At 38.0% G+C, this 72,089-nt stretch overlaps 2 protein-coding genes and 1 non-coding gene across 4 annotated transcripts; 2 read left to right on the forward strand and 1 right to left on the reverse strand.

The window, feature by feature from the left end:
- The first annotated feature begins 18,104 nt into the window (after nt 1–18,104).
- On the forward strand, nt 18,105–23,704 carry LOC132611113 (protein ORANGE-GREEN, chloroplastic). The gene is made up of 8 exons (XM_060325524.1): nt 18,105–18,398; nt 19,284–19,398; nt 20,169–20,285; nt 20,500–20,586; nt 20,807–20,883; nt 22,162–22,289; nt 22,745–22,881; nt 23,508–23,704. The coding sequence occupies exons 1-8, from the start codon at nt 18,232–18,234 to the stop codon at nt 23,583–23,585; spliced, it is 906 nt and encodes a 301-aa protein (XP_060181507.1). The 5' UTR covers nt 18,105–18,231; the 3' UTR covers nt 23,586–23,704.
- A 169-nt stretch (nt 23,705–23,873) lies between these two features.
- On the reverse strand, nt 23,874–48,605 carry LOC132611112 (ATP-dependent DNA helicase SRS2-like protein At4g25120). Of its 2 annotated transcripts, XM_060325523.1 has the most exons (29): nt 48,295–48,603; nt 46,697–47,591; nt 46,575–46,616; nt 46,281–46,444; nt 40,895–41,081; nt 40,327–40,383; nt 40,147–40,252; nt 39,920–40,053; nt 39,741–39,815; nt 39,510–39,635; nt 39,304–39,435; nt 39,121–39,204; nt 38,928–39,041; nt 38,734–38,834; nt 38,345–38,411; nt 37,942–37,992; nt 37,305–37,382; nt 36,926–37,135; nt 36,762–36,800; nt 36,483–36,554; nt 36,278–36,364; nt 36,145–36,201; nt 31,297–31,478; nt 30,048–30,141; nt 29,746–29,796; nt 28,409–28,471; nt 28,240–28,299; nt 24,964–25,026; nt 23,874–24,369 (listed from the first exon to the last, which is right to left on the reverse strand). In XM_060325523.1, the coding sequence occupies exons 1-29, from the start codon at nt 48,450–48,452 to the stop codon at nt 24,280–24,282; spliced, it is 3,639 nt and encodes a 1,212-aa protein (XP_060181506.1). In that variant the 5' UTR covers nt 48,453–48,603; the 3' UTR covers nt 23,874–24,279. The 2 variants fall into 2 exon arrangements, 1 of the variants encoding a protein (XP_060181506.1); XR_009571462.1 differs by lacking the exons at nt 23,874–24,369; nt 24,964–25,026; nt 28,240–28,299; ... (1 more) ...; nt 29,746–29,796; nt 30,048–30,141 and having other exon boundaries at nt 31,399–31,478; nt 36,483–36,589; nt 48,295–48,605.
- A 16,976-nt stretch (nt 48,606–65,581) lies between these two features.
- LOC132612453 (small nucleolar RNA R71) lies at nt 65,582–65,688 on the forward strand. The gene has a single exon (XR_009571812.1). It is a non-coding gene; the product is annotated as a small nucleolar RNA R71 (small nucleolar RNA).
- The last annotated feature ends 6,401 nt before the right edge of the window (nt 65,689–72,089 follow it).

The raw sequence follows: 72,089 nt of genomic DNA on the forward strand, positions 1-72,089 counted from the left end.
AAAACATTTAGGGTTAGAATCATGGACATCACATCCTATAATTTAGCTCTACGACACGATCTAAATGAGAAAAAAGGTCAATCATTCCTAAATGCCCTGCAGCCTCTTGTTTATAAGTGTGGCACACTACACACCCATAAACAAGACTCTACTGGACACGGCTCGTAGACACTCCCTAGGATGAACTGCCCTGATACCACTTTTGTCATGACCCAACCCAAGGGCAATGACGGGCACCTGGAGCTAACACACCGAGCACCTCTAAACATACATCTCATAAACATTTTTAGGTGGACCATAAAGATAGCTCATGGATATCATAATCTGTAAGGACATATATTACAATATAACGGCACATCTCTATATAATCTTCAACAATTATTCCCATTGTCACCAGTCGACAAGGCTACTAAAATATTATGCAACGATATGAATCGGTAGGGTTATGGAACGTCTAACTGTGCACACATGTGTACGAGCCTCTACATATAATACAAGTGACCATGAAGACCGATACTAATAGATTGCAGCTCTGAAGTAAGTTGAGTGCTCCTGAGAATCCGCTGATAAAGCACCTACGGGTCGAATCCATCTACCTGTCTACCTACGGGCATGAACGCAGTGTCCACAAGAAGGGACATCAGTACGAAAAGTGTACTGAGTATGTAAGGCATGAATAACAACATAGACAAGAATAAAAAAGCATGAGATAAAGAGATAACATGTATATCTGACTGCCTCTTACAGCGGATATCATGCATGCTAACTTTAACCTTTTAAGTCAACATTATAAATATATATGTAAGTAAACTGCCCGACCATATAGGTACGGTGTTATGCTGCCCGGCCATATAGGCACGGTGTTATCATCATTAGCTCGCGTTTCGGGGCGTAAGCTGCCCACTACAGTGGTGTGTTTGCCCAGCTGCCTATAGGGCGGCGCGTTGTTATACTGCCCGGCCATGTAGGCACGGTGTTATTAAAATACATACATATTTACAAAGCATGACTAAGAGCCCAATTAAAAGCTACAACTTCAGCGGAGTGACATAAGGTCGGTAACCTCCGATTTATATTATGGAACAATCATCATCGCTATATCTCACCTTGAAAGAACAATTATTATAAGGTGAGATCAACAACAATGAATAAAATCAAGAAATTCATGAAAAAAATCTGTAATCTCATAATAGCATCAAGACTATAAACTTTGGAATCTCTAGAAATGGGATCATCATCATCATTATCATCATGGAACATACTTATCTCTAGCATCATAAGAAACTCTAAGAATCATGAGCTTCTAGCATTTGCGAATAAGGATGTTATGGAAAACATGTATGGGTTCATAAGAAAAGAATCATACCTTTAGAAAGAAAAGGACTAGCCTTAGCATACCTTTTCGGTCGCCTTAACTTTAACTATTTAACGCTTATTCTCCCAAGCCCGTAAATCTACATTCAAGAGAATTCATATTATTGTTAGGCTTATCGTCATATGCTTATCTTAGGTCTTCAAATTAAACCCCTTTAGAATCTGCCGAAATTTGGGAGCATCTCCCCTATATCTTCTACTCCCTCCAATCTTGAAAACAACTCCCAAAGCACAATAAAACATCAACAATTCCATAATCAAAAGATTACATTCAAACTATACTCAATTCAATCTCAAAACTTCTTTTCATAATCAATCCATAACAACAACTTCATACAACCCCTTATATACTCGTATATGACAATTCCTTAACATCATTATTATCCCTCATAACAAGAGTATGCACAAAACATAATAATAATTATAACTCAAGTTAATTCACAACTCAAAATATCATCAATTGCATATTTGAACTTTTCCTCCAATTTCTTTTCCCTCAAATTTTAACATAATTACCAAACAAACTCATAATCATGAAACTAATATGAAATCTTACCTCAAAATTCAAGAACACTTCAATTCTATGATTTCTCCACCTTAAAAATACTCACCCCAATATCTGCAAGAAGAGGAGACAAGTGTAGACCTCACTTGGAAACCCTTAACCATTTTAATCTTTACTTTGATCCTTGGTTTGGGCTTGGAAATGTGTTGGAATATGTTTGGAAAAGTTTCTAGGACTTCCTAGGACTTGAGGCTATGTTAAAAATGAAATAAGAATGACCTAAAATTATCATATAGACTTGTAGGTAGGGGTGTTCATGGTTCGGTTTGAGACAGTTATTGATTAAAACCATAACCAAATCAATTTAGTCGGTTTTTAAATGTCTAAAACCATAACCAAACCAAATAAAATAATAACCACCGGTTTGGTTATTGTCGGTTTGGTTCGGTTTGGTTCGATTTTTCGATTTATGACTAGCAGCCATGAGACTTATCAGTAAAGCATTAAAAAGTTGAAAAAGACATGTCTTTTTTTGGTTCAAACAATAATTTTTGTTTATAGTTTAAGGTGGAACATACATCATACTACAAGGAGTTGTTCTTTTCTACTTTTTAGGAGGATTACCCACGGCAGAAGTATAAGGGCATTACCATGTGCTTGAGTTGCAGCAAATGCTGATGTTACTGAAGTTTAGGAACCATTTAGACAAGAAACAAAAAGGTATAAATTCGAAAAAAAAAAAAAAACTAAAATCAAATGGCTGACAAAGAAACGCTAAAAATTTAAGTTAAAGACATTAGACTCTAACATGAGTTTCTGTTAGTAGGTTTACACTTAAAAGAGTTAAAAGGCTTAGAGACATGGGCTTGGACATATTCTTAAAAGCATGAGCCTTAAACAATCATGTGAAATAAGTAGATCAAAAATCAAATTAATGATTAAAAGGTATAAAATATATATATAATTATTTATGAAAAACTAATATTATACAAATAAATAATTATAAAATTTATGTGTATAATTTATCGGTTTGGTTCAGTTATTAATTCGGTTATTTTTTAATAGAACCATAACCAAACCAAATATTATCGATTTTTAAAATTTAAAACCAAATCAAACCAAACCAAACCAAATGTTGGTTTTTTTATTCGGTTTGGTTTTGGTTTTAACCAAAACTGTGAATAGCCCTACTTGTAGGAATATATGTGCATGTTGTGGAATTTGGAAGAATATTCTAGAGGATTTGGGATATGTTTAGGGGGGTTTGGAGAGGGGATGAATGTTGTGGGAGATTCTAGAGAGGTATGGAGGTGACAAATAGTGAAAAATGATATGAGTTAGATGACTTAAGGGGTATATATAGTAGTCCAATTCGGTTTTGGGCTAATTGGCCGAAATTGTTGGGCCGTTTTAAGTGTCTTCTAGAATTTCCGCATAGGTTCGCAAACTTCTGACAGTCCGTTTTGAAATGCACATAACTCCCTACTTCGATTCTTATCGACGAACGGTTTATTGCGTTGGAAACTAGACTCGACAAACTTCATTTTAGGCTTTTGAAACACCTCAAAACTCCTGATATACCTGGAGATATACCTCTCTGAAGTTAACCCAAAATTCTGTCCAAAATTTTTCCAAATTTTCGACAAGCTTATTTTCTTCGATTTGCTTGGTCTCGGAATCTTCCGAAACTCTCCATACATGATATTTATAATTAATCATACTTGATAATGGTCATATCCTTTGGTTTCAAGGTTGTCCTTCCCGGTTACGACTTACGAGATCGTAATTCATCCTTTACTTCATTGTTACGTACTTTCCATGGCTTGTACCTTTCAAAACTTCATGGGACATCTCCGATACTCCATTAATACGGTGAAATACATGGCGTGCTCATGCTCTAAAAGTGCGAGGTGTAACAGCGACGTTGGAACATGGGATCCATAAGATTTTAAGATGCACATGCACAACCCACACATGCTTGACGACCGAGAAGATGATTTTCGAATGATGAAAAAATCAGATCCATGTAAGTACTACTGTGGATTACGACGTGAATGGGATCATAAGTACCATGAGTCAAATCGGCTCATTCATGCGCTTGAGGAACTGGGGGCACCCAAGCCACATTGATTCTCTGTATGGATGGAGCGCAGAGATATAGTAGAATATGAGGTAGCTGTGAAACAAATTCGAAAGGAGAATAATAGGATGTTAGTGAGACGTTGTAGGTACTATATCCTTAAGCTCGCTGAAGAACAATCTGCAGCAACAAATCGCACGCTAACAGAACATGAAACAACAAGTGTTTTTGCACACGAACTTTATAAACCAGATGATGACATGCCTAACGAACGCCCTTAGACCAACTATGCGTTATGTATTTTTATTTTCAATTATAATGTAATTTTATGTTCATTCAATAAAGTATTGTGTAAGTTTTATCAAAAAATAAGTGTAAAATTAAAGACGCAATTAAACTCCACAATACAAACCATTTATCTTTTAAAATAAGAACAACAACATATTGTAGAACATTGCAATAAGATAACAACAACATAAAACTCATGAAAAAACATAATAGCAAACAAGCAACAACAACTACTGAGTACGATTGGGGCAACGATTCTTGTTATGACTGGTTTGCCTGCAAGTACTGCACCTCCTAGCCGTGCGAGCAGGAGCAATATCTATTTCATTCCTCCTTCTAGTTCGTTCTCTGGGCTCCAGAAGTTCGCTCGTGTGCAGTGTTTGCAATTAAACGGAAGGGACTTGCAGGCCAATATGCCTCATCACCCAAGGGAGAAAACTTTCCATTGTATGTTTGCTTGTAATACCTACAACTGTAGTACTTGCTAACATAGTCCTTCGGCTGAATTTTACGGATCCGGCAAAATTTAATTGCATGGGAATGTGGCATGTGGTAGTTTTTCCACTTCCCACACGAACACTTTTTTCCATTGTCAGAGACTTTATGGACATTTCCGCCCTTACCTTCATGTGCAAATGTCAGAATCTCAAAGACCCCATTCGCAGCATTGTAGTTCATCACATCAGTGTGCATGTTGGCCCTATCCCAATATTCATGGAACTTTTTCTTAACAACGGGAGGCCAAGTCTTCTTATTTACCATTAGCAAAGCAGCAAAGTCGCTTCCTTCAACAAAACGGTCAACAAGATTTTTAAAGGTCATGCGAACTATGGAAGTAACAGGCAATCCACGAGTTTTCTTCAATAAACAGTTGTAAGACTCAGAGACATTTGTCGTCATAGCCCCCACCTATAACCACCGTCCTTATACAATATCCATTTTTCCTTCGGAAGCTCTCTTAACCACATAGCACTGGAGGTGACAAAGTTTTGATTTGTTGCATCCTCATTTGGTATTTCTTCTTCTGGTGCTCTGTAGCCGCCAACCACATTAGGTTCTCAAGATCAGAGTTAAGAAACTTTTTGTTAAAGTTGTTTTTCAAATGTCGAGCACAAAATCTATGGTGTGTGGTGGGTGGCTATAACCATTCATGTGTCATTATACATTGCAAGATGTCTTGATGACGGTCATAAATTAGTCCAATTCCCTTTCTATCACAAACTACATGTCTCCATAATAAATTGAGAAACCATGTCCATGACTCAAAGCTCTCATGTGCAACTATAGCATATGCAAGTGGAAAAAATATTTTCATTTGCATCAATTCCAATAGCAATCAACAATTTCATCTCATAATTACCATAGACATAGGTTCCATCTATTAAGATAACCGACCTGCAACTTTTGAATCTATCGACGCTTGGTTTAAAGGCCCAGAAAAGATAATTGAAGATGTGTTCGCCTTGCAGTGTAGTTTACTCGTGGGTCGACTCAACAATAGTGCCCAGATTGAAATGTTGTGGGACAACAATATATCGAGGCAACTCCCTAAAAGAACCTTCGAAATCACCATACACCATCTCAAAAGCTTTCTTACGCCCTTTTTGCGTTTTTCTATAACTAGGAGTATAGTGATGGATCCCTTTTATAGTTTCCTGAATAGACTTAATATTGATTTATGTGTTGATCCATAATAGATGGTATCAACGAAGTAGCAATCATGTTCCTATTCAAATTGAAATGATCCTCTGTATAATCATCCGTCTCACAATTGTGTAGCTCAACCACTTTGCCTGCTTTCCACATACCACTTCCAATCAACGAAAAACGGATCATCCAACTACAACTTAACTCATGCCGCTTGCAAATAACCTTCCAAAATGTACCTTTGGCTTGATCCGTTTTAAATTCTTTTTTGCGGGCTATATTGTAGATTCTCACTGCACCTTTCATTTGCTTCTTGTTGTGAAATAACATACCTATTTGCATGTACCAGGAAGAATATCAACTTCTAATTACACCAATTAAAATCACAAAATTCAAAAATAATATATTATTAAAAAAATTAGTCGCACCAAACTAACCTGATTTGATAACTTTAGGATTTCTGGAATTCCAAAGGGCAGCCCGAACAGACCCGTTATCTCTCATGTATGCAAAATCTTTCGGTCCTTCTTCTTTTATATTATCCAAATATGGGATCACATTTGAATGATAATTAGATCACCGGGGGCCGCAACGTCTTCATCAGAATCGTCATCGTCGGCAGCAAACGATTGATCATCATCCGTCCCTTCATGATCTAATGGACTATCGCTATCCGACTCATTTATTATATCATTAGCTAAATCGTTATTGCTCACAATTTGTGTGAGCTGAGTCAATGTGGGGTTATCTTCAAAATTGTTATGCCTATAAATAAGGAAAATTCATAGAATTTACAAGTCAAACACAATTATAAGATCCATGAATAAAATGAACAAAGTATGATTATATTTACCTATCACTGTCCAATTCACTTGGACCAGGATGTGAAGGGTGTTTGTTGTACATTACAATTCAAATTATGCAACGGCGTAGTAGCATTACTTGGTCCCCCGTCTCACGATTCTGCCCACTCCAATCAAAGTTATGATAGTGCGTTGAAGCCACACCATTATACTGTGTACCATAATTAGTTGTATCATTTGACTGACTACCAAATCCTACCATTGTTTGTTGTTGAACTACACTCCTTGGAAAACCAATATTCAAACTTGGGAGATAGGCAGTACCTCAGAAATCGAACTTATTGTCGGTAGGTACTTCAACCTGGGTAGAGCGTTCAACAGTAGCATACATGTCAAGCGCCGCTATGCATATGTGATTTTTAAAAATCTCAGGACTATGAAGAAATAATGATAAAGATTCATCGTCCGTAATCGACATCTCACCATAAATTGGTAAACCATCTGCTGTAAATGAACTTGGACATCGTCCGATTATAACCACCAAAAGTTCAGAATCATTTACGAGCATTTTACTCCTTAAGACGCATTGCAGTCGATCATATTTTAGGGAAATTGCAAACCTTTGCCCTATTTCAGGACCTCGACTGTATCTAACCGAACCTGCTTCATACACAACTTCACCACCCCAAAATAAATACACTTTAACATAAGTTTCCGTCATCTTTTATGAAATATATGAGAGAAAAAATGAAAGTTGAAGGATATGAAACGGATAAGAGAAAAACAATATATGAAAGATATGAAATGGATAAAAGAAAATTAAAACATGAAGGATATAACATAGGTAAAGATAGGACAGTATTTATTAACGGAGAAAATTTAAAAATTTCGCAAATTGAGTCACGAACAGCAAAAGAAATTATTTTGATGTGCCAATCAATGCTCGTTTGAAATTTGAATCTACAAGTTTATTTTCTTTTAAGTCATGAGAGTCACAGTATAAACGAAATGTACAAACAAACAAACAAACAAACAAACAAACAAAAAGCACACTCAGCAAAGTGCCAAAAAAAAAAAGGTAAAGAGTATTTCGCTACATGCCCAGCGAAATACACAAAAAAAAAATTGCATTTCGCTAGACCTGTAGCGAAATGCAATTTTTTTTATTTTTTTTAAAACTAACGGAAAGTTAACTTTTTTTACCATTTTGTTGGATAATGAACGAAATACCCATTATGGTACAAATAAAAAGGACATGCCATTTTTGTCTTTAAGCTTCAAAAACATGCCATTTTGGCACCGGACTCCATGAATGGTCAAAGGCATGAAACTGAGGGATATTTCCCTATCAAAATCACTTAAACCTCTTGCAGGGAGGGAATAAAGCCAAAAGAGAGATTTGAAGACCCCCGGGCACACACACAAAAAAATAAATAAATAGGGACTATGAAAATCATACACAATGAGTACATCGACCTATTTGTCCCCTTCTTACATTATTTTTCCGTTGTGTAGTATATGAAAGCAAAGTTATCCATATGATGAAGCTAAGCTGCACTATAAAGAAAGACTTACAAATACTCCCACCATTGACATTTTTATTCTTGAACTATGACCACACCCGCCCCTAGAGGTGGCAAAATGGGTAAAAAAAATATGGTTATCCGCCCGACCCAACCCATTTTAAATAGGTTGGATACCCAACCCATTTAAAATGAGTCCAATATGAGTCAACCCATATTATTCACTTAAAATATGAGTAAATTAATGGATAAAACCCACAGCATATAGAGTGTGTTTGGTATGGAGGAATTGTTTTCCAATTTTCTCATGTTTGGTTGGTCAAAATGTTTTGGAAAACATTTTCTCTAGAAAAATAAGTTCCTTAACCACCCCCTCCAACACCTCCCCCCACCCCACCACCTAACCACCCCTACACCCCCACTACCCCCACCCACCCCACTACTTAACCACCCCCACCCCCACGCTCACCCTCACCCCCACCAACCCCACCAACCCCACCCCTGTAACCACTTACCCCACCCCCATCCCTATAACCACCTACCCCACCCCCACCTCTATAACCACCTACCCCATCCCCACCCCTATAACCACCTACCCCACCCCTACCCCTATCACTACCTACCCCACCCCTACCCTTATTACTACCTACCCCGCAACCCCTACCTCTCACCTCCCTACCACCACCCCTATCTCTCAACTTTGCAAAACTAGGCATTTTGTGAAAGTAGTAACTTTCAAAAATAGCAATTTTACAAAAGTAATCACATTACAAAAGTAGCCGCTTTTTCAAAATATTACTTGCGAAAAGTAGCTACTTTTCATAAATAGTCATTTTGCAAAAGTAGTCACTTAAGAAAATAATCACTTTTAGATAATAGCCACTTTGTGAAAGTAGATACTTTTTAAAAATAGTCACTTTTTGAAAGTAGTCAATTTTCATAAATAGTCATTTGTGAAAGTAGTTACTTTGTAGTTACTTTAAAAACTAACTACTTTGCAAAAGTAGCAATTTTTTAAAATAGCTTCTTTGTGAAAGTATTAAAATAACCATTTTTGCAATGTGCCATTTCTAAGATAGTGGTCACTTTTGTAAAGTAACCATTTTTTTTAAAGTGACACAAAAATGGCTACTTTGGTAAAGTGGCCATTTTTTGAAAAATGACAAAAAAGTTGCTATTTTTGCAAATTTGCATTTTCGGTCATTTTGCAAGAAATATATTTTTGCAAAAATAACCATTTTTATGTCACTTTTCAAAAATGATCCATTTACAAAAATAGTCATTTTTTGTGTCACTTTTAAAAAATGGCTAGTTTACAAACATAGTCACTTTTTGGGGTTGTCTTCAAAGTGCAAAGTAGTAATATATGAAATAGACGCTTTGGGAGGGGGGTGGGTGAGGGTTGGGTGGAGTGGTGGTGTGGAATGGGGTGGAGTTGGGGTGGGTAGGTGAAGATGAAGTGCGTTCGAGGGTGGTCGTTGGGTGGGGCTGGGATTTGGTTGGGGAGTGGGTGGTGGGGGTGGGGTTAGGTAGGTAGTTTCCAGAAAAAAAAATTCTTGGAGGTCGTGTCATTGAAAAGTTTTGAAGTTCTATTCTTCCCACAAATGTTGAGGCACAACTATGTACTAATGATTGGATTTGTGGACAAAATGGTAATTTAATCTTCTCCATATTGGCTACATGAAGCCGACATGGATAAGATGGATATCCATATTATCCGTCGGGTAACCCACTTTTTAACCGTGTTAAATATGGGCGGGTCGGGTAGTTGATCCATTTTTTGTCAACCCATTTTCGACCCGGCCCATATCCGACTCGACCCGCCCGTTTGCCACCCCTACCCTCCACTCGTATACCCTTCCTAGTTCTTATTCTTCTTTTCTTTTAATTGAATTTGACTTTAAAAAAAAAAAACTTGCATTCTCCGTTTCACGTAATAGATATAAAATAAAATAATCTTATCTATCAATAATAACCATAAGATTATTTGAGTACGAATTCATCGTGCTCAATCAAATATGATAAGCATCAAAATTCGAATTTATTAATAACTAATAGTTCCGAAAAGCCCGTGTTGAGCTCGGGCCCAAGACCCTAGTAATAAAGTACTTCATAATGCTTTTAACTGAAAAAATAATTTGTCTTTTCTGATCTCGTCATTAGATAATTTAAAAAATCATTTATAAGAAAGTAAGTTTGCTAGGAAATAAACAGATATCAAAAGGATAAAGATAATTTGATGTTTAGTAACATCATTTAAATTATGCAAAATGATTTCATATGGACTATAATCATAAATTGAAAAAGACACTTTAATATTTTATGAAGTTGTAAGCATATAATTTCTAGTTAGAGGTAATAATAGATTGTTTTAGTATTTATTAATTAACTACTCATAATTTCATACAACGGTTTATGCTAGAAAAAAATATGGTGATTAAAGTTAGGTTTAGGTGAAATTTAGAACAACTTAAATTCATTAAAACAAAGTTCAAGAATTAGTTTAATTTGTCATTGACTCATTATTCTTAAAAGAAAACTCTCTTATCCAATCAATTAAGGATTATATGATTTCCGACATATTAAGTGTATGCAAGAAAAAAAGGATATCTTTTTTTCAACGGTATGTGACCATCAACAATATTTAACAAATTGAGGAGCTGATCACTTGGTAAGCACCTTTTCTTTTTCCTACTTTTCTACATTAAGCAAATTGAATAAAATTTAAAGTTCTTTTTCTTTTATTTCCCAAGATTCTAATTTATTAATTCTTAAAAAGTTTTGAAATTTATTTTTTAATGTCATAATTGTAAAAATAAGATCAAGAGAAATTTAAAAACTACTTAGAAAATTTGATCGGCGGAGTACTTTTCGAGTACCAAATGAGTACTTCAAAGGTAATATTATCACAATTTTAAAGTATCTTTATATATAGTTATTTCTATTAGATGACATTATCACAATTCACAACTTTTCAAGCATTTTAAAGGCTTAAATTTTATAATATTTATCAAATTTAATGTGGCAACCTAAGTAAAAAAAAAAAAAAGTAGGGGCAAAAATAAGATATAGAAAAAAGTTATGATACATACTTCACCTGGAAGAAGTTAGTGCAAGGGGCTATGTATCACCAAAAAGGGTTTTGTTATAAAACTATATAATTGGAAATAAATAAGAGAAGCAAACTAATAACTTTGTAGAAAGAAGGGAGAGATTATATTTCACTTCTTGTTGATATCTCAAATTGAGAACTTAACCATCTATTTATAGAGATGGTAAATCTCTTGATGAAGTCATCAATGACAACACCAAGAATTAAAATCAAACTTGTGTTGCTTCATTTTCTTCATTTCATACATGCCACCAAATGTACATGTACCTTGCCACCAAATGTACATGTACCTATTCTTATTTAGGACATGTGAAAAACCTAGGCTATATGGACATTCATATATATTTTACAACACTCCCCCTTGGATGTCCATTGATAGATAATATGCCTCGTTAAAACCTTACTAGAAAAAACCCAGTGGGAAAAATTCTAGTGAAGGAAAAAGAGTACATATTTCTAATAATATACATTTTGGTTGCCTCATTAAAAACCTTACAAGAAAAACCCAGTGGGACAAAACCTTGTATGGAAAAAAGAGTACAACATGTATTAACTCCCCCTGATGAGAACTTCAGTCCAAATATTTGAATCTTCGCATTCCAATCTTGTGCACCATCTTCTCGAAAGTTGCGGTTGGTAGAGACTTGGTGAACAAATCAGCCATATTATCACTTGAACGAATCTGTTGCACGTTGATATCACCATTCTTTTAGAGCTCGTGTGTGAAGAACAACTTTGGTGAAATGTGCTTTGTCCTATCTCCTTTTATGAATCCTCCTTTCAATTGGGCAATGCATGCTGCATTATCTTCATATAAGATTGTGGGTATTTTATCACATTTCAAACCACACTTTTCTCGAATGAGATGTATCATTGACCTCAGCCACACAACTTCACGGCTCGCTTCATGAATAACTATTATCTCAGCATGATTTGATGAGGTAGCCACAATAGACTGCTTTGTAGATCGCCAAGATATGGCAGCGCCCCCACAAATAAATACATAGCCTGTTTGAGATCTAGCTTTGTGTGGGTCAGATAAATATCCTCAATATGTGTTTAATTCCGTTCCAGTGTCTCCTTGTAGGAGCACAACTATGTCTCGCTAACACATTAACTGAAAATGTTATGTCAGGCCTTGTGGTATTGGTAAGATACATTAGTGCACCAATTGCACTAAGATATGGTACTTCTGGACCAAGAATTTCCTCATTCTTTTCTTGAGGTCGGAATGGATCTTTATTCTCATCAAGTGATCGAACAACCATCAGAGTACTTAATGGATGTGCTTCATCCATATAAAATCGTTTCAACACTTTCTCTGTATAGGCAGATTGATGGACAAAAATGTCATTTGTCAAATGTTCAATTTGCAAACCAAGGCATAAATTTGTCTTTCCAAGATCTTTCATCTCAAATTCCTTCTTTAACTAATCAATTGCCTTTTTGAGCTCTGCAGGAGTTCCAATAAGGTTTATGTCGTCAACATATACAGCAAGTACAACAAACTCCGATATTACTTTCTTTATAAAAACACATGGGCAAATTGCATCATTTATATAGCCTTCCTTTAACAAATATTCACTAAGGCGGTTATACCACATGCGCCCGGATTGCTTCAAACCATACAATGATCTTTGTAATCTGATTGAATGCATTTCCCGAGACTTTGAACTACATGCTTCAGGCATCTTAAATCCTTCAGGGATTTTCATGTATATTTCATTTTCAAGTGATCCATATAGATAGGCTATAACCACATCCATCAAATGCATCTCAAGTCTCTCATGGACAACGAAACTAATGAGATAACGTAATGTTATTGCATCCATAACTGGGGAGTATGTCTCTTCATAATCAACACCAGGCCTTTGTGAAAATCCTTGTGCAACAAGGCGTGCCTTATATCTTTGTATCTCATTTTTCTCATTTCTTTTTCGCACAAAAACCCATTTATAGCCAACGGGTTTAATGCCATTAGGTGTTTGGACTATAGGTCCAAAAACTTCCCATTTGGTAAGTGAGTTTAACTCTGATTGAATTGTCTCTTGCCACTTTGGCCAATCACGTCTTTCTTGGCATTCTTTAACAGATTGGGGTTCAAGATCCTCACTATCTTGCATAATTCTTGTTGCAACATTATAGGCAAAGACATAATCCACATTTATTTCCAATCTATTCAAATTAGTCCCAACATTAATTGGATTAATTGATATTTCCTTATTTTCTTGAGTCTCAGGCTCATTGATTTCTTCAAGAATATCACTATTGCTCAAATCTCGAATTTCTTTGTGAGGTTCTTTCGTAGTGTCATCTTGACCATTTGTTTTTCTTTTTCTAGGATTTCGATCCTTAGAACCCAATGGTCTACCACGCTTCTGGCGTGCTTTGGACTCATTTACTATGACACTAGTAGATGGTCCTACAGGGACATCAATCCGAATCGGGACATTCTCTGCAGGGATATGTGATTTGGTAATCCTTTTCAAATCTGTAAATGCGTCTGGCATTTGATTTGCTATTTTCTGCAAGTGAATAATCTTTTGAACCTCTTGCTCACAAATAGAAGTACGTGGATCAAGATGAGACAATGATTAATTATTCCACAAAATTTTCCTTTTTATTTCATTATTTTCATTATTCTCTCCCCCTAATTTTGGGAAAATTGTCTCATGAAATTGACAATCTGCAAATCGAGCAGTGAACAAATCTCCGGTTAATGGTTCAAGGTAGCGAATAATGGAGGGCGATTCAAACTCAACATATATTCCTAATCTTCTTTGGGGACCCATCTTGGTGCGATGTGGTGGTGCTACGGGCACATATACGACACATCCAAAAATTCTTAGATGGGATATATTAGGTTCTTGACCCAAAACCAATTGCAACGGAGAAAATTTATGATAGTTTGTCGGTCTGAGACGAACAAGTGTTGCTGCATGCAAAATAGCGTGACCCCAAACAGCCGTGGGCAACCTCGTTTTCATGAGTAATGGTCTTGCAATCAACTGCAGACGTTTAATTAATGACTCTGCAAGGCCATTTTGAGTGTGAACATGAGCTACAGGATGTTCAACTCTTATCCCAATTGATAAACAATAATCATTAAATGCTTGGGATGAAAACTCTGCAGCATTATCAAGGCGAATAGACTTTATCGGATTATCAGGAAATTGTGCCCGTATTCGAATTATTTGTGCCAATAATTTCGCAAACGCCAGGTTGCGAGATGACAGTAGGCACACATGAGACCATCTAGAAGAAGCATCTATTAGGACCATAAAATATCTAAATGACCCACTAGGGGGGTGAATTGGTCCACAAATATCCCCATGTATACGTTCCAAAAATTCAGGGGATTCAAACTCAACCTTTGTAGGTGATGGCCTAATAATTAACTTGCCTTGATAACAAGAAGGGCAAGAAAATTCATTGTTTAAAAGAATCTCCAGGTTCTTTAATGGGTGCCCATTTGAATTTTCTGTAATTCGTCTCATCATTATAGATCCAGGGTGTCCCAATCGATCATGCCAAAGTACAAACGTATTGGAGTCAGTAAACTTCTGGTTTACGACAGAGTGTGCCTCAATTACACCAATTTTTGTCCAATATAAGCCAGAAGACAAAGCAGGAAACTTTTCTATAACAACTTTCTGGCCAGAGACATCCTTGGTGATACCAATATATTCAAGATTCATCTCATCCATTGTTTTAATATGGTATCCATTTTGACGGATATCTTTAAAACTTAATAAGTTCCTTCTGGACTTAGGAGAGAACATGGCATTGCTTATAATGAGTTTTGTTCCCTTAGGCAAAATTATGGCGGCTCTTCCGGAGCCTTCAATCAAACTAGTACTACCAGATATGGTATTAACATTTGCCTTACCCATAAGTAAATGAGTAAAATATTTCTTGTCTTTGAATATAGTGTGTGTAGTAGCAGAATCAATCAAACAAATGTCTTCATAATTGGATTTTAATCCAAACTTGCTTTGACAATAATCCATATCTTCAAGTGAAATTACACAAAATTAAATGAATACCCATTAAATATTAACACTTATACACATATAAAGTCAAGGAGGTTAGATAATGCTAAATAGTTTCACGTATTTTATCCGGTAAAATGAAGTATACCAAGAGACATGAATTAAATATGTAACTGTAAAAATGAAATAGCATAACACTGCAATTTTTACCACTAGATTTGATAAACCAATTTCCATCTTTCCAGTTCGCTCTTTAGTAGTATATTAATTCTATTATACTTCAAGTATAAAGTGTAGTGATTAAAAGAATGTAAAGTGTATATAAAATGAAAAATCTTGTCGGCCAGAGGAATAGAAGAAGTAACAAGATATAGATAATTCAAACTCCATTGAATTGGTGTCATAAGTTTATAAATCTCCCAAAATACTCACTGAGCCTTTATAATTAGTAAGCAGAGGATACTAATATCAATATTAAAATATTATTTAATCAAGACAAACCAGTTTTTTTTTTTTTTTAAATATTAATAACTAACTATAACAAACTGACTAAATCTAGACTAATTAAAAATAGTACTCATATAAACAACTACTGTCACATGGTCTTTTATTCATCAACTATTACGACTAGTAAAAATTAAAATAAACAACTTAATCATCTCTAACCACAGAACCATCACCAATCAAGTGATCTATCTTTCGTTCAGGGTGCTCAAAGAAATCTGCTACATCCAAGTGTGTGATGTCAATTTGATTTTCAGAGATAAAATTAGCTTCGGGATTTTTCTCTTTTCTTTTAATTGATGCTTGATAAAGCTCAACCAAGTGCTTTGCCGTACGACAGGTACGTGCCCAGTGTCCAATTCCACCACATCGATAGCATTTATTTTCTGAGCCACGTGCTTCTGGCACTTCATGCCTATCATCCTTCTTTTTCCCATTTTGGTGGTGATTTTTCTTTGAAGAGTGATTAACACCAGGAAAATAATTTCTTCTTTGACCATTATCACGACCACGACCACGACCACGACCACGACTATTATCACGACCACGACTATTGTCATGACCACGACCGGGGCCACGACCTTTTTCACGCCTGGAGTAGTGGGCATACACCTCATTCACTTCCGGGAGTGGTGCAGCGCCAATAGGTCGATTCTCGTGATTTTTCATCAGCAAATCATTATTTTGTTCAGCCACAAGAAGATGGGCAATCAAATCACAATACTTTGTGAAACCTTTCTCTCGATATTGCTGCTGCAGGAGCACATTCGAGGCATGAAAAGTGGAGAACGTCTTTTCCAGTTTATCAGAATCACTAATCTTTTCTCCACATAGTGTCAATATAGAAGTAATTCTGAACATCTCAGAGTTATACTTCATAACTGATTTGAAATCTTGTAGCCTTAAATTGATCCATTCGTATCGTGCTTTTGGGAGGAAGACCATCTTCAGGTGGTCATACCTTTCTTTCAAGTTTTTCCATAAAACGAGTGGATCCTTAATAGTAAGATATTCAATTTTCAGGTCCTCATCAAGATGATGACGCAAGAATATCATAGCCTTGACATTTTCTTGGTTGGATGCTTTATTATTTTCTTTAATGGTGTCTCCAAGACCCATAGCATCAAGATGGATTTCAGCATCTAGCACCCATGATAGGTAGTTCTTGCCTGAAATATCAAGGGCAACGAACTCGAGTTTTGTAAGGTTAGCCATAAAATAGAGAGAATAAAAATAGTACCTTAACCTTCAAAAATTTCTTGAGACGGTAGAGTCTCGTGCTGATAACGTGTTATAAAACTATATAATTGGAAATAAACAAGAGAAGCAAACTAATAACTTTGTAGAAAGAAGGGAGAGATTATATTTCACTTCTTGTTGATATCTCAAATTGAGAACTTAACCATCTATTTATAGAGATGGTAAATCTCTTGATGAAGTCATCAATGACAACACCAAGAATTAAAATCAAACTTGTGTTGCTTCATTTTCTTCATTTCATACATGCCACCAAATGTACATGTACCTTGCCACCAAATGTACATGTACCTATTCTTATTTAGGACATGTGAAAAACCTAGGCTATATGGACATTCATATATATTTTACAACAGGTTTGATATTATCTTGATTTATTGAAACATATTTTGGCATATAAAGTAATAAACAACAAATACAATGGCATATTTGAAAGAGCAACTTAACTCTTTTGGTTGGCAAGCTAACCACATAGTTAGAATGTAACTAAGGACTACAAAACTCTTTGTATTGTCCCTTATATATAATAGTAATAATATATAAAAGATAAAAAGTGCAATTATTCATTTATTTTTTTTATCTAAAACACACTTTTTGGTACAAACCTTTTTTTTTTTCCTGAAAATTTTACTTCTCCGTGGAATAACAGTAAAGTTGTCTCTAAAAGAGAGTCTTGGAGCAACAGGAGAACCTTGGAGCGACAATGAGTTGTCTCCATGTGACTTCTAGGTCAGGGCCTCAAGGGTTCAAGCCGTGAAAGCAATGCTTGCATTAGCTTAAACCGTCTACATCACACTCCCTTGAATGCGGTCTTGATAATATGAAATTGTTAGTGCACCAGACTTGCCCATTAATTGCGAAATTTCCAAAGAGAGAGCAAAAAACAAAAATAATCTAATCCAACCCCATTAATTAGGTGGGACCAGCATTACAAATGAACAACAATGACCCAATGACACGCATAAACCACCAAATAATTTCTACTATTTTGGCACTACTAGATTTAAGTAGAAAAAAATACCCACCACTTACCGCCGAAACAAAGCTTGATGCTCTTTCTTGTCCCTCTTTTTTCGTCTTAGTGAGGCGGCCAAATTAGCTCTTAATTAATTTATTATGATCTGATTTTTCTGTGTGTCTTGAGAAATGGTGTGGGCAGGTAGAATGCTGTGTTCAACGACACCGTTTTGTCCTTCCACTTCATCGCTTCCTAGAAATCTTAGAAATAATACTAAATGGCGATCCATGGCTTCTGATGCTGATGCTTCTTCTTCATTCTCTACTTCTATGGATTCTGATAAAAACGCCGCCGGGTATTTTTTGAATAATTATGGAAAGTTAATTATTGTTGAGATAATGATCAAAAACACCATTTGAACCATCACTTTTTGGCGAGTTTTACAGCCTAATTATTACTTGTTTCCTTTGCCTATCTCAACTATCATTATCTACTACTTTTTCTATTCATCATCTATATATTAAAACACACCTAGTGGAGTGAGGCTGATAGTTCGGGTAGAAAAAGGGAAAGGGAATAACGGATAGTTGGCCTAATCAGCTTTGAGGTATGTTTTTAATACATAGATGGTGATAGTTCAAGTAGATTGTTAGATAGTTTGTAATATAAGAGGTCTTAAATCCAACAGACATGTCTGTTCGTGAAAGGGCATGACTGTTCATGAAAAGTGTATCTCTTAAATTCTATAAAAATATAAGGACACTCTTGAGGTAGTATATAGAAAAATCTGGTATGATACAAGAGTTGTTGTATCCCGAAGGGAATTGCTTGTATTTTCCCCAATTGATATACGTGTTCGTCCAAGCCTCAAAGCCATTTCTTCTTCGACCATATTTTCTATTTTTCTAATAGAAAAAGGGAACAACTGATAGTTGATCTTATCAGCTTCGAGGTGTGTTTTAATACATAGATGATCACAGTTCAGGTAGGAAAAAGGAAAAAAGAACAACTGATTGTTGGCCTAATCAACTTCGAGGTGTATTTTAATATACAGATGGTGATATATAGTTCAGTTAGAAAAAGGAAACAACCGATATTTGGGGTCTGAAACGTGCAAAAAAGCGACTGTTCAAGTGTGTTTTTGACCATTAACTCATGATTCATTCTTTGTTGGCATGTTTTGATGCTTTTAAGGGACTTATAAGTTGATACTTGGAGATGGTGGGATTGATTTTTACAGGTTTTGTATAATAGAAGGGCCTGAGACAGTACAGGACTTTGCCAAAATGGAGTTGCAAGAAATTCGAGATAATATTAGAAGTCGAAGAAACAAGATATTCTTGCATATGGAGGAGGTCTGTCTTCTTTCTTTTTTACCATTCAGATCTTGTGTTATTTTCCTTCTTTTAGTGAGAGTGGAACTGTGTAGGTTTGCAGCTTTAGTATACTAATCATTTAATCTAAATTCTAAGAGGTATGATATAATTGGGACAATAATTATAGTAATAAACGTAATGATAACTCTATATTGTTTTACTATTGAACATAGCGAATAACTTTTATCATAATTATTAATCCATATAATTCACATTAATGACTGGAGAAATGTATAAATGACTTAATAAGAGAAAAAAATGCAAGACGTTACGCTTAAGGTTAAATTGTTTGGTTCAGTGAAACACTTTGGTATCAACAAGTACTTTCCTAATAAGAAATATGATGATGTGGGAGACACGTCACTGCGTTACAGTTATGACCTCGGTAAAATGACGTACACAGTAGTACATAAGCTGGTTTGTGCTAACTCCCAGTGTCACTTTTGCCTACAAAAGCGGAGTATCATTTATTTTGGTTCTTTTGAGCTTTAGCTGATACGAACACAATCTGCCTTTCAATATTGCCTCTCAATGTTTCTGTGTTGCCTATCACAAATAGAGGTGTTACCATTATTATTTTGGCCAGACTCCTATATGAGATTTGAAGTATCTATACTTCTTTCCATGTTGTCCCTGCTCTGAGTTTGCAGTGAAGCACAAAGAGGTTTTACTGCTATAGTTGCATAATTAGATATTTATGTTCTTTCAGTGTCAAATTTGTTATTCCTTCTATCTTCAAACTTGAGCAGGTACGCCGGCTAAGAATACAACAAAGGATAAAGAGTGCTGAGCTTGGGATACTAACTGAGGCACAAGAAAATGATCTTCCTAATTTCCCATCATTTATTCCCTTTTTGCCGCCTCTTGTAAGTACTCTTTGCTGTTGCAAAATGTTTATGTAGTGGTCAGCAACTTATAATAACCTAATGTTCCAGTTATCATAAAGTAAGGAGATCCTTTCTTTTTCGTTTGCTCTCCAATTTGTGTGGATTTTCATGAACTTCCTTTTTATCTTTCCTTTTGGTTGGTTGCAATGCAGGGTATGCAGTACTTAACTGACATTTTTAATGTTTTTTGCAGACATCAGCAAATCTTAAGCAATATTATGCTACTTGTTTCTCCCTCATTGCTGGAGTTATGCTTTTTGGTGGACTTCTAGCACCTAGTGTAAGTTTTCTTTTAGCGTTTTATCTTTCTTATTATTGTTATTGTTTGGCCAATCGACTTAATGTGAAAATTTGATTAATTTCTGAGTTGTTCTTAGATGCTAACAATCAGTTCAAACTCCTATATGTGCCTTATGAAGCTCATTACTCTCAAACTCCTATATGTGCCTTATGAAGCTCACTACTCTTACCATCTAAAGACTGCTTACTTTTTGCTGTAGTTGGAGCTAAAACTGGGATTAGGAGGCACATCATATGCTGATTTTATCCGAAGCATGCATCTACCAATGCAACTGAGGTATGTTCATGATATTGTATGTTTCTTTAGTGATGAAGTATATTCACTTCTCTACCACCAAAAACAATGGCCTCATATAATTTAGGTTCACTAAAACAAAATGTCCAAAACTATTGGTAAAAGAATTATGTTCTCGCTGCTAGTAATCTGTATCAGCATCTGATATTGAATTAAGTTCACTAAAGCTATAAGTTCAGTAAACATAGGATTCTAAAATGAAAATTTAAAGGGTACTTATGTGTGCAAAACTATGTGATAGTATTCCTGTTGGTTTTGGTAGAATTCTTGATAATTTTTTAACAAATATGCCACCCTTTTGACAACTACAGTCACACTACAGATAATTTTTTCTTTTAGTACTGAGCTCTAATTAGTGGGTGGAGACAATTATGATATATGCAGGTAATATCTATGGTAGAGTTTGTTGAAAAGCTTTTTGAAAGTTTTCAAATCGCTTGTTAAGGTTTTCCAAAAATAACTTATTCGATGAAGAATGAGAGGCAGTTATTTATAGGAACTTTTCTTCCTCCACTCTAGAAAAAATCACGAATCTTCAAACACAACAGCTATCCAAACACGTTAGCACAAAAGTTTTCTCCCAAAACTTCTTCAAAAAACTTTTTGCAAAAATTCTCCAAACAAAGACTCACAGGAGGACTCTGACTGCTTCTCAAACTTCAGGTGTGTAATTGAGTTGAGGAACTCGACTTATGTTGTGAGAAGTGAGAAGTTCCCTATGGACTCCTCCATACAAGTTGCCCATGGAAAGAAACAAAAAACACAAAATAAGAGAGAGATTAGTTGCATTCTTTGAAAAACATTCTCCAATACAGGAGATAAATAGGAAACGCATCGAGTAATTATGCAGTATCTGCAGCTTCTATTTCCTTCAATTTTGCTTCTACTGTTTGTTGAGGGAGGACACGTGTGAGATTTTAAGATCAGCAGTTCTGGAAGAAAAGCAAATGCAGGACTAAACTTCAGTGATCCATTATTAGCCATTATTAGAGAATAGTAGTTCTAAGAGAAACTATGGTGAGAAAACCGGTATGCTCAGTGCTTACAAGCTTCTATTTAAGTTGGATAGATGTGGAACGTGATGGCACTTGCTAATCACTTTTGAAACAGAAAGTGATATAAAGCTAATGAAGTCATCTTTTTTAAGTATTATTAAAAAATTTAAGTTTTGGGTTATTTATCATATATACCTGAAAGATCTAATTCTTTGTGCGTGTATCTGTTACAACAATTTCATAGTTACTTCAATCTATTTTGCAGTCAGGTCGATCCAATTGTGGCATCATTCTCTGGGGGTGCAGTTGGGGTGATCTCTGCATTGATGGTTGTTGAAATCAATAATGTGAAACAGCAGGAACATAAGAAGTGCAAGTACTGTCTTGGAACAGGTGTGTATTCTGTTATTTATTCAAAACTGAAAAAGTCTATTTACTTAGCAAATTGGTTCAAGCTATTGCAGTTCTTTTAGACTTTTACCAGATTTTCTGGAGACCACGATGTTGCATACTCAAGTCTTATTCTCTTATTAACATCTTTTTCAAGTTTTCTGTGGATTACCACTCAAAAGTAAACAGTGCTTGACTTCTTCAAAAAGCTCAGCCATCATCAGAAGGTCCTGCACCTTCCTTGCTACCATGAGTCACTACTAATTGGAAAGAACACAATATTATTATGTTATGGTTTCTGGAAGTAACCTTTCTTTAATAATCCTTGAATTCTTGATGCCTTTTTGCTTTTGAAGGGGATAAAATTTTTGTCGAATATGAGTGCAAATTCCAACGGCGTAGCAATTATAATACGTTAATTCTTATGATGGAGGCTTCTAATGGAAATGTATATGCAGGATATCTTGCTTGTGCTCGATGTTCCAACACTGGAGCTCTTGTTCTTATCGAACCTGTTTCCACGGTTAAAGGAGCGGACAACCCTCTGTCACCACCTAATACAGAGAGGTGTCCCAATTGTTCAGGTTCAGGAAAGGTGAGTGTAATACAACATTGTTTAAATTTTCTGGCTCCAAATTTTCCACTCCACTCTTTACAGCGAATCAATTAGACTGGGTAAAATGAACATCTCTGACCAATGCTCAAGTGATGTGGTCTTCCAATTCAACATGATAAGGAAGTAGATTGAAAGATATCTTTGCAAAATGTTAAACATTGTGCTCCGGGAGGTGGGGGTGAGGGGACAGTTGTTCTCAACATTTGACGTCATTGTCAAGTTAAATAATGATTTGACCCTGGTTAATGTTTGTCTTCTTATCATCTTTCATCAGCACTCGAGTTTTCAGTGCCTTTAAAAGGAGTGGGTGCTGTGGGGGGGGGGGGGGGGGGGGGGGGGGGCGCTTTTGTCTGGGATTCAACTGGAGGAGAGTGAGGAGAGGAATGTACTGATTGATTTCTACATTTGCCACTTGATGCCAGAGACTCTTGGCTGGCCCTTCATTATCACTAGTCTACTAACAAGACAATGTTAATCTTGTTGATCTCCTATCAGTACATCTCGTAGCATTCTGTATTTTTGTTGGATGTATCATTCTTTGGATTTTCCGCTCTAGTTTATCTATTCAGTAACAGGAAATTAAATTGAGCTTCTATCTTTGGCAGGTCATGTGCCCTACGTGTCTTTGTACTGGGATGGCTATGGCAAGTGAACACGATCCACGAATTGATCCCTTCGATTAAATAGAATATAGATTTCTTTACTGGGACTTTTAACATTGAATATGTAAAGTTTAGATGAAGCATCACCGCTAAATGAACTACACCTATTTAAAAAGAGTCAGTTTAGACTAGTATGAAAATATCTTGGTCATCACCATAAGGACGAATAATGCTGAACCTCTAAATACACGATTTGCTTTTGGCATGCAAGTCTAGTCCACATCTCCACCAATCTGGAGTTTGTAGATTTATATATACAAGTATCCTCCCGATCTAACAAGCTACCAGGAATAAAGCAAAAGCAAGCAATGAAAGTGAAATAACAGCTTCACATATATATAAATATGTAGCGGACAAATTTGCGAGGCGCACGAGTGATAAATGCAGACTCAATCTTTGGACGTAAACACCTAAACCAATGTACAAAGTGAAATAAGGGCATCTAAACCATGTACAACATTATAAATAATGTAATGCCAAGACTTGTAAGAGAGAATAGATTTCATCCATACGAACAAGAACCGTTCCCTCTGACCAGTCATACTCCAACCAGACTCTGGAAAACTTCGAGATCACAGCACTGCAATAACCGTAGGAGTGGACCTCGTTTCCCTGTAGACCTGCAGAGAGGCTAACTGAGGATGGTGCTAGTGACGCCGACACTGCACAAATCTCTCAGTAATTAAGGGATATTGCATCAATTCTCCATCTCTTGCTACAACGATTTATATTCCTCAATCAACCGTGACGCATGGAGACGGGATGTAGGAACCATAGTGCATCCTAGGCTCTGAAGATATGCAATCTGCAACAAGGGAACAAAGCAATTGAATGAGACACCCCAAGCCCCAAGACCATGCCCTTGGTTACAGGCAATATTACTGTGTGGGGGTACTGATTATTGTTAAAATTTGTGACCATTATAAAATCTGTAGCAGCAAATCATGTGCATGATAAGTAATGTTTTCCCTATATTTAATCGAAGATTGACCAAAACAAGTGAAAGAAACACCATTAAGGAAAACCTAGTCCCGTCAAGCTTTATTTATTATAAACCACTAAATAGTACAAACGATGGTGGATATGACTAAGACATAAGAAGATAAAGAACTGGCAATAATATGTGGCGACTAAGTACTTATCCAGTAGCTAGCAACTATATTCAAACTGTTCCCATCTTATTTAAAGCATACTTGCGGATGTCTTGCACTGTCCACGTCTTCTCCCTAAGTTTGAAGAGAACACACAGAGTTGCTTATAGATTTCAAATTAAGTACATACGTTTGTCTGTTAATGCGTTATAGTTGGTTAAACTTACAATTCCGTCATTGTTCTTGTAAACTGTAAAGGCAAAGAGTATAAAACAAAAGAAGATGAGGGAATAACAAATTCTGCATACCTGTTTGGGAGTTGGTGCTGATGAACCCATTGCACTTTCAATCCGTAGTTTTTGGAAGTGCTCCTACGAGGGAAAATGTGTGATTAACAAGTAAAGAATAACCATCTTGGGAAACAGCACAAAACAAACACTAAGCTTTCTTCGTCTTCTTATTCTTTTAAGTGTACTGGGAATAGGGAAAGGCTCATGAACAGGAAAAAGGAAAAGGATGGATTGCCCATAACCTCATCCATCCGCATTGTGCTTATGAAATCTGTAAGGCCTTGTGATTTTTAATAATTAATTTGGACCAATTACGGGCTTTAATGACGTAACTAAAGTAACCCCGAGGTGTATGCGGACCATACGAGGGTAGTGAACTAATTGGGACAAGGTAGAATATGTATATGCTACAAGTTGGAATGTGTTTGAAATGGAAATATTGACCAAAAATAGAAGGAGAAATGGAAAAGAACTAAGGTAAGTCCCAGAGCTGCCTCACGCCAGCCCTTGAGTCGCGATGAGGCTGGCCAGGAGCCCAGGATGCCTCGCCAAAGGCTTTGCGCGCTGCACGAGTGCTAGCGAGTGAGGCCCCAGGAAAATTTGTGCTGCACGAGTGCTAGCAAAGCAGGCCCCAGGAAAATGGTTGAGGCAGAATACTTCAGGCGCATGATGTCTCTCGCTACGTGATCTCCCATTCCATTCCTGGGCTATAATAAGCTCAGTTACAGGAAGCGAGAGTAATTATGAGATTTTGAGTTAGGACTTTTATCTACAAGAGGAATCCGAATCAAGGGGGATTCCTACCACTTTAAGGTTAGTATTCAATTATGTTTTATGATAATTTTGCTCCATAACCACAATTAAAAACACTATTATAACTTGAAATTACTAGAATCTCCTCAAATCTTCAAAGTTGTCAAGAACACCCACAAGTTGGATTGTCATGATTTAGTCAAGTTGATGTAATTCCATCACCTCAACCCTGGTGATTTCTTCCCATCTTCCAAGCCTTGGTGGATAGAGTTACTCGGTATTATGTTGGTGGGAGGTAGCACGGTTATTTAAAAAAAAAGAGGAATGATGGTAGATGGTATTTATGGTGTTGTTTGCAGTGGCGGAGCCAGGATTTTCACAAAGGGGGTTCAAAGTATGAAAAAGTAAACACACGAAGACGTCAAAGGAGGTTCAACGTCTACTATATATACATTAAAAATAATTTTAGTCATGTTTTGGGTTCGGATGAACCCCCTTGGCCCTTACTCCCTCCGCCCCTGGTTGGTTGGAGGTTGGAAATTGATACTAAATGAACCCTAGTTATGGTCATTAATGATGGTTGGTAGAAAATTGAGGAGGATGAAGAATAGTGATCGGGTTTTAGAAATTATTAATTGTAATGACCTTAATGTCAATAATGACTCAACAAAAGTACAAGAATTGGACGGGTGAACTACATTACACCTAAATGGGCCGAATTTGATGGTTTGGAATGCTTGAGCCAATAGTTATTGATTGTTGAGCTAAGATAAGAAGTACAATGATCGAGTTGAGTCCAATTAATGTAGATCGTGAGATGACGAACACCTCCGAGCATTAATTAGATTGAGTAAATGTTTGAGGTAAGTAGAGATGTACCTCACCTTAGGCTTTCCTCAAAATTCATGCCTTCTAAATTTTAAAAATGTTTCAAATGTTAATATGTTTGTAGAGAACAAGCATACATCATCTGATTTTACTAAAGTCTTGTTTCAAATGCCAGTTTGACATGATGTAAGTGTTTCCCATATTGTTTCAAGTATTGCATTGAATGTTTCCATTGAGAATGATTTCATGAATGGAATACATTTCCATCTGAGCTAAAAGTACGTTTGAAACACTTACATTATGTTTTCACGAGACCAATGGTATGTTGGGAAACAAGAACATTGTGAGATTAAGTTCGAGGGTCAAAGGTGCCAAATGACGTTATAAATGCTTCTGGGAGTATCCTTAGGTTACTGAGAGGGTATCTGGACATGTGTTCAATTATTAAACTACACATCGGTGTAGGAATGTGGTCAAATGACCATCAAGGAATGGCGGCTACCTTATATAGCAAACCCCTACGTCGAAACCATATGGCATTATGGTGAAATAGCTTAGCCGGTCGGCCAGAGATCAAACACCAGGATGTACACATGGTGGTTTTATAGTTATGTCAGTACTGTTGCTGCTCACAGTTAAAGTTATCATATATGTTATGTTATGAAAAAGTGCTAAGGCTACATGTTCAGTTTTCAAAGTATGTTTAAACCTTTACATGCTTTATTAATTATGAAATTTCTTTAAGGATTTGAATTGCACATCTATTGCCTGATGGTTTATACAAAGCCTTGTCCCATCATTCGAGTAAGGGAGTCTATAATACTTATTGGGTACCAGGAACTTCTACTCGCACTCCTTAGCCGGGGCGGTGTGTTAATATTGAGGTTGCAGGTATGCTATGTGCTAGGCCATCTCCCTCCTCTTCTCAGCTAGATTTTGGTAAGCCCCACATCGGGTTGCCTGGCTCTTATTGTTATTCTTTTGATATAACCGGAGATTTATACCGAGCGATGAGCATTCCTTCATTGGTCGTGTCATGGAGGCTCCATTATGTTGAAGTCTCACATGACATGTCAGAATGATCTATTCTGGTTATATGATAGTACTCCCTCTGTTTCAGTTTATGTGAAGCTACTTGACTAGGCACAGAGTTTACGAAAGAAAGACTTTCAGAATTTGAGATCTTAAACATGCCATAACCTTTTTGTGGCTATAAAAGCTTCTCATTAAGGGTAAAATAAGAAGTTTATTAATTGTTTCTACACTTAAAAAGGGATCATTCTTTTTTAAACGAACTAAAAAGGAAATAGGTTCACATAAATTGAAATGGATGGAGTGTGTATTTCAAATGTTCAGACCATTGGTGCCATGTTTCTGTTTTAAGGAAATGATATTAAACCGTTTATGCTTGTTATCCATGCAGCAGTTATGTCTAGTAAAGAATAATGTTGGTTTGCGTGGTCAAAGTTTAAGGTATCGGTTCCAGTTATGCTCCTACAGATTTGGAGCGTGACATAATCACAGCAACTCTCGAACTTAACTACTGTTTTTCATATGCTTAACAAGCACTATAATGGCAGAATGATGACAATTTATGAATTAATGTGCAAATATGGTCACCATGAATTTATGTTCTCCAGCATGGCCTTTCACTTGTTAATGTAAGTGATTAACTTGCATGAGAACTAAAGGAGATTGGGTTTAAGCTGATACCTGTTTCTCTCTCATTAAGTAAGCACGCTTCTCAGCAGGAATTCTCAACCAGGTCAACACCTAACCGGACAAGAAATCTTTGATAAGAGATGCTAAGTACATTGCGGTTCTTTAGAATAAATCCATACTTGATGTGCTTACAAAACCACGGATAGAGACGTTAACTTACAGATTCAGCATAATGCAAAGCTTCCTCACAAGTTAATGAGGACTTTAAGGCACGTAAAACATCCTGAAAATCAACAAAAAGACATGTGAGCACATTGAACACGTGGAAATAAATTTCAGAAAGATTTAGAGGTAAAACTTGATCACAATTATTCTTTAACTAGTAATGCAGCAGTCAGGTCACAAAATAATATGCCTACTTCACTTCCAGAATTATATCCTCACTAAACCATGCCTAGTCTAAGTAATCAAAGCATAGCTACCATGTAAGTCAACTTTAAAGATGATGAACATAAACTGAATAAATGGAAGTATAGCTACGAGTATCTATGATTTCGACCACATTTTCCTCATCAAGAACATTGAATTGTCAAGCTTCCAAATTTGAGATGAGCCACAATTCAAAATCTTCAAGTTTCCAAATTTCAAATTGAATAGTGAATTTTTTTTAATTAGAAATACGCATGAAAAAGTATGTCCTTCTGTTTAGTATCTTTAAGCTGTGAATAGTAAGAATGAGCATGCATAAGATGGAAGAAACTTGATGGAAACGTGGAATAGTGAGATGAGCTACTTTAAGTGAGAGTCCTAAGTTCTAACTTGAAATTAATGATCTATCGCGCATAATCTTTCTGACTCTCCTATGGCAGATGTCAGTTTTAGGTTCATCCTTTTCTGCACCATAGTACTTGATCAAAGCACAAGCATGCTATGATTAGTGGGGCTAGTGCTGCTTTGGATTTGTCTAGGATGGTCGTTTTAGGCGTGGAATGTGACGATAGAACCCTTGAGGTGGCAGATACTAAGTTTCACAGACAAAGCTGTTTTATTGTTAGGTGGCACATGTTCTTTTTCATATTTTTATTGATTTTCTGAAGATAGAGATTCGACAAGAGGAGAAATGGAGAGTCTGGTACCAAAGGAAACAGAAAGCATCATGCTTCTGGAGACCAGAGGCAACAGTTTCTTGTTATCCTTCCAATAGGCAATAGCCACGCCCCCAATCCCAGAGACTAGTAAATGGCAAAGGGATGGCTACTGAGGCAGAGCCGCAGAAAGCGGGAAGATTTTGGTGGAGAAGAGGTGCAACTGGTGGGCTTCCTAAAATGAGAAATAGATCACTAGTTTTGGTTATCTAATTTTATTTTGGCATTAAGGTCATTTGGTGTTGGCAATAAATATGAGCTTTGACCTTTTAGCAAGGGCATGTGCTGCCCCAAAATAAAAGAAGAATACCAAGGAATGAATTACCAGACTGTCTAGAGTCATGTTATTAATTAATCTGAACTAATGCAGTCAAAATTGAGATGAAGACATGGAGAAAACCAGGGCTAAGACCTTGTGAGTGCTCTTCTTGACTCTAAGGCGCTCATCAATGACAAAACCTACCTGAAAATGCCAAAAAGAACAGATACGTTAAGATCCAACCTTGTGTTACAGTGATGAAATAAACTGCTTCTAAAAACTTCAATGTGGCATGATTCTCGCCATCTGCCAACATCCATAAGCGGGTCTTTGCCTGTGTTGACTAAAGACGCATTGGAATATTAGATAGATGAAGTTAAATGTTAATATTGCTCCCCTTAACTAAGAAATATTACCCAATCATAAAGAAAATAAAACAAATGAAAAACTTTGACCTTGTTAAGCAACCTCTGTGGTTCCTGAAATGCAGGTTTTTTGGCCCATTGATGGAACAAATGAGATACAACTGCTCGGTCTTCCGCATTAAATCTGGGTAGATCAGTTCAGAAATTCAATGAAAGTTAGGCTCAAAATAATGGAACAGGAGTATTCTTATGTCTCTTTGTCCAATCATAAGTGTCCTAATTTACCGTTATCAGGACAAAATAATTCCATGTTATCCTCTCCTTTTTTTTTTTAACAACGGTGGTGTCTCAGTCAGCTTGTGTGATCTCGGCCAGCTTGTGAGCACCTCGACTATTCTATCGAGTACCTACTAGCTCCCAGCCTCCCACCCACACATGTACAAGGTAAACTCTATCAACCAAGGCTTAATCAGATGGGAAGAAATCACCTAGTGTTTTTTGCCTCCGCTGAGATTTGTAATTCCATGTTATCTAACAGACTCATGTCACCTTTCACATAATAAGCTATTGCAAATTTTGCAGGCTCCATTTGTTATAAACAAAACAAATTGTAGGCTATTTTACTAATCAACAAGTACGACCAACGGTAAAGTGAGCCTGATATGTCACAAGTAAACCTTGAACACTCGTTTATTTAAATAAACAAACTGAGTTTGAGCCCACTGTCAGGCTCATTTAACATGAGTCAAGCTTGTGAAAGATTGACTTAACTTGTTTACTCTTCACAAATTCTCAGAAAACTTGGATTTTTATATACTCCCTCTGTTTTATTTTATGTGAACCCATTTGGCTGGGCACGGAGTTTACGAAAGAAGAGAAGACTTTTAAACTTGTGGTGTTAAATGAGTCTCATATATTTTGTGTGGTTATAAATCATTGCATAAAGGTAAATTGTTTCCAAATATAGAAAGAGGCCATTCATTTGGCACGGACTAATAGGGAAATAGGTTCACATAAATTGAAACGGAGCGAGTATCATTTGTTACTTGATAAGAAATTCCCATTTGTCATGTATTTAGCATGTAACGCTAGTCTTGTTTCCATTTAAAATTTTCTTTATTGGCTCATTCGGACAACTTAGACAATACAAGCAAACTCTACATCAACCAACTACAAGAACGGGCTCGAGTTCGAGCTAGTAGAAACTTGACAGAGTGAAGTTGCCTCATTAAAGGGTAAGTTCAATTCAGCTCGCTTACAGCTCTAAGTATGACAATCAATTTGGGACAAGGGAACTAATATCTTTATCTACTCATCAAGATGATTAAATGAAGAAAACCTTTTTAGGAAGATTTTGGAATTGCATAGCTCCATTGTGTCAATTGACTCTTTGGACATTCCGTCAACTGGATCACTGAGAGGATCATCTAGTGGTATTCTATGATCAATAGGTTCCACCTTTTCGGTTGAACCACTCTGAAGAGTTTCCTCCTGGAGTTTTTGGTGATTGGTCAGCTCTTCCTATAAGAAAAGACTGTTAGCAAGAAGGTATTTGTTTGATCTACAAGGAAAAACAGGAAAAGCAAATTAAGCATGCAATGACAGTTGCTCTACTTTACTCATAATAAAATTGGCAAAAGTGCAAGGTAGTGATTGAAAACCCATTAGCTCCAGATGAATTAATTTTAATATGTGTTTACATATCAAATATTAAGCAAGTCAAACAAGCAAAATCATCTTTAAACAGGTAATAGAAGTGGTAAGTTGCAATCTCTGCAGAAAGTCAAGGAGCATCTTGTCCACCAAAAAATGATAGTGGATTGGATGAGTTGCTATAGACTAAGGCGGTGTTTGTTTTACAGTTTCCAAAAACTGTCTCCAAACTCATTTTGAGTTTTTGGAGAAAACGTTTGTTGAGTTGTGTTTGCAAAAAGAAAGTATCAACATTCTTTGAAGATTTCTAAACTCTTTTAACTCAGAAGCTCTAAAAACAAGCTTTTGAGTTTTAAAGATCTAAAAAAAATGAGTTTCAAAATCTTCCAAAATACTTTAATCATTTTGCAAAACAACTCCGACAACCACATTTTGCAAAAACTCAAAAGCAAACTCAGGTTGTGGAAACTTCAAACAAACGTCACATAAAAGGTTTCATGGGCAATGAGGTAACTTATTTTAATTAATAATCTTATCTGGATGCTTATTTATCAAAAATATAATCTTAATCAGACTATTGCGATAGAAAACAGAATGTTGTAAAAAAGAATAGGATCTTTTTCAGCTTCCAGCACATGCTAATTTATCAAAACAAAGCAATTCAATTTAAGAAGTATTTTACTTCAAACTTTTGGGATAACAGCCATAAAGATGAGCTTATTAACTTGCATATTAGAAGCTTATGCAGATCAATTAAGAGTTGATTTGTTAATCACTTCGTTGGATGTCTGTATTTGAAGTTTGAATGTTATGTCCCATATTTTCATACATTGGGACGTTTTAAACTAAACGTGACAAGTTAAAGACAAGACTATTTTAAGATACGAAGTAGAGATTTTAACTTCCGGTTTCGTTTCAAGTCATAATTTAACTACAATTTCGTTTGGCATTGATATATTAATGGAAAATTGGGATTAAACTAACCATAAGTGGGATTGGGAACAAAAAAAAATCTGCCCATATTTTTTTCCATGTGTAGCCGTGTAGATTAGTGCCATGGTCAAAGGTTATTGACCCAAGATTAGTGTGGTACACATGTCCAAGTCTTGTAGGGAATACACATAGTGAAAAATCTGATTCACTCCACAACTCACTACATAATTTCAACACTTACAAGTTAAGAACACATAGAGAGAGAAAGAGAAACTCTTGACCTAGAGCTAGCCGAGAGTGAGGTCCAAATTTGCTCCAAAAAAAAAAAGAAATCAGTTTTCTTCCTCAAATCAACTCCTCATTTAGTGTACAATAATATGTAGTAGTTGTTGAAACGAAACAAAGAAGTGTAGCACCTCAATAGTGTTGAAGATTCGGCCAAAGTGAAGAACAAGATTGTAAGGTAAGAATGCTTATTGTTCTTGTGTTTCATGACGATTTGAATGTATAGTTCATGCATGTTGTTGTTGGATTGTTGTTGTAGTTGAAGTAGAGAGTTAGCCATGAGTATTGGTGAAGTCATGGTTGATTTCATTTTGCTTGTATTGTTGATGAATTGAATATGTATCAACATAGGTAAATGAACAAAGATTGTAGAAGTTTGTTTGTGATGTGGCATGTTGGATATTGGACTGTTTTTCTAAAAATTAAAATGAGTCGTGTGTTGAAGACTCTAATGAAATCATGTTTAATCTTCTTGTACATGTATTGGAAATGGATTGAATGTGTTGTAGTTTGGATAAAAGGATGAAAATCATGAAGTTGTTGGAATAGTGTTGAAGCCGTGTAAAGGGACTGTTTTAGGGGAGATTATGGACTGTTTTGTGTCACATTTTGATTGTTGTTGTTATGGACATTGTGGTGTATTGTATGCATGTTGAATATGTGAATTAAGGTGTTAAAGAAATGAATTATGTTGAAGCATACAAGCAGTCCAAAACAGTGGACTGTTTTAGTGCTAGAAGTGAATTTGTATGTGTTGAGTGTTGATTCTTGTTGTGAACGTTTAGTGAAAGTGAAGTGCAATGATTCAGGTCGAAATTGGAAGGATTTGTGGGCTGTTATAAGAATGGAAATGATGCTAAAACAGTTCCAAGAATCATGAAAGTAATGTCATTAAACATGTTGTTGTCGTTGTAAGGTTTTAGTGTCGACAATGTAGCTATTCGCGTACGAATTTGGTGATATATTTATCGTGTGACTGCTGGTCGTATTTTACTGAAATTATATGAAATGAAGACATGAAATAATGTGTAAGAATCATATGTGGTTTGCTTGGTATGTTCGTAAACGTTTGCAAGAATTCCGGGCACCTTTATGTTGTTGGTTAGGGACTGTTTTGGGCGTGTTGATTGGTTAGGGACTGTTTTGGGCATGTTGTGGTTAGGAACTGTTTTGGAAATGTTGTCTTCTTTAAATTGGAAAGACTAATGATAGTTAAGAATATATATTGTATTTACGTTGTTTGGGTTGTTGTAAAGTTGTTACACGAAAACGTTAAGGCTATGGATTATTAGGAGTAACTTGAGAATGTAGTAGCCGTATGTGAATCGTTATGGAATGTTGTATTTGGAATGTTATGTGGGCTGTCCGGATTGGTATTGAACATATGATTATTGATGTTGGATTGGTTGTATGTAGTTGGTTTGAATGCGAACGAAACGTCGTTTAAACGTTAGAAAGGGATTGTGAGCGTCAAAATACGTATTAAATTCCTTTGTAGACTAATTGTAGCTCTTGATATCTTGATATAGGATAAGTGTTATTGGGCAGCAAGTACAAGTATAATACGACTAAACGCTAAAGGTATGTAAAGCCTATTCTTTCTTTCTTTTGGCATGTCCTAGACGTAAGTATGAAACGATATGAACCTTGGGGTAAATTCTACTCTCTAGTTCCATGCATGACTTATGATTCTATATTTCCTTAATGCTATTGTCACAAGCCTACTATATGATTGACTAATGAATGATGTATAGAAGTTCCTACTCTTAAAGAATTGCACAAATAGAGGCATACTTGACTTTCAAAAGCTATACCATGTTAAGTTGGTACATGTACACGAAATCTGAAACGTTTCTTGTTATAGTTTGTTATGAGACTTAAAAAGAACTGAATATGAATATTATTTTGACACTTTAGAGCTGGTTAGTGCTTGTCCATTGAGTCTCAAAGAATTAATTGCATATATGTGGTTGCTTATTATTCTGCTCGTGCTTACCGCTATATCCTTCACTGAGTCCCGGGCCAGGACACGTTCTCGTGCGCATATTTACTATATTAATCACCGAGTCCCTCACTAGAGGGCCGGGACACGTTATATATATATATATATGATGATATGATAATATGATGATGTGATGATATGATGATATGGAGATGGTGGCCAGGAGGGCATATTCCCTATTACCGAGTCCCTTATTAAAGGGCCGGGACACGTCTATGTTTATGTTTATGATGCTATGATTTTAATTACCGAGTCCCTCATTAAAGGGCCGGGACACGTTATATATATATGTTATATACAGAATGATTATGCAGCTTTGATTACAAAACTCTATAACGATATTGATATGAGAATGATACAGATGAAATATGTCCAAAGGCAAGTTTTATGAATTTCTGATTGTTGCATTGGGTCCTACATACTTTGTCTCCTTATGAGTCTATTACTACATTTCATGCTTTACATGCTCAGTACATATTCCGTACTGACCCCCTTTCTTCGGGGGGCTGCGTTCATGCCCGCAGGTACAGACGCTCGTTTTGGAGATCCGTCAGCTTAGGGTACCTATTCAGCTATTTTGGACTGCTCCTTTGTTCCGGAGCCTAGCCTGTGGTATAACTTCCTTTTATGGTATATATAAGTGTTTACTCGGGGTACGACGGGGCCCTATCCCGTCATATGATACTATCACTACTCTTAGAGGTCTGTGGACATCTGTGTGGGTCTGTATATAGTTGTTGTTGCGTTGTATGAACATGACTTATGTTTGGGGCGTACCCATTCATGATGGCAGCCTTGTCGGCTTGCATATGTGTGTATGTTTGGAATGTTGCGTGTAGTGGCAGCCTTGTCGGCTTGCGTATATATATATATATGTGTTGTTGTTGAAAAGTTTTAACTCCTCAGAAGACATCTGCATATGACATACAGAATTGTGACAGCTTTAGAATAACGTCCTGTCTTTTCTAAACAAATGAGTTCATGATATGCTAGCTGTAAATGACTATAGTTAACAAGTGACATGAGTGTCCAATTCGGGCACTAGTCACGGCTACGGGGTTGGGTCGTGACATTGAAGTTGAAGAAGTGTTTGTGGTTTCATTTGTTCTGGCTATTCTCATTAATAAAATCTTTACTAACATTGGTTACCTTTGACTCCAAAAAAAAAAAAAAGCCTTTACTAACGTACAAAAATGGAACAAAGTGGCAAGATAGGGCACCAAGCAAGTAAGAAAGCCCAATGGATTGAGAAAGGTTGCAGTTTTCGGCCAGAAACAACATTTACAAGACATTTATAACTGAAACACATTCTACCTGGGTCTCTTGAAGATGACGAGGAATTTCTCTCAGAAAACGTGAAGGTTGAAGAACCTGAAAGCAAGTGTGTATAGACTTGAGAAAGGAATAATAAAGACAAGTATCAGCAAGAGCAAGCTGTTCATCACACCTGCCAATTTGTATCCATAATTACATACAAAATGAAAAGCTTTTTCCGTGCACGAGTCATTGCCACATATAGTAAGCGTCTCTCCTCCTAAAGTTGCAAAGAACCAAAAAAAAAAAAATGTTATGTTAGAACTGCATAAAAAAGAGTATTTATTATAGAAGGCACAAATTTACTATAATCGTTCAAATTTCAAAAACATAAATACCTCAATTGAGTTGCTCCTTTCATTTGTGATGCCATTAAATCCATGTAACAAGGGAATCTCAGATTCATTTGCCTGACCAATAGATGCGAGCATAAGCTCCAGATTACCTTTCCCATTGCAAATAATAATGGTGTTATAGAGAATAAAAGATCTCTGATGACTAAAAAGGGTGGGAAGGGGAGTCCACTACCACTCTCCTTGCATGCCCACTTAATGCGAAGTAACATTTGATACACGGAGAATAAGAACAATATTGAAAGCATGGATCTCATATCATACCTTCACTATGAAAACCGTATCCCACTCTAAGCCTTTTGACTACACACAAAATCAAAAGGAAGAAATGAAAAAGGGAAAATCCAATTAATTTTACAAAATATGGACATTGGAATGAAGTATCAGGAAGCAAAATGAAAGAACGTGTTGCTAGAGAATTCAGAAACCTGATGAATTGTCGTGACTGTAACAGAGTCTTTGTTATCATGTCTCCTTGTACGAAAATTTTCACTCTCCCGTTCAGATATATGATCGATAAAAGCTTTCAGTATGTTGCCGCAACCTTGTCCTTCTGCTTTGCATTCACTTTCTCCTTTTATGGGATTCTTATAAGTTTTTAGGAAATCAGACACGTCGTCCAATAGATATTGCAGAACCTGCACCATTAAACAAACAGCTTCTGATGTATTTGCTTGTTTCACTTTGCAACAATTTTTATACAGAGGGGAAATTAAGAAAGAAGATAAAAAAAGTTCAACCAGTAGCATGCATTAGCAATGAACAAACCAAAAGGAACAAGACCACAAAAGAACATATTACACTTACAGGTCTAACATCATGATCTTCGTTAAGCAACTTTCCTCCATCATTATCATGAACTGCCCGCTGTTCAAGAAGGTACTTCTACAGAATGGAAGTCACATGTGAAAAGATTAAGATTCTTATAGTATAAAAGCTGTAATTTGAAAAGGCACTGTTATTAGCTTGAAATAGACACTTTTTTAATGGAAAGAAACTTTCATTAGCTTGAAATAATCAAAATTAATAAATAGATGATGGAGGTAATGAGCTACTGACTAAGATTTGATTTGACAAAGAAGTGAGAGATTCTCATCGAGATTTCCACGGGCAATTGTAGGGAACTTCTAATCATATACTCCCTCCGTTCTATTTATGCGGCATAGTTTGATTGGACATGAAAGTTTTAAAAAGAAAGGAAGACTTTTGAAATTTGTGGTCTTAAATATGCCATAGCATTTGTGTGGTTATAAAAGCTTGTCATTAAGAGTAAAACAAGAAGTTTAAGTTAAATTATTTGCAAAATTAGAAACCTGTCATTCTTTTGGAATGGGCTAAAAAAGAAATGCTGCCACATAAAATGGAGCGGAGGGAGTATATCTTTCTTTTTCTTTATACAAATATAACTTTTTAGAGTTTGTGTGTTTATAATAGAAGGACCAACCTGGGGTATCATGTTAGCCACTGAAGTAATGACAGCTGAAATTGACTCTTCCTGCAAGTAAAACAAGTAGTAATACCCAAGAATTTCGTCTGAGCAAACCCCATATGACCCTTAAAGTATGAGATATTTCACTGTACACAGATAAATTATCATTTACATCCAAGACTTTATCCAAGAAAGTTTCACTCTGGTAATGAGGAAAATCTCAGCACCAAATTGCACAAATGAAACCCTATATCGTATAAACCAACATCAGCTACATGCATAATCAATCAATGCCTTTTCAGTTGTCCAGATAGATAATCAATTTTGGCAATCCAGCACACATGATAAAATATCAGTAAAGCTTCACATGATTTACACCCAAATAGAGCAGAATTATCCATAAGATTCAAAAACTTACCCTGTTGACGAGTTTCGAAATCATGTCTATCATGAGCAACACCTTCCGCCCTTGAGTCAGTTGACTCCTGTAAATAAATAGAGACAAATTAATAATCCCATTTGGTACAGTCAAGACTAATTCAGAGTAAATTACAAATTAAATGAGCAACTAGGTATTTGAGGCTAGTTGCCTGTGTTGGACTCATTATCAAGCCAAATCAAAGGACCAAAAGCTTGTTCTTTGTTTTCAGAAGACAAGAAAAAGAAACAGAATAACTGTAGGGAGGCAAAGCAGAATATGGAAATCCAGATAGTATTTGAGAAAATGTACAGCCTAGATCATAGCTAGTACTACTAAAAGGATCATTTATCATCGACAGCTTCACAGCAAGGAGTTCTAGAACAAACCTCTTGAATGTGCCAGATACTTTAGCACTAAATATGTCTCGTGCTGCTGAGATGAAACTACTTTTCCTTACAGTAGAAACTTTTTCAATGTGTTCAATTACCTAGGACAGAAAATGTCGAGAAAAGCTTTAATAAAATAGACATTGAACAGCCATAGTGCCCACGCATGAAGCAAAATAGATAGGGAGGACAACCTTCTTTTTTTCTTCTTTTTCTGAAGGCAGTAAGGCCTTGAATACTCTTCGAAATGAACCATCATCGGAACCAGGCAAAGTTGTTCTAAGCATCGCAATGATGGCCCTGACCACCTATTGCATGAACATACTGGGTGAATGTCTATTTAAAAGCATATGAATCTATCTGGCAGTGATTGGAGGTGAGAGATACCTTTTTCCTATAGAAGGCCACACCATGAACATTGAATGGGATTTTTCTATTACGAAATGCTGCTTGAAAGATTTTTCCTGACACCTGTTGTATAACACGAAGCCACGGAGGCAGAAATAGTCAGCCAAAAACCCGCAATTTGTTTTTAAACAAGTTTGCTTTTTCAAAGGGTAAAAGCTTGACCTGCCTCCGGAATAGAACTGCTATGTCACCGAAAGAGGACTTGTCAGTTGTGACATCAGAGGTAATCTCTATTATTTTATCAACAACAAACGAACATTGTGCCTCTTCATTACAGCATTCTTTGACAGTTATCTGCAAAGTGCCATATGTTAAAAGGTACTCCTATCGAGGATGTTTATCTTTATAAGAATGCTAAAATCATTTACCTTAGTTCCAACAGAATTATCCGTAAGAACACGTTTTGATTGGCACCTTTTCGAATTATTTTGTATAAGAAATGATGCAGCTTCTACAATGCAACGCGTGGACCGGTAATTTTTACTAAGTCTGACCTGAACAAAGATTGATATACATCACAAGGAGACTATCAGAACTGTATCCAAAGTTCATATAAACAAGGACTAAAAAGACAAGCTATAATAAAAAGTTTGCCAAACCTCTTTGTGCAAAGGAAAATCTTTCCGAAATGAATCGAATCCAGAGGCATCAGCACCACTAAAACCAAAAATGGACTGCAGAATGATATTGAAAACTCTGAGCAGCAAGGTACTTGAAAGGAAAAAGAAGTAAAGAACTTGTCGTTTCACTGGATAAAGTAAGAAAAGACTAGCTTTACCTGATCTTCATCACCAACAATAGTTATGCGTTTATGCGATGCAAGGATACGTAAAAGTCCATATTGCACGGCACTTGTGTCTTGAAACTCATCAATCACCATTGCTTTCCATAATTCCTGGCACTCTTCAAAAACTTCATTTGAAGAAACGAATATCAAACAGATTCAGACAACTGGGATATCACAATGCACTAGGTTACAGTCTATTATCAAACACTTATGTCAACCTTCTGAAAAATCAGTCAAGAGCTTGACAGAACAACTGATCAGGTCATGGTAATCCAAAGCATTGCATGATTTTAATATATCGTTGTAGCTTAGCAGAACTGCAGCCTGATCAATATTCCAAGATCAGAATAAGGAAATATGAATGACAAAATACCAAAAATCCCTGATTATCGGCTTACTCCAGCTTCATTTCCAATTTTGTAGTAGTCTTCAGGCGTCCTTCCTGCAGACTTGGCCTGTGTTTCAGGGTAAGTGATGTAAGTGCAAATGTAACAACCATTAAGCATGCAACAACACTGTCCTATTTGAATATGAAAGGAAAAAAGTACAGAGGAGAGAGATTTCAGTTTTGACACATAGTATTTATTAATATGCCCAGGAGAAGAGTATAAATATGTTTGATTTGTAAATATTCAAATAGTTCAATAATTTTTTATTTTTTTTGATAGGTTCAAATAGTTCACTTATATGCTATAGACAGAAACTTAATCTTTTCCAAATTAGCATATCCAAATATTGTCACTCCTATGGAGCAGAGTCTGCAGATACTGCATTCTCTAATGGAAATAAAGGTTACTCTTCATGTACCCGGCATAAATGTTAAACATCAAAAGACTGTTGGATTGATACTTCAGATAAACTAGTCAAAGTTGTGTCCTTCTTGTGACAAAATATAGACTTAAAAGACAGCAAGATTTTGTGACCAAACGTAAGTGGAACAGTGTCTTTAGCCCAAAAAACACTTACTTGGGTTACAAACTTTAACCATTTCTTTGATCTCTCCTTGAAATGTTGAGGAGAATTCATGTCATTAAGCTGGCAAAGCTCATCATGAGGTCTGTTTTTCTTATCGTCCAGTAAGCGAACTGCTTCAATGACAGCTCTTCTCTGCTGCCCATGTCCATATATGAGAAATTCAGGTGTTCTGCCTAACCTATTAATGAATTAACATGTGTCTATTTAGACAATTTATCACCGCAAGAAACTGATACATTGCAATGAACTACCTTCTATGTGACAGATAGGTATTAAGCTGAAGAAGAAATCAGATAAAAGATTAGTTGTGAAGGAGAGAGAGAGAGAGAGAGAGAGAGAGAGAGAGAGAGAGAGAGAGAGAGAAACTTCATCAATCAAAAAAGGAGAGAGAGAACTTCCAAACAATGTTTTAGAGGGCTAAGGTGAAGGCGAGGCCTATGCCTTGAGCAAAAGGCGTTAGTTTTTGAACTTCTATTTTTTTAATTTCTAACATAATCAATTATTATACCTATTAAGAGACGGAGAGAGAGAGAGAACGAATACTTCAGGTGATATCGAAATTAATCGAGACTTAAAATAGATCATATCATTAACAATTAATTTGGATCATAATCTTCCAATCCAATTAGCAGGAATACAGTCTGATGTAAGTGTATATCTCTACTTGGCCTTTTAAATCAGTTAGACTACTAACATCCGCGAAAATACGAGATCCTGAACCTAAAATTTTTTCACACGCTTTCCCTATCTCTCTCCGGTCTCCCCCTTCAGCCAACTATACAATCTGATGTAAGTGTATATCTCTACTTGGCCTTTTAAATCAGTTAGACTACTAACATCCCCGAAAATACAAGAGATCCTGAACCTAAAATCTTTTCACACGCTCTCCCTATCTCTCTCCAGTCTCCCCCTTCAGCCACCACATGGAGTTGGATGTAGGTAATGATGTGCTTTGAAGTTCGTTTTCAGTTCCACCATATCAACTTAAAAAAGATTATCCAGTCTTAGCAGGAAGATAACTTCTAAAAGAGAATATGAAGGGACTGGACAGTTTTAAATACAGCAAAAGCCTAACCCAATAATGTTAGACAGTGACAATGGCGGTGAAGGAAGCGTAAAGTAAAATAACTATTCTTTAGCCATTGTTGAAGATGGGAGAAGGTACACAGAATGGATGGGGGAGAAAGTATTGGGACTGCTCATGGACATCGAGCAAGAAGGAAAAAGGGTAAGAGAATGGAGGAAGGAGTCTGTAGTAGGGGAAGGGAGAGAGAAATGAAGTTGGGGAAAGAGGGAGGGAGTAATTTGGTGGTGTACGAGAGGAGGTTCGGAAGCAGGGAGGGATTTGGAACACCGGGAGAGGAGGGGGTCGGGGGAGGGCTAAAAATGCTGTTTATGGAAGTTAAAATCATTTCTTGGAGTGGGAGGGGATGAATGACCCTAACAAAAGGGCAAGCATCACAGCGGGACTTAGAGAATGGGGGCAGATCTTTTGTGAATACAGAAAACTAAGATGGAGGTGAAGACAGATGAGTGTGTGAGAAGTATTTTGGGGGACGGTGGGTGAAGTGTGATTGGAGACTGGGCAGTGGGCAGTGCAGGTGGCATTTTAGTCTTATTCGATGAAAGAAAAATGGAGGTGGTAGAGGTGAGAAAGGGTGACTTCATGATGGGAGTTCGGGTTATAAATTTAGGGAGCAGTGTAGAGTGGGGTTCCGGCAGAGTGTATGGACCGGCTTAAGGAGACAGACCATGGAGATATCTATGACATTTGGGGCACTCCTTCATTTCGGCTTGCGGGGAAGTTGAAAATGCTCAAAGGAGATATAAGCAACGAGGTGTTTGAGAGGGTAGAAATTAAAATGAGGGAGTTCATAAGTGAGCTGGGGGAGGTGGAACAAGTGGAAAGTATGGGGGTACTAGGTGAAGGTAAGAGAGGGAGGGAGGAGGAGATAAAAAACGAGACAGCCTCTTTGGCCATTGCGCAAAAATGAGTTGGAGGCTCAAGAGTGTTGTGGTTAAAAGAAGGGGATGCTAATACTAATTTTTTTCACAGGATAGAGGTAGAAAATAAGAGGAGCAGTCATTTGGAATCTATAGAAGTAAACGGGATGGTGTATGAGGGTGAGGAGGAAGTTAGTGGGGCTATTGTGGGTTTTTATGAACGGTTGTTCAAAGAAAATGTCGACTGGAGAGCTAAGCTAGGGGATGGATTTCAACCAGATAGGGCAGGAATGTGTGAACGGTTGCCGAGGGAGGTTGTAGACAGTTGTGCGAGAGATAATGCTTTAGGACCAGATGGATTCACCTTAGTTTTCTTCCAATAGTGTTGGAGAACCGTTAAGGGAGATCTGATGGAGACCATTGCGACATTCCCAAGAAACTAGAGAATTTCAAAGGAGCCTTCATGTATCATTTATCACTATTGTGCCAAAGAAGGATGGAGCTACGAGCATCAGAGACTACGGACCCATTAGTCTGGTGGGAAGCATCTATAAGATTATATGTAAGGTGTTTTCTAAAATACTTAAGAAAGCGTTGGATGAGACCAAGTCAACTTCCCAGAATGCGTTTGTGAAAGAGAGACAGATGTGGGATGCAGCGCTAGTAGTAAATGAAGTGGTTGACTCTAGAAGAAGAAGGGAGAACCGGGAATTTTATGTAAGCTGGACCTTGAGAAGGATTTTGATGATGTGAACTACGATTTTTTGGATTTCATCATGATGAGGATGGGCTTTGGGCATAAATGGAGAAGATAGATCACATTTTTTTTTTTTTGGTAACATTGGTATTGATAGCACAAGGGCAGTGCTGATGATCACATTTTGCATTTCTAACGCGAGGTTCTCTGTTATGGTGAGTCCTTGCGGGTTCTTTGATAGCTCGAGGGGTTGAGACAAGGGGATCCTTTATCTCTCATGTTATTCATATTGAAAATGGAAGCGTTGAGTAAGATGATGGATAGGGCTGTTGCGGGACGAATATTTAGAGGTTTCAGTGCCTCGTTCAGGGGGCATCCAATCTGGGGGTATCCCATCTTTTATTTTGCGGATCCTTATTTGATTTCAGGTTATCTCAGGGCTCAAGGTCAACCTCGGTAAGTGTGAGATTATACCGGTGGTAAGGTGGGGAACATTGAAGAGTTGGTGCAAGTATTGAGTTGTAAAGTCGGTGCTCTACCCACTACCTACTTGGGGGTGCCGTCGGTGCGTCAAACAAGGATATTGTAGTATGGGCTGCATTGTGCAGAGAGTCCAGAAATAGCTAGCAGGTTGGCAGCAGAAATACCTCTCAGATAGAGGGAACAAGGTGTCGATAAAGAGTACTTTACCTAGTGTTCCTACATACTTCATGTCATTATTGCAAGCCCTAACCACCGTGATTGGTAAGTTGGAAAGACTTCAGCAAAATTTCTTTTGAAATACCCCGGATGGTACAAGTTACATTTAGTGAATAGGAAAGCTGTCACATCATCGATGAAGGGAGGACTTGGAGTGAAAGGTCTTAAGGTGTTCAATAAGGCGCTACTAGGAAAATAAATGTGGAGGTTTGGAGTGGAGGGGAATGTTGTATGGAGGGAAGTGGTAGCGAAGAAATCTGATAAGATGGGGGTGGGGTGGAGGACGAGAAACATTCCAGCTTCGTTTGGACGTGGTCTTTGGAAATTATGAAGGGGTGGGAGGAGTTCAATGGACACATTCTATTCAAGGTGGATGATGGATGTCAGTTCAGTTTTTGGGGGCATAATGGTGTGGGGAGAATGAGTTAAAGTTTGTTTCCCCAATTTATATAGTATATCGTGCCAAAAGAAGATGATGGGACAACAAATGCGTGGGCCACACACAGGGGAAGGTCACTGGGATTAGTGATTCAAAAGGAACCTTCAGGACTGGGAAGTGGAGGAATTCCAAGATCTGGTTGAATTATTATATAAGCAAAATGTTCCTTATGACACTACTGATTTGTGGAGATGACGCGAGAGTAGCGATGGTGTGTTGACTCTCAAATCACATTACCATAGCTTGCTAGTGAGAGAGGAATCAAATTTTCCATAGCAGTCTATTTGGATCTCTGGAAGTGGAGGAATTCCAAGGTCTGGTTGAAATATTATATAAGCAAAATGTTCCTTATGATTGCTGATTTGTGGAGATGACGCGAGAGTAGGGATGGTGTATTTATTGTCATATCACATTACCATAGCTTGCTAGTGAGAGAGGAATCAGATTTTCCATAGCAGTCCATTGAGTGGCAAATATAGTATACAACAACAACAACAACATCCCAGTGAAATCCCACATCGTAGGGTCTGGGGAGGGTAGAGTGTACGCAGACCTGACTCCTACCAAGGTAGGACGGCTGTTTCCGAAAGACCCCCGGCTCAATAAAAGCATAAAAAGAAGTCAGATACGGTTAGATAAGGTTAAGAGATTCGGACAAGAGATTTAAAGCGATATGGAAATGAAATAATGCAAGCGACACAGATAATACAGGATAATCAGAGCACAGAAAATAACCGATAATAGCAGAAATCAGAGCAGATGACACAGGATAACCAAAGCACAGGAAATAACACATAATAACAGATAATAGCATAAATCGGAGCACAAGAAATTATATTGCAATAATGCGACTACTAATAAGAACGGATAACGAGACTATCTACTAGCCTTCTACCCTAATTTGGGTCCTCCAAACCCTCCTATCTAAGGTCATGTCCTCGGTAAGCTGTAATTGCGCCATGTCGTGTCTAATTACCTCTCCCCAATACTTCTTCGGCCTACCCCTACCTCGTCTGAAACCATCCACAAATATAGTATACCAGGTAAAATATGTTACTACAACAGAAGGAGGTACAACTTACCACGGGACAAACACTCTTGAACCATGAAAAAGACAAAAGTCATAGCTCTGCATTAGTCTATATTTTCAGTACAGAAACATGGATTACGGAATTCACTAGCAATAACTTGATCTTAGTATATGACAAACTAACTCAACAACGGTAATAGCCTACATTACCCTGTGCTTTCCGGTTTATGAGTACATTACTCAAAAATTAACGCCAGACCCCAATTGTGGGATTACACTGGGTATGTCGTTGTTGTTGTACTCAATCTATTAATGGTAATTAGTCCAAAACAGTGGCAATCATTGTGTTTCAGAAAATTCAGTATGCAACTTTCTAATTAGATTTCTCTTCTGCCATCTTCTCATAAATGTTTGCTAAACAGCCAAACTTAAAAAGACATGTAAACTGAAGGTATTTGAGCTACATGAGACTCATTTCTTCAACACAAAGAGGCATAGAAAACAAAAGATTTCTACTTTCAGTGTTGAACTGCTAAAATATTTAGGAACCAAGTCAAGATATATGTACTTCTCAGCATGCATGCGGCAAAGTTGCAAAGAGAACGAGTGAAACGTGCTGATCGTGAGCTCTTTTGCTGCTGTCTTCCCTGCAACTCTTCCGATTCTCTCCCTCATTTCAGAAGCTGCTGCTGTTGTAAAAGTCATAGCAAGAATGTTTGATGGACCAATACCCTATAACAACAAGCAAAGGCAGAGAGAGGAAGAGAACTCAAAAGTAAATACTTGACAAGATCCATCACTTGCCAGTCATGGCATTGACAAAAGTATAACGATATGATAGCACTTATAGTCATCACACTACCTTGTGCAGTAGCATCAGGACTCGCCCAACCATTGTAGATGTCTGACATGCAAATAGAAGAAATCAAACAACTATTGACGAAGACAGACAAATTTCATTTTAAACAATGAGAAAGTAAAGACCTTGCCACTTCCTGGTCCAGCAACAATGATTAGAGGGATTGAAATGTCACTACAAGCTGCCTCCTGCTGTCTGTCATTCAGCGACTCTACATACTTTATATAATCCTCAGGCATGTTCCTGATATCTGTTGCCTCCAGCTTGCTCCCAGTATCTGTGGCCTTGGAACTTCTTGGCTCCTCTACTTCACATTCTTGATTACCAGTTGAATTCAGAATGCATTCAAGTTTAAAAGTTTCATCTGAACTGGCAAGATTTGAGTTATCAGGTTCGCTGCTTTTTGATCTTTCTACTTCACTTTCTTGAGTGCCCCTGGATATCAAAATGCATTCATGTCCTGAACTATCACTAGAAATAACGGGATTTAACTTATCCTCCTTGTCCAAGTTGTTTATGTAATGATTTTCAATTGGAACGCTGTTGAACCTCTTCATTTCAGGCTTTCCTTTTGAGTTTTGCTCACATAAAGCATCTATTTCATCCAAAATATGTTCATCAAAATCATCATCTAGCACAGTTGATGAAAAAGATGACTCACCCAAGCCAGAAAATCCAGGTTGCCTCACTGGAGTTTTATATGCATCCAACTCAACCATACTTTCCACTTGAACACTTCCGCCGTTTTCACTTAGTTTAGCTTCAACTGATTCACTTCTGTTGCTAGACAACTTGAAAGTTTCAACTGTTTGAAATTGTGTCTCGCACTTATTCCTTCCATTGATATTGCTATCAAGTTCACTGACTTGTGAGCCCTTAACACTGGTAAAACCAATGAGCATTTTGTTGGAACCCTTCTCAGAGATGGGAGACGGAGTGTTCATCGGAATCTCAGTAAGAGGGAACCTTTTATCACCACCAATCCGATCCGAGGATTCAGTTCTCTGAGCCTTCCCAACTCTAGGACAAGAATAATCAAGAATACCAGATACATCAAAATATTAAACAAAGAAGAAAGATCGTGACAAACATCAAACTTACTCTTGAAGCATGTAACAAGAAATAGAAAACAATTTCCAGATCAACTTTAACTGTTAGTACCTTTATGTTACAAGGTCAATATATACACCGCAAAATTCAAAATTAGAAGAAATCAATGCATTGGAATTGAGTAATCAAGGAGCTATTAAATGATTTCATAACTAAGGGGAAGAATAGGACCCGTTATCAGTGTCATAACCTCTCGATGGGAAATGGAACTTAGATCACGACCTGAACAGACTTACTGAGTGGAATCTTGTCGACAGGCAAATTAATATGGAGGAAGAAATTTTCTACAATTGAGAAGTTGGGGATTCTATGCACAAATTTTGGTTAGTGTAATGATGCGTTCCGAAGTTTTCAATTCCACATCATCAACTTGAAATGGACAGTTTCTCCTTAAGGAACTTCAAATGTTGCCTGACTTTACTTTTCGCAAACATCAAATTCCCCAAATACTTACTCTCTTTTTTTTTTTTTTTTTTAATTCCCCTTTCTTGATTGAATTTTTTCTTTATTCCCCTATCTGATTGAAACCCTAACAAAAAGAATATAGCTAATGTTTCTAATTTATAATTATCAAGAAGAGCAAACACACAATCATTTCGAAAGAAAGGCGTACTTATTGAGGGAACTATTGGAGCAATCATGGAGTGGCCTTTTGCGAGCAAGAAGTGCCTTAGCAGCTCTAAACTTTGAAGAAATTCGAGCTTTCTGTTCCGCCGTTAATCCGCCACCACTAGCCGCCACATTCTCCTTGTTGTTTACCTCTCCACTCATGTTTCTTCTACCCCTTGTTGTATGGTTTTTCTTTACTGTGTTGTGTTTCTTATTTTCCCTCCCATAATCAGAATGGAGGATTATTCAAACTATTATGGGCTGATGACTGAGCCTACTTCTATTGGACCGTGCTTTGGGCGGTACGTCTGGGACATTTGCAATTTCGGAGTGGTCCTTAATTTCATTTTTTTGCACGGATTACCCTTCTTTTGGGGTGGTCTTTAATTTTTGCCCCTCATATTTGTGGTCTTTAAATTTTGCCCTTCGCTTAGATACCTGAGGTTCTGGGTTCGAACCCCCGCTCAGGCATCAAAATAAAAAAAAAAATCGCAAGGCAGGCCTGGGGGGAGTGTATGCCGGATCCGGCATAAAGTACTTAAGGAAAAACTAAAGTTATGCCGAAAGGGGCATAACTTTTCCTCAAGGCATAGTTTAGTTATGTCTTATGGGGCAAAACTTTTCCTTAAGGAACTATTCCTTATGGGGCAGACTTTTAATTAAGGCATAACCAAAAGTATGCCCCATAAGGCAGAACTTTTTCTTAAGGTATAGACTTTGCCTTATAGGGCAAACTTTTAGTTATGCCTTAAGGAAAAATTCCGCCTTATGTGGCATACTATAAAAGTTTGCTCATTAAAAGTATGCCCCCACCGGCATAAACTTGTGAAGGAATTACCAAAGTTATGCCGGATTCGGCATACTTATGCCAAGTCTGCCCATATGGCATAAGTATGCCGGGTTCGGCATATGGCATAAGTATGCCGGGTCCGGCATAAGTTTGGTAATTACTTAATAAGTTTATGCCGGTGGGGGCATACTTTTAATGGGCAAACTTTTATACCGGACCCGGCATAAACTTGTGAAGGAATTATCAAAGTTATGCCGGACCCGGGATACTTATGCCAAGTCTGCCCATAAGTATGTCGGGTCCGGCATAACTTTTGTAATTCCTTCACAAGTGTATGTCGGTGGGGGCATAGCGAAATTTAAATTCTGCCTTGCGAATTTTTTTTAAAATTTTGACTGTGTGGGGGTTCGAACCTGGAACCCATGGGGTTTAGCCGAAGGGCAAAATTTAAAGATTTCAAATATGAGGGGCAAAATTTAAAGACCACCCCAAAAGAAGGGCAATTCTGCGAATTGCCCCCTTAATTTTCATTAGGGGTGGGCATAAATACCGAAAACCGAAAAACCGGACCGAACCGAATTAATTCGGTTTTTCGGTGTTCGGGTTTTCGGGTTTTCGGTTCGGGTTCGGTTTCAATTTTCAAAAATTTCGGGGTTCGGTTCGGTGTTCGGGGTTTAGTATTCGGTTTTTCGGGTTTTCGGTTTAAACCGAAATATTATATATTAGCCCAAGAAAATTAAATAGTCCAATCCCATGCCAATTAAATTTAAGCCCAAAAAAATAGAACCCAAGCCTCTTTCATTCTTTCTTTTGTATCTCTAATTACCCAAGCCCACTTTCACTCTTTTGTTTTTGTATCAATAATCAGACATCTAACCTAACTTATCCTAATTTTCACTTCTCACTCTCAGTTCTCATTGTCTCAGAGGTCAGAGCTTCAAAGTTCAAACTTCAGAGCTCAAGCGGTGGAAACACAGCGGCGGCGGCGACTGCTCTTCCAAGCTTAGCGGCGACTTCTCTTCCAAGTTCCGGCGGCGACAGAGTAAGTATTTCTCTCTCTCTCAGTTCTTAACAAATATCTCAATGTTTTTTCTGTTTTTTGTTCTTAAATAAGGAATAATTGTCCCACTGATAGACAGAGTAAATCTGGGAAAAGATGAACTTGGCTTACCGATGTTAAAAAAATCCAGCTAGTACATACAATTTGGGTTTTAAAGAGAACCACATTTTTGTGCAGGTTCTCCACTTTTATATACCAGGTCCCACAACATCAATAAATTCTTACTTTATCCAGAGAATGAAAAGGAAATTTAGTTCTCTATGCTCTGTAGCTGATACTTGAAAGTTGAAAGATGCAAGGATAGATTATGCACTTATAAGAACAGATCCAGTTAATTTTTTTAAAAGCTAACTGAAAGATTTACAAACTTCAGGGAAAATTTCAAAGGAACAGTTGGAATCTGCAGCATGAAGTAGAAATCTAAGACATGTAAAAAATTCTATAGCTCATCTGTTGACACTTTCTCATAGCTAGATAGTACAAAACACCTAGATTGCACCAAACTTTCTTCTCAAAATTATAAAAGGAAATTGAATGAATTTCAGACAAGACGAACATTGCAACAGAATTCTAAGATCAAACATAATAAAAACATTGCTGTTGAACTGTGCTGCTGCCACAGTTTCAGTTGTGCTGCTGCTGCTGAAACTGTGGTGCAGCAGCTGAAACTGCGGTGCTGACTGCTGAAAGCCTGAATTGAAAACACCGAATCGAAAAACCGAAACCGAACCGAACCAAACTTCAAAAAACCGAAACCGAAAGAACCGAACCGAATTAATTTGGTTCGGTGTTCGGTGTCCACTTTCAAAACACCGAAACCGAAATAGCCGAACCGAAGTATGAGAAAACCGAACCGAAGAACCGAATGCCCACCCCTAATTTTCATCCCTTAAATTTGTGCTCTTTTAATTTCATTTTTTTGCGCGGATTATCCTTCTTTTGGGGTGGTCTTTAAATTTTGCCCCTCATATTTGTGGTCTTTAAATTTTACCCCTCACTTGAAAAGGTGGGCGAATACTTGAGGTTCTAGATTCGAATTTCCGCTCAGGCATAAAATAAAAAAATAATTTCGCAAGGCAAGGCTGGGGGAGTGCATGTCAGATCCGACATACACTCCTTAAGAAAAAACTAAAGTTATGCCGGATCTGATATAACTAAAAGTCTGTCCGTAAGGCAAAACTTTTCCTTAAGGCATAGTTTAGTTATGCCTTATGGGGCAGACTTTTAGTTAAAGCATAACCAAAAGTATGACCCATAAGGCAGAACTTTTCCTTAAGGCATAGACTTTACCTTATAAGGCAAACTTTTAGTTATACCTTAAGGAAAAATTCTGCCTTATGGGGCATACTTTTAGTTATGTCTTATGGGGCACACTTTTAGTTAAGACATAACTAACAGTATGCCTCATAAGGCGGAACTTTTCCTTAAGAAATAACTAAAAGTTGGCCTTGAAAAGTAAAATAAATAAAATATATGCATCAAGGCAAAGTCTGCCGGAGGGGGCAAAGCGAAATTCAAGCTCTGCCGGGCGAATTTTTTTTAAAATTTTTACTGAGCGGGGGTTCGAACCCGGAACCATGGGTTTTAGGCGAAAGGCAAAACTTAAAGACCTGCAATGAGGGGCAAAATTTAAAGACCACCCCAAAAGAAGGGCAATTCTGCGAATTGTCCTTTTAATTTTGTCTTATTTCGGGGTGGTCCTTAATTTTCGGAGTCCGGAACCTAAATGACCCAAAAAAAGAACATTTGAACTAAAATAACCGAACAAAAAAAAGTGGTACAGAAGCACCTTTAGCGTAAGAAATTCCTGCGTTATAGGACCTGCTCCTTTTTTTTTTTTTTTGGTTAAACTCTCTTTCTTTTACATTTTCACACTTTTTTACGCTCTTTAGCCATAGTTAATCATGCTTCGAGACTCTGGAACTTCAATATTTTATATAGAACCCAAATTATTTTTGTGTGATTAATAAGGTAGGCTCAATACATCAAGGATACGCAAAACTTCGGATTGTCATTTTAGTGCTTGAAAAGTGCTTGAAGTAAGGTTTTGTTTGAAAACTTGTTGTCATTAGCTTTAAGTTATTTATGTTTAGGGTTTTGTGTTATTTTTAACTTAATGCGTAACTTTATTTCGAACATGTCACGATTTTTTATATGACAGATTTAGGATGTCACTCGAGTAAAGACTAAGATAAAATTTATAAATATAAATAGATATGCAAAAATGTATAATATTTACTTAAACTGTACAACTTAATTGCATATACACTATCGTGGATGGGTCCCACATGTGGTATGCCTGAGACTATCCTTAGGCCTAAGGCTAATACCGTCCCTATCGCCCTCGCCCTCGTCATCGTCTCCATACCCCTTTCTCCTCTTAATAAGGGGGTGCTCTAAGCCATGATCATCTGCCTTTGCCCTCGCCTTGCCCCCTTGAGTATAACGTGCTTCTTCTTGGGATCTAGTCCCGCTGGTACGCTCAGAATTTCAGGCTGATCCGCAACGGAAGACGAGACATCGTCACAGTCCGGAGATGTGTCCGCAGGCGCCGAAGGATGAACCTGAAAAATACATAAAAATTAGTACCAAGTTTTATTTATATTGAATACATTAACGTTTGTTAAAAAATCAGACCTGTGTATTGACGGGTATCTGAGTAGGTCCTGAGAGGGTGCCTAAGGTGGGTCTAGTCCAGAATATGAAGTAGTCTCATGAACGAGATGCTGAGAGGCTGAAGCTGGAGCGGTGTGTTGTTCAAGGTCCAAATAAATGTTTAAAAAATTAAAGTAATATTCACATTATATTGAATAAATTTAAGTTTTACTAAAAATCTTGCTTGTGGCTCGGCAGTCTCATCAGAAGACACATGTGACTCGGCAGACTCATGAGAAGACACCTGTGGCTCAGCAGGCCCATGAGAAAACACCTGAGTGGGTGGCTCTGATGGACTCACTAGCGCCGAATCCTAAAATATGTAAAATTACGAAATCATAAGTAACATATATATTTAAAATAAGTACTTTAATGTTTTAAGTAAGTATTATAAATACTAACCGTGACTAAAAACTCTGTGAAGTCAAGAAACTTGGGACCGTCTACATTTCTCACCGGTCGCTCCTTCTGTAATGATGCTCGAAGCTCCGCCCAATCAATGTCATCATGTAGCTCCTAGTACGCATGATGGCTTGGCTGAGATGAAGACTCAGGCATCTTCGTAAGTAGGCGCGCCAGCATAAATGTAGGTGACGACGATCGAGCTGAGCTGCCACTGGGCTCGAACGGCTGTGGATGGACTGGAATGGGAGCAGCCTCTGGAATGTGAGCGGCCTCATCTGACTTATCTACTAGATGGTGTCCTCTACCACCACGTTCTCTAACATCACTGCATCCTCTAGCAGCACCACCTCCTCGCGCCGCCTGATACTGACCCTCTGGAACAGAATCATGCATGCACCTAATCTCCCCTGCCTGCCGGATACCGTCCTTGGTAATACGCTCAAATTACACCTATTAGTGGCGTAAAGCGGACGTTGTCAAATATAGTAACCCAAACAAGGTTGGGGTCGAATCCCACAGGGAATATGGAGAGAAAAAGGTACTAATTGTATGCGATACTAGTCTTTAAAGGATTTAATCCTATTCCTAATAGTTTGAAATATTTGTTGTGTAATGTAAACGAATACTTTGACTTGAATTGTAATTAAAACGAGAGAGAGACTAAGGTTGTGTTCCCAACTTTGATTAGATATTATGCTTCAGGTTTCAATGTGAAATACTTCTAATGGTTGTTTTAAGGGTATGCACTCGATCTCTTAAGGACTTCCTAATGTTTCCCAATGGTTAGGCTGTATTTCATCTTTATGATTTTTCCAAATACGAAAGAGTTGAAATCGAAGAGTGACCAATAATGCCAATTGGACTTGTTCGTATTCCTAAGTTAGTCTATTAAACGAGGGTTAACGCCCCTAGTCATTGTTATTCAATCTTACCAATGCTAACTCTCTTTTCCAAGAAAAGTTAGTATAATGGCTTAGGCAAATGCTTGGAATCATTACCCAACACTAAAACACAAAGATTGAATAAATACCAACAACCATTATGCATATATCAATAGTAAAAACCCATTCACATAATACCCATCATGGGGTCCACAACCTTAGAACTAAAATTAGCTATTCATCATTTTGTTCAACAAAGAAAGCTTAAAAAGATAGCATGATATACTTACAATAGTAATACAATGTGGAATGCGGGTGAAGTTGATGCCTTAAATGCCCCAATAACTTCACAGATATCAAAGGCTAAGAGTTAATGCTCTCAAGTTGCTGAATAATTCTGCTAAAAAACCTAAACTTAAGTATTTATAGGGCTAAAAATCACGCCAAAGTTCTGGACAAGAACACCCTTCGTGGCATCATTACGAACCGTAACACGGGTTACGGTCCGTCCTTCGGTTCCGTCCTTTGTCAGCTTGCTATTAGGTCAACCGTTACGGCTTCTTTTGACGGACCGTAACACAGGTTACGGTCCGTATCTTCCAGCGGATCATGGCTTCTGTCTTCAGTAGACAATGCGTTACCCCATGATGTTACGCCCTGTAACTTGCGTTACGGACCGTCCTTCTAGTCGTAACATTTGACAATACTTAGGCCTCTTACTAGAATTTCCTTTCAGATTACGGTACATGTTACGGCCCGTAACATTGGTTACGAACCGTCCTTTTGAGCCGGCATGTATCTAGATCTTTCTCTCAGGTTACGGATCACGTTATGGACCGTCCTTTAGCTCCAAGTTGTCCATTTTTCAGCAATTCTCATCATTCTTGTTCCTTAGTCAACCAACCCTACAAAACATCAAAATAACATAAGAATCGATGTAAAAACACTTAAAAACAAGTAAAACTTTTAGTGAAAAGACATTAAATGTGCCAAAATTCACGGCACATCAACACCCCCCAACTTAAGCTTTTGCTTGTCCTCAAGCAACTACAACAAGACTTACTACTAACACATGACATCTACCAAACTAAGAATGCCTACGGTGGTTTTGGCACGTATTTCTAGCACAGACTCCTCAATCCAAGAAAAATATTGGGCTCTTATCCACATCCTATTTGTGACACAAGACACACATTTCAGAACAATTGCAATTCACTATGCAGCCTTAATTAATGACATAATCATAGTATATGAGTCTCTATGCACATGAACTTCAACTTCCGGAAAGTCAGTTAATTCGCAATCTACAATCCTTACGCCCTCACATAGACCAAAGAATGTCCCAACACACATATTTGAAAAATAAATGGGATAAGAGACTAAAGAGAACAGAAGGACACTCACACTCATAAAGAAATTTTCATACTATACTTGCACATACCATAGGCTTGCTTTTATTTTCAATGCCTTCAAATTTGAACAGTTCGATTGTGATCACATTAGAACTTTTGCGGCTTGTAATGTTAGCTTAGGGACGGGTAGGATAAATATTTGGATAGTGGTGACTCACCCTCCTTAACACTACACTTGACTTCATTCACCTTTCTTCCTTTTATTGTTGACCCTACAACTCCAGCGTGGATTTATTTACGACTTATTAACTCTTTTTGAGTAACATTTTCAGAAACTCTTTTTTATTTTATTTTTTATATATCTATTCTAACCATACCGAATCATGCTCTGCATTACTCACGATCACCCCCAACTTAGGCTTTTAGTCTCTTTTGTCATTCTTTAGTGTCAAGGAGGGACTTGGTGCCAAATGGGTTTATTCACAAAGGGATGGAGGTTAGTTAACGGCTAATCAAAGAAAAAGTCTATAGGCTCAAAATAGGAGACGAGGGATCATTTTCTGTACAGGTTAGGCTCAGGAGTCAATACAAAGAAAGCCTAAGATCACTTCACAACCAAACTTTCCTTAGAATTCACGCACGACCAACCGGGCAAGTTCTAGATTACAAGCATTATACACAAATGGAAACTAAGAACTCACAACACAATGGCATAAGGATTGTTTTACTACTCTGACTTGACTTCCGTTTGAAAATTGCACACACATGGACACCCTTTATTTGCAATGTCATTAAAAGAACCATACATGTCAATAACAACAACCCATTCTTGATGTACATCACAAATTTTTTGGAGGGACATCATTGACTTGTAAAACACTTTTATATATGCTAGAAAACACGGACCACCACCACTTAAGTCATCCTTACTTTACTTTAACTAAACAGCCTAAACATGTCAGGTTCAACATAAATAAAACCCCTCGGGAAAAGAACACATGGCAAAGAACAGCCGAGGAGGGTCTTAAACACATACTTAATATCACAATTTAAAACAAAAACAAGCTTCAGACCAAAACAGGTCCTAAACACATACTTAATATCATGGTTTAAAACAAAAAATAATTTTCAAGCCAAAACAAATACCCTACACCCCCAACTTAGAAACATGCATTGCCCTCAAGGTATCTATATAATCCATCAACAGAATGTAGGGCCTTCCTGAAGCACATTAGGCGCTTGGATCTGCTGCAACATCATGAGGTTGGATAACCTCAGAGGTAGAGGCAATGGTGGTGTGCTCAGCCATGGTCGTCGTATCAGGCTTTCCAATGCTAGCAGTCTCAGGCTCAGTCGGTGGAGCAGAAGTATGGCAAGCCAGCTGAATGGAATGGGTTGAGTTGGAAGTCGCTCATGTGGTGTCAAAACTCAACCGGGACTCATGTCGGATCTTCTTCAGTGTTTGCCGCTCCACCTCCTCATTCTAAGGGCTCATGGCATCAAACGAATCAAGACTCTTGAGAATGGGATCAAATATTTCATCATCAAGCTCGACTCTCTTGTGCTTCCCTTTAGCCGAAGAGTCGGTATCCTCTTCCAACTCCTCCTCATGCTCCTCATCGACCGTTTTCTCAATCTCATCTTACCCAAGTAAACTCTCAACTGGCTGATACAATCTCTGTACGAGCTCTGTGTGTACTTTCGGAATCTGGTCCGTCACAGCAGCCACTTCCTGTGCCTTCAATTTCTACACATCATCCTTTAGTGTCCGCAACTCACTTCGAACAGTCCCCAATTCCACAGCGATGTGTGTCTTAGTCAGCTCTATCATTCTGTTCTCAATACCATCTATCCGAGAGTGGATTTGTAGGTAGTCATCAGCCATCTGCTCTTTGATCCGCCTTAAAGCTGCATCAATAGCCTTTTTTGTATACAACTTCAGCTCTGTCATGATCTGTTTGACCTGCCTGTTTGTTCTATTTGCTTGCAGGACCATTGCCCTAAATTTTCTCGGTTGAAAATCTTCTTCCTCGCAAGTTCGGGTAGGACTCCTGGTATGGGCTGAGCCGGTGCAGGACTCGCTCCAATGAAAGAGGTGGGACCACCTGAAGTAGGTGGAGCTGGAGCTGGCATGGGCTGTGGAGCAGAGTCAGTCGGTGGAGCATCAGAATCTGTGGGCTGACCCGCGTCAGTGGCTTCAGCACCCATAATAGCTAAAGGTAGAACATCTGATCCTGTTGGCCCCTCAGGCATATCAGAAGACGAGGCAGATGGCATTGTACCCTGGCCCAACATATCATCTCTGCCCTTTGTAATGTCATAGATACTCTTGGCTACCACACTGTGGTTGATAAAGAGGAGGGGTTCTGGTCCCTCTCACAAGCATAAGAGCATGAGCAAACATGGATGAATCAGGGAAATGGCTGGTTGTGGGGCTCGCTCCCGAATATCTGTGGCTATCAGTCTTTCGATGTTGATCTTATACTTTGACATAAGGGCAGCCACAAGAACTGCTCTGTCTGGGGTCAAGTAATTATCTTCCTGGGTAGGACGGCTTCGGAACAGAACAACCTGCCACCAAAACTTTACCTCAAGTGTGAGGGTGTTTTTCCAAATCTTCGTAGTGGCTGTCAACTTTGGCACTATTGCCCATTTGGGATCTTCAGACCGTGCAATCACTAAGGCCACCCATTTTCTTACCGGGATTGTATCTTTCTGTGCAATTTCGTAGACAAACTCTCCTTCTTCCGCCGCTGTAGCCGCAATATAATCATCTCCGAATAGTACTTTATTGATGGCCATCGGAGAAACATCAATCTTCTTCTTGCGCACTATTACCTCATTCATGGTCGGCACTTGAGTTGCGCACTGCCTTTTTTCTGTGCCTTGAATACAACAACCCCATAAGAAGCATAGAATTCCCGAACAAGAGTCGGGATGTAGGACCCCGCAGGGTTTTTCAAAAACTCCAACTTGTGGAAGCGGAGAGTGTCAAGAATGCTCGGATACCCATCGAGACCATTGAAGCTGACATTCCGTTCCTCGAAAATACTTCTCTTCAGGTCCTGCCGCTCATGTTGTGCTAGCTCACACCCTTTGTTGTACAAATCTTCAGACCTCTGCATAGAAAATCGGAAGTGCTGCTCATACATAACCCTCATTCAGAGGTCAGTCTCTCTTCTTTCTTGTTCGCGCTCCTCCGCAGTAGGCTGTCTAATGGGCGGTTGTGGCCGGTGTGGTGGTGTAACAGCCTCTTTGTGTTTACTATGACTCGACAAACTAGAAGAACCCTCCTCATCAGACGAGGAAGAACTTTCGGATGGTGAGGCTAGCCTGCTAGGTGCAGCGAGTTTCTTTGTAGCCCTTGTTTCTTTATGTTGATCTTCATCGCGCAACCGTGAGGTTACTTTGCTTGCACCGCGACCCTTTCCTCTGCCGGCAACTGTGGGTGCAACCCTCTTTCCTTGCCTTGGGTTACCCATACCCGTTGACGGGTAAAGTTAGCCATGATATACAAGAAGCTCATGTGTTGTTGTTCTCAATTCATCATGAAAGAAACTATAACATAGTATGTGTACAACTTTTGGGTGAAGCTCAGGACTCAAATTAGATCATGGACCGTAACACGTTCGACGGACCATCGAACAGTGTTACGGGCCGTATCTCAAACCGTAACTCATTTTGTTCATTTATAACACAGGGATCGTAACACGTTTGACGGTCCATCAAACATGTTACGGTTCGTAATATCGTACCGTAACGTGACCCAAATTTATAGAAAGTTTTATGGAAATCATAGGTGTTACAGTGTGATGTTACGGTCCGTAACACCTCACCGTAACGTGACCCAAATTGCCAGAAAGTTTTTATGGAAATCATAGGTGTTACGGTGGGGTGTTACGGTCTGTAACACACGTTACGGCCCGAAAGATTGAGCGTCTGGCAACATTTCAACAGCATTTCACACGTAGCCAAAATCTTTCGTTTAAGCACGTGGCCAAGATTTTTAACCTTACGATCCTTGGGTTATGGAATAAAACACCAGTTGATCCCCTCACGTACCTCAGGTTACTCAGACTTCACCCGATTTTCTCCAAGTTATCTTTGAAATATTTCATCGAACAGTTGGCGGGCAAACTAATTTACTAGTTTCACAAGTGAAACTTTCGATCGGGATGCCCTCCGACTCAGTGGGAAATAATGTCCTTGTGCCCACGAGTCTCACAAACAGCAATCATACCAAACCCAACCCCCACCTTTGTCAATTCACGCTTAATATTCAATGGAACTTTAAAATCTTAAGTACGCTGCATGGTATACAGATTTAATCATGGAAAAACATACCAATCCTAGCGATAGATGGATGAGTAGAGAGAGTCAAAGGATTGTCATACCTGATTGTGAACGAAAATGGACGAAAAACTTGATACTTAACAAATGGTTGACAGCGATGGATTCAAGAGAACAACAAAACAAATTTAACTTTTAGATGGTAAGGGAATAGTGGAGAGATGGTGAGGGAGAGATAAAGAGATGATGAGGGGAGTTATGAGGGTGAGGGGAAGTTAAAAGGGGGGGAAGTGCCGTTTGAAAATGAAGAGTAACAGTCGGGTGAGGTATTTAAACTTTCCCGACCGTTACGCTTCCAATCACGGATCGTAACACAAGGTACGAGATGTAACTAGTGTTACGGTCGAACCAAACGACCCCGTTTCATGCTTCATTAATGACATGGCAATATTCAGCCGACGGATCGTAACTCGTGTTACGGTCCGTAATACCTGGCGTAACGGGTGAAAATTTTCCAGTGGTTGCTTAGGTTTTACTCAATGTTATGTTCATCCGTCACGGTTCGTAACGCGATTCGACGGTCCATGTTATGGACCGTAACACTTGTCTCTCATCCTTCAGTAATTTCTGCATTTTACCATCTTGTTACGCTCCATGTTACGAACCGTAACATGAGTTACGGGGCGTAACGTGGAGCGTCCTTTCGGTGCAAACTCCAGCACTTACTTTATTTTTGCCTCCTCTTTCATCAGAATCCTAACACATCAGCAAACATCAAAAACACAAAAGAAAACAAAGGAAATACGATATTTAAAATAATCATAAAGCAGTAAATGTGGGTTGCCTCCCACACAGCGCTTGATTTAACATCGCAGCTCGACGTGATACCTCAATTTTCAGTTCAGGAATCGTATTTCAAATGATACCGATCAATCACTTTACCATCATCAATGCACCAATAATAGTGCTTCACTCTTTGTGCATTCACTTTAAAAGTCCGAGTGTCATTCTCGGTTTTCACCTCAATGACGCTTCCATTTGGGGAAACACTGACAATCTCAAACGGACCGAACCATCGAGACTTTAGTTTGCCCGAAAATAACTTTAGGCGCGAATTGTACAATAGACCAAGTCCTTTGGCTGAAAATCCCTTTTGAGGATCTTCGAGTCATGATAGTATTTCATTTTTTCCTTGTACAATGTTGCACTTTCATAGGCGTTGTACCTAAATTCATCCATCTCGTTGATTTGAAACAACCTCAGCTTGGTTGCTTCATGCCAATCCATGTTCAGCTTTTTCAATGCCCAAAGGGCCTTATACTCAAGCTCAATAGGCAAATGACATGCCTTCCCAAATACCAACTTATACAGTGAAGTCCCAATCGGCATTTTTAACGCTGTGCGATATGCCCATAGAGCATCATCTAACTTTTTGGACCACTCAGTGCGATTCACATTGACTGTCTTTGCCAAGATGCTCTCTATTGGATACTTCAACCTGACCACTCGTCTGAGGATGATATAGAGTGGCAACCCTGTGATGCACGTCATATTTTTCAAGAAGATCAGCGAATGGTTTGTTGCAAAAATGAGAACCACCATCACTAATAATGGCTCTAGAAGTGCCAAATCTGGTAAAGATGTTCTTCTTCAGGAAGACAATAACTCTCTTTCCATCATTGTTAGGCAAGGCCGTTGCTTCCACCCACTTGGAGACATAATCCACCGCAACAAGAATATATTTCAGGTCATATGAGCTCAAAATGCCCCCATAAAATCAATGCCCCACACATCAAATAGCTCCACCTCAAGCACAAAATTCATCGGTCTTTCATGCTTCTGACCTATTGTGCCTTGGCGCTGACATTTATCACAAGAACGTGCCAGCATATTCGCATCATGATAGATGTATGGCTAATAATAGCCACACTCTAGCACCTTGGCTGCAGTTCTATTTCCATTGTGATGCCCACCAACTGGAGAATCATGACAAGCCTTCAAGATCTCCATCATCTCAGACTCAGCCACACATCTTCTGATCATATTGTCTGCGCAAGTCCGGAATAAGTAAGGCTCATCCCAATAATACTGTCGGCAATCTGTCAAGAATTTCTTCTTTTGATATGCCTTCAAATCTTCAGGAACAATGTCGGTTACCAAATAATTGGCAATGTTGGCATACCATGGTGCCACATCACTGGAGACTGCCAAGACTATTTCATCCGAAAAAGTGTCATCAATATCCAACACATCAATCGGTCTCCCTGCTGCTTCAAGTCTGGAGACATGGTCAGCCACTTGATTCTCTGACCCTTTTCGATCTTTGACTTCAAAGTCAAATTCTTGTAGCAACAACACCCATCTTATCAACCGTGGCTTAGCATCCGCTTTAGCCATCAAATACCGCAGGGCAGCATGGTCAGTGTGAACCACTACCTTGGCACCCAATAAATAGGCCCGAAACTTTTCAAAAGCATAAACAATAGCAAGTAGCTCTTGCTCTGTCACTGTATAGTTCATTTGAGCTCCATTTAGTGTTTTGCTTGCATAATAAATTGGGTGCAAGATTTTTTTGAGCCGCTGACCAAGCACAGCTCCAATAGCAAGACCATTGGCATCACACATCAATTCGAAAGGTAAAGACCAATCCAGAGACACAACAATAGGGGCTGAGGTCAATTTTAACTTCGACTCGTCAAATGCCTTGATACACTTCTCATCAAAATTGAATTTGGACTTTTTTTCCAAAAGTTTGCACATTGGATTTGCAATTTTAGAGAAGTCTTTGATAAATTTTCTATAAAATCCAGTGTGCCCTAAGAAACTTCGAACCCTTTTTACTGAGATAGGTGGAGGGAGTTTTGAAATCACATCGATTTTGGCTCGGTCAACTTCAATCCTTTTTTCGGAAATCTCATGGCCAAGGACAATTCCATCCTTTACCATAAAATGACACTTTTTCCAGTTAAGAACGAGGTTTGTCTCCTCACACCGTTGTGGCACCCAATCAAGATGGTCTAAACATTCATCGAATGACTCTCCCACAACAGAGAAATCATCCATGAAGACTTCAAGAAAGTTTTCAACCATATCAGAGAATATGGACATCATGCATCGCTGGAAAGTAGCTGGGGCATTGCAAAGACCAAATGGCATTCAGCTGAAAGCGAATGTCCCATAGGGACAAGTGAAAGTAGTATTTTCTTGGTCTTCCAATGAAATGTTGATTTGATTGTAACCTGAGTACCCATCCAAGAAACAATAATAAGACCTTCCAGCTAGCCAATCAAGCCTTTGATCAATAAAAGGCATAGGAAAATGATCCTTTCAAGATGCACTGTTCAGCTTTCTGTAGTCCATGCAAACTCTCCAACCGGTGACAGTTCTTATAGGGATCAACTCATTTTTAGAATTAAGGACAACGGTGATGCCCCCCTTCTTTGTCACACATTGGACTGGACTTACCCATGGACTATTGGAAATCGGGTAAACCACCCTAACATCTAGCCACTTAATAATCTCTTTCTTTACCACCTATTGCATCGGTGGATTCAATATTCTCTGATGCTCAACACTTGGTGAACTTTCCTCTTCCAATTGAATTCGGTGATCACAAATTTCTGAGGGAATCCCCCGGATGTCTGCAATAGTCCAACCCAAAGCCCTCAAATGTTTCCTCAAAATTGCGAGGAGTCTTTGAGTCTGGTCTTTATTCAGAAGTGATGACACAATAACTGGGAGAGTAGCATTTGCTCCAAGAAACTCATATCGAAGATGGGATGGAAGTTGCTTGAGTTCCAACTTTGGCGTCTCAATAATTGAAGGTTTTGCTGGAGGAGTTGTTCGCTTCTTTAGATCAAGAGACAATTTCTTGGACTAATAAGAGTAAGAACCTAAACTGGTGAGTGAGTTTACCGTCTCAATATATCCCTCCATTTCTTCTGCATCAAAATTTACCAAGGTGGCTGATAATGCTTCACCCAAGCATTCTTCTTCCATCTTGAACTCCACCGCTTCATCCACCACATCAAAAAAATTAATGACCAAAATACTTTGATAAAGACTAGGCAATTTCATACCTTTACTAGCGTGAAAAGTCACCTCCTCATCGTTAACCCGGAACTTGATTTCATTCTTTTCTGAATCCATAAGAGCCCTCCCTGTAGCAAGGAAAGGTCTCCCTAGAATAATGGGAATCTCTTGATCAACATCATAGTCAAGAATCATGAAATCTGTCGGAAGTAGGAATTCCCCAATTCCAAGAAGAACATCATCAACTAACCCAACTGGCCTTTTGATCGATCTGTCAGTCATTTGCAACCTCATGGTAGTGTGCCTTGGCATCCCCAAACATGATCTCTTGAAAATCTCAAGGGGCATAAAATTTATGCAAGCCCCATTATCACACAACGCTTTGGCAAAATCCTGCTGCCTTATAGTGCATGGAATGGTGAATGCTTTAGGATCTTCCCTTTTTTGCACCGTGGTCTTGGAAATAATAGCAGTGATGCGATGAGTGATACCCACAGTGTCGTGTTTCAATGGTTTCTTCTTCTTTGTTAAGAGATCCTTCAAATACTTAGCAAACCCAGGCATTTCTTGGATATCGTCCATGAAAGGAATGTTCATCGTCAATTGCTTAAGTTGATCATAAAATCGCAAGCACTTGTCATCTTCTGTTTTTCTCACTAGCCTTTGAGGAAAAGGCGGTGAAGATTTGAACAATTGAGTCAAAGGGCGAAGAGCGCCAGAAAATTTTGCCTTCCCCTTGTCATGTGTTTCTCCTTGTGCCTTAGGATTCTCAAGATTCTGCTCCTCTTCAGCTATAATAGGGACTTCCTCCTCTGTTTTTTCCTTCACAATAACATCAGACATATTAGGTTGTGCCTCTTCTTCAACAATCGGCTCAAGATCAATCACCTTTTTATCAGCACCTAGAAGTATTTTTCCACTTTGGGTGCTAATAGTAGCTACATGCTCCACAGAGTTTACCCCACTACCTCTCGGATTTGAAACTATATCACTTGGTAGTTGTCCACGTTAAGGAGTATGCACTTCTCTGGAAAGGTCTTTGAATTGCGATTCAAGCTTCTGAATGTGATAGTTGAACCTGAGACATTCCTTTTATTGTACTTTCAGTTCTGTCCTGGTTCATTAGCATTTTCTGCATCATACTTTTCAGCTCCACAGAATCATTAGTAGCATTGCTAGCAGAGTTGCTAGCTGAATTGTCTCTCCACTGTTGGGAATTTGATACTTGCCCCTATGGTGGAATGTAGGGGTTAGAGCTCTTGTTGCCATAATTTTTGTTATTGTAATTCCCTTGATTGGGATTTCCCTGATCATTTCTGCTGTAATTATTCCCTTGAAAGTGGTGTTAAGGCTTCTGCCAAGGGTGATGGCCCAGACCTTGATAATTTTGCCTCTGATAACCCCCTTGAGAGTTGTTGACATAATTAGCATCTTCATAATTTTGTTGCCCCTCTTGGTACATCCCTTCAGGGACTTGATACATCCCTGGTGGAGGAGGTGGTAACTCCTCAACAACATTTACCCCCTGTGCATCCTTCTCTGCCAACTTCTTTGATAATAGATGCACCGTAGTTTGCAATTGAGCAAAGGCATGATCCCTCTCGTGGTTCTCCTTTGCAACAACGGCTAGTGATGGACTACCATAAGAGAGACCCTCACTATCATTTGAATACCAAGCTTGATTGTGGGTGGTGAGCTTATCAAGGAACCGGGTGATGTTGACAAATGACTTGTCCATGAAGCATCCACCCGCGGCAGTATTGACAGCAATCTGATTAATTGTATCTAAGCCCTTGTAGAATTTCTCGGTGAAAATAGCATCCGAAAACCCGTGAGTTGGAGATTGAGCTAGATAGTACTTGAACCGCTCCCATGCGGAATATAATTATTCCCCCGGGTGCTGTTTGAACTCAAAGAACTTATCTCAAAGTTCAGCCTTTTTGCTTAGTAGAAACCACTTCTTCAAAAATGTATTGGCTAGCTCGCTCCAGGTGTGAATAGAATTGCTGGACAGCTTTTCATACCATTCCCTTTCTTGTCCAGCCAAGGAATATTTGAAGACCCGTAATCAAAGTGCATCAACAGAAACAACACCTTGGGATTGTTGAGCACATATATGCATGAAGTTCTTCGGATGTCGGAGTGGACAATCCTCCGAAGAATTTCGAAAATAACCTTCAAGTTTCAACAGCTGATAGATAGAGCTATCTATTTTGAAAGTAGCATTTCCAGTCCTAGGAGGGACCACAGCAGAAGATAATCAGCTTCATTAATGAATTCCGCAAATATATTCTCATCATCCTCTTCTTCCGGTTGTGGTGGGTTCACTTGAAGCCCACCTTGGTTTCCTTGATTTCGATTATGTCTTCCTGCCATGTTCACCTGGTTCACCAAAATAGCAAATAAGGTGTGATGGAATAGAAAAAGTTTTAAAGAAAAGTACACAACAATCAGTAATTTCAAAACCGTATTCTCCGGCAACGGCGCCAAAATTTGATACGCTCAAATTACACCTATTAGTGGCGTAAAGCGAACGTTGTCAAATATAGTAACCCAAACAAGGTTGGGATCGAATCCCACAGGGAATATGGAGAGAAAAAGGTACTAATTGTATGCGATACTAGTCTTTAAAGGCTTTAATCCTATTCCGAATAGTCTGAAATATTTGTTGTGTAATGTAAACGAATACTTTGACTTGAATTGTAATTAAAGCGAGAGAGAGAGGGACTAAGGTTGTGTTCCTAGCTTTGATTAGATATTATGCTTCAGGTTTCAATGTGATATACTTCTAATGGTTGTTCTAAAGGTATACACTCGATCTCTTAAGGACTTTCTAATGTTTCCCAACAGTTAGGTTGTATTTCCTTTTTATGATTTTTCCAAATACGAAAGAGTTGAAATCGAAGAGCGACCAATAATGTCAATTAGGCTTGTTCTTATTCCTAAGTTAGTCTATTAAACGAGGGTTAACGCCCCGAGTCATTGTTATTCAATCTTACCAATGCTAACTCTCTTTTCCAAGAAAAGTTAGTATAATGGCTTAGGCTAATGCTTGGAATCATTACCCAACACTAAAACGCAAAGATTGAATAAATACCAATAACCATTATGCATACATCAATAGTAGAAACTCATTCACATAATACCCATCATGAGGTCCACAACCTTAGAACTAAAATTAGCTATTCATCATTTTGTTCAACAAAGAAAGCTTAAAAGATAATATAATATACTTACAATAGTAATACAATATGGAATGAGGGTGAAGTTGATGCCTTAAATGCCATAACAACTTCACAGATATCAAAGGCTAAGAGTTAATGCTCTCAAGTTGCTGAATAATTCTACTAAAAAAATCTAAACTTAAATATTTATAGGGCCAAAAATCGCGCCAAAGTTCTGGACAAAAACACCCTTCGCGGCATCATTACAGACTGTAACACGGGTTACGGTCCGTCCTTTGTCAGCTTGCTATTAGGTCAACCGTCACGGCTTTTTTCGATGGACCGTAACCTGTGTTACGGTCCGTATCTTCCAGTGGATCATGGCTTCAGTCTTTAGTGGAAAATGCGTTATGCCATGACGTTATGCCCCGTAGCTTACGTTACAGAACGTCCTTCTGGTCGTAACATTTGATAATACTTAGGCCTCTTACTGGAGTTTCCCTTCAGATTACGGTACACGTTACGGGCCGTAACATTGGTTACGGACCGTTCTTTTGAGCCAGCATGTATCTGGATCTTCTTCTCAGGTTACGGATCACGTTACGGTCCGTAACTCGAGTTACGTACCTCCCTTTAGCTCCAAGTTGTCCATTTTTCAGCAATTCTCATCATTTTCTTCCTTAGTCAACCAACCCTACAAAACATCAAAATAACATAAGAACCGATGTAAAAACACTTAAAAACAAGTAAAACTTCTAGTGAAAACAAATCAAATGTGCCGAAATTCACGGCACATCACTTGCTTATCCATACCATCACATCAAATGTGCCGAAATTCACGGCACATCACTTGCTTATCCATACCATCTCCCCAGCAAGCCCCACAACCTCGAGATAGATATATGGTCTAATCCCAATAAGCGAGTGCACGGTATGGTCACCAGCTGCATTTGTTTTCAACAGTAAAAAATATTTAATTCTTAAACGTATTAATTAATACAATTAAATAAATCCCAGAGCGATAAACTTACAACACCTCGTACTGCCCCGCGAGTGCTGCGTATCCTATATCCCTTGGAGGACATGAAGTGGGGTTGCCAATCAAGCGGCGTGTGATCCCATGGTACCAATACATGTAATCCATGATGGGAGTTGCATGACCGACCTCCACTAAACTATCCAACCTGTTCTCCCAACGCTGGATCTGGATGTCCATGAAAACTAGAAATGCATCATGGGCTGCCCGATCGTCTAGCATGTAGTGTCTGAGATCATGACCAATGCGGGAGGGGGGGGGGGTATATTTTGTCGATGCCCAAACTGTCGTAAGACACAGTCGGCCATATCGTCCTCAATGGTGTCCAGGTGTATCAATGGACACCGCGACATCCACACGGCCTGACCAGCCTTGCAAAAGGCCGGCAAACCATCTAAAATAGCAGCATATGGCATCCATACAAATAGTTGCATAAAATATATCTACATATTAGTGGTCAACAAGTAGAAAATAAAATAATTAAATTAATAGTGTAAAATTAAATATTTTTACTGCGTCGTTCGTCATGCGATCAAGCTGGTCTCGGAATGGAAGAATATTGTGGTGACTATCCACATACCGGACAAAACCTACCATCCACCTCCTCGCGTAGGGTATGTCAGGAGAGAGGTAATGCCTAGGTACTCGTTGAAAAGGCAGGATCCTCTCCCACGTGCATAACTGAAAGCAATATTAAAATTAGTCGTCGTTTCAAGAGGTATGTTTACATTAAAGGAACACACACAAAATAATACCTAGAGAAGAGAAAAAAATTCACACACATCAATGATATGGTCAATAGACGCTCGGTATAGGCATTGGTAGATGTACGCCAAAACAACACCGACCCAGCTATAGTCTCCCAAACGGTCCAGATGCTCCAAAAATATCAAATATCGTAAGCTGACATAGGCACTCGATGTGTTCGAGAACAGGATGCCCCCGAATATAATGAGCAGATACAAACAAGCATGACGATCAACAATCTCCTGATCAGTGTCGTCGTCAACAGCAGGCTCCTCAAGCAAATAATCGCAGAGGGCACTAATCTGCACCCAACTCGGTCCCGAGATAGTGGTGGGGCCCCCAGGCTCGAAGTGGGTAAGCCTAATCAACTCTAACACCCATGTACTACCAGGTGGAGGCTCAACTAGACTGTATAATGGGTCTTCATCTACCTGCAAACCAAACATGACCTCCATGTCTTGAAGCGTGATCGTGGCCTCACCAGTGCGTAGTTGGAAGGTATGCATCTCCGACCTCCACTGCTCAACCACAGCTGTAATGAGCGCCCAATCATGATGTACCCGACCAACGGAGACGCAACGATAGATTCCATCCCGAAACAATATCTCTAAGAGGCCGGGAGCTGGGGGCGCTAGCGTAAAAGAATCCACGCTCTCTGCAGCCTACGGGAACGGAGCCTAGACCCTGTCCCTATAGGACCACGTCATAATAGCTCGGACCTATGATTATCTTGCAAAGCAAGTACTGACCTATCATCGGGCCCCAGGTGAATGTTCGGATCCATGAAGGTGTCGTATCTGTAGAAAATAAATTATTCATTATTCTTGAAATTAAAGTGAAATTATATTAACGTTTTAATCATTTATAGGGAATATGTGAATTATGATAATTATGTTGTATTATATTTTATGATAATTTATCAATTGCTAACTAATTGTTCTCCTAACTACAATTAAAGAAATAACGAACTAATTTATTTAACGATAATTGTGTTAACTACCTAATTAATAATTGATACATAAAATAAGATAACTAATTAGCATATTAACAATTAACATGAGATAAATAATTTCACAAATAAATAAATTAACAATGGCATAATTAACAAATAATAGGAGATTACTATATTTTTTCTAAATAAAAAATTAACAAATTAACAATGGCATAATTAACAAGTAATGGGAGATTACTATATTTTTTCTAATTAAAAATTAATAGAAATTAAAAATTAACAATACATAATCAATTAACAACTAAAAAATTAACAAAAAAAAAAAGGGCAGTTCATAGGAGATTACTATATTTTTTCTAATTAAACGATTAACAAATTAAAAATTCATAAACAATTCATAATCAAATCATAATCAATTAACAACTAAAAAATTAACAAAAATAAAATAAAATAGGGCAGTGGCAGTTCCAAACTGCCCGAAATTTAAAAAAAAAAACAAAATCATTTTTCGAAATTCGACACTAGGAAAGATTGATCATGCTTGGAATTATAATGTACTTAACAAATAATGAGAAGATTTCATAGTAAAATACTTGTTCGAAGCTTGTTGTAGAGTTGTTTGAATCGAGTGTACGTCGCTTTTTTCCAAAATTTGACCTTGGAATCTTGTTCCTTGACTTTAATACATCGAGAATCTAAATTTTTCAAACTAAATTTGAATAGAAAATGACGTTTTTGGTTGTGGAACCCAAACTTTTTTCTCCTTCAATGGCGGACTCATTTTATTTTTTTTAAGTGTTGGGGGGACCAGTGGTGGAACCCGATAGCTTTATGTCTGGGTCCTATAGCGCAGTATTTTACTGCGCTAAAGGAGAGAAGGGAAGTCCTTTAGCGCTGGATATTCCTGCTTTAAAGGACTTAACCGTAGTCCTTTAACGCGGGAATTTCCTGCGCTTAAGGTACTTCTGTACTACCTTTTTTTTTTTTTGGGGGGCTATTTTGGTTCAATTTCTCTTTTTGGGTCATTTAGGTTCCGGACTCTAATTTTCGTCCCTTAAATTTATGCTCTTTTAATTTTGTCTTTAGCACTTTTGGCGTGGCATAATTTATAGCTCGTCATAGTTTACGTTTAGCTTTGGCATATGTATTATTATATTCACACAACTTATACCGGAAAAGACAATACTTTCAACACCAGGGGCGGATCTACCTTAGCCCGAGGGGTGTCACGTGACACTGCTTTGTCAGAAAATTTTAGAAAAAAAACGTTTATATAATTAAAGGCTACAGTGGACATAGCGGATATAATTCGTAAAGTGACACTCCTAGACACCAAGGACGATGTAGCTCAAGCGGTAAGGCTCTTGAATATTCAATTTGGTGTGCGAGTTCAATTCTCCACAGCGTCATTTAGTTTTGTATAATTTTTGATAATCATCTACAAAATAACTACATTTCATGATAGAACCCACGTAAACAACTTAGACGTACAGAAGATCTTGCTGCTTCCATAATTAGTTGTCGCGCGCAGTTCTCTTTTATGTTTATTTTTCCTTTCACCTTCTTTCTCGACAATGAAATTGATTAACAACAATTAATGAAATTACATGAATAATGAGTTGTTTAGTGATCATTTAGTCCGTTATATTAAAAAAAATAATATTTGGTATTATTTCTAATGAGGTTATTTTGAATACATTTCACAAAAAGAAAACTCATCGAGAAAAGTTATAGTTTTTTTTAATTTTTTTTATAGTAATGTACGTGAATTGTGTTTCATATATATTTTGTTCTTTTTTTAATATGGTGTTACATTGTTTTATTTATTATTTCTCATTTTAAAATGTGACACTACTGACAAAAAATTATGCGTACGCTACTGTTCAACACTCAACATAATATGAAAAATATTACACAACTAGTGCCGCATAACTTAATTCCTCCAGAATTTGTGCCGAGCGAGCCAAATGTGCAGTTTCCGAAGATAAAAATGTTACAAAACTTATGCCGAACGAAATAGGTCTAAATATTTTCATTTAATAAGCAACAAGGACAAAAATTAAAGACCAGTGTGTTTGAAGGAAAATCCATTCAAAAGTTTCCTGTAAAATATGTACACATATTAAAAATTAGTGCAACTTTATCCCCAACCAAACTTCATATCGTTAGTTTAAAGTTTGAATTGTCAGTGTCAAATTTCATCTAAGTGGATTGAAGTTCAAATTATAACAACTGAACTTCAACTAGTTGTTTGGAGTTTGAATTACTGCAGTTGTCTGAAGTTTAATTCAGTATTTGTACTAATTTTAGACAAAACAATATATGAGTTGGAGGCAAGGACAAAGTCATAATCACCTACCATAGATTAGAAGATATACTTCTACGTAACTTGTACTAGTTTACACTATTTTGCGACTTCACTACAATTTTAATGA

The sequence above is a fragment of the Lycium barbarum genome, chromosome 9 (genome assembly GCF_019175385.1).
Source record: "Lycium barbarum isolate Lr01 chromosome 9, ASM1917538v2, whole genome shotgun sequence".
Classification (NCBI taxonomy): Eukaryota; Viridiplantae; Streptophyta; class Magnoliopsida; order Solanales; family Solanaceae; genus Lycium; species Lycium barbarum.

Bases quoted from the DNA above. Each gene is read 5' to 3' on its own strand.
- LOC132611112 (XM_060325523.1), bottom strand. From the start codon at position 48,452: ATGAGTGGAGAGGTAAACAACAAGGAGAATGTGGCGGCTAGTGGTGGC. The intron at 46,617-46,696 runs GTCTTTACTTTC...TTTGCATGTCAG, and splicing joins CTGGACCAGGAAGTGGCAAG to ACATCTACAATGGTTGGGCG. The intron at 24,370-24,963 runs GTATGCAGAATT...CCCTTGTTGCAG, and splicing joins CAGCACCAACTCCCAAACAG to ATTGCATATCTTCAGAGCCT.
- LOC132611113 (XM_060325524.1), top strand. From the start codon at position 18,232: ATGGTGTGGGCAGGTAGAATGCTGTGTTCAACGACACCGTTTTGTCCT. The intron at 20,286-20,499 runs GTAAGTACTCTT...TGTTTTTTGCAG, and splicing joins TTCCCTTTTTGCCGCCTCTT to ACATCAGCAAATCTTAAGCA. The intron at 22,882-23,507 runs GTGAGTGTAATA...TATCTTTGGCAG, and splicing joins ATTGTTCAGGTTCAGGAAAG to GTCATGTGCCCTACGTGTCT.